Here is a 72,089-nt window from a genome sequence, read left to right as displayed (position 1 = left end):
GGACCTTTGCCTTTCGCGGGCAAGTGCTCTACCAACTGAGCTACCGAAGCACGACTCACGTCCGGTACTCACAGCTTTACTTCTGCCAGTATCCGTCTCCTACCTTCCAAACTTTACAGAAGCTCTTCTGCGAACCTTGCAGAACTAGCACTCCTGAAAGAAAGGAAACTGCGGAGACATGGCTTAGCCACAGCCTGGGGGATGTTTCCAGAATGAGATTTTCACTCCGCTGCAGAGTGCCCTTCTCAGTACTCTCTCAGAAATGCCTATGTGTCAGACCATCATCTCTCCAGCTGCAGAGTGAAAATCTCATTCTGGAAACATCCCCCAAGCTGTGGCTAAGCCATGTCTCCGCAGTTTCCTTTCTTTCAGGAGTGCTAGTTCTGCAAGGTTCGCAGAAGAGCTTCTGTAAAGTTTGGAAGGTAGGAGACGGATACTGGCAGAAGTAAAGCTGTGAGTACCAGACGGGAGTCGTGCTTCGGTAGCTCAGTTGTTAGAGCACTTGCCCGCGAAAGGCAAAGGTCCCGAGTTCGAGCCTTGGTCGGGCACACAGTTTTAATCTGCCAGGAAGTTTCATATCAGCGCGCACTCCGCTGCAGAGTGAAAATCTCATTCTGGATGTTCTATGTTACTTTCCACTACAGATTAATTTGCCCATGCTTTTGTTATTACTTCCTACGTGTGTCTTACAACATTATGCCAATCTCACAAAGTTTGGTTCACAGTATCCTTTGTCAGTCTTTTCACTTCTGCCATCATAGATCTTTTGTTGTTCCTTGCCACATAACCCTAACTTGAGCCCATTCGAGTTCAATGGACCTGAAATGTCAGTGGTATGATGGCAATCTGAAGACACTATGGCCATAGCTTTTAGCAAGTTCATCTGCAACAAAACAGATACAGGTGGTTTATTCTGAGCCACAAGATCCAGTAATTGACCCTTCCTACAGTTGTCCAGTTTGGGAAAGTGCTTTTGTTGGAGCCAGTTGATAATGTCTTGTTTTCTGAAAGTTATTGTAGGCACCTTACCAGTTATAGTCAAATGATATGCTGCTAAGTCCATAACTACTACAGAAGGTCTGCTCGAGTTTTTGATAGCTTTTTGGTATCAACAACAGCTACAGAACGATTTCCAGATTCCAATTCTGTACACAAATAGCCAAGATAAATCTCCACAGCATCTTAAAAGATTGATTAACAACTAAAACAAAGGAGTAATGGTTTACATAAATTCTCCACTTTACAGTTATGGATCTGGGAATAAAATAACTAATCAGTGTATTACACTGATGAAAGTATTATACTAATAAAAATGAGAGTTGCTAATGTCATGATCACATTACTACAAGAACATAATTTTCTTAGAAGAAAATGACAGTAAGCTTAAGCATAGGTTGAATAAGTGTTCAAATTCACATTTCCATTAACAGTCCAGTGCTTTGCTTTTCTGGTAATGTGCCAGACAGACACTTTTGCTTTGTTTAATCTTGTTACATTACACTGTAACTGTAATGCCAACTTAGATTGTGGAGATGATTGATGTGATATACTGCATAAGAAACAGAAACATAAAACACAAGTTTTTCATAGAGCACAGTGCATTTTGACTGTGGCGTACAGCGGCCTCCTGCGAGTATAAAAATTATATTTACTTCACATCACAGTGAGATACGGCTCTCCTTTCACCCTTAAAAACAATTTCAGTGTGATGGCTGCATTTTGTGTACAGTAACATATGAACTGAAGTCAACACAACAAAAAGCAGCCACATTTTTCACAAGCTCTCATAAGTGCTACAGGTTTCTTAATTTCAAATCGTCATAATAACAATGACCACTAAAGGCAAGCTATGATATGAGAAAGAATTGAAACTTTTATCCAAATACTTTATTTGTGAAAGACTGTGAATCTGACATTTTTATTCTCAATATTTCTGTGCAGAAACTAAAATGTTTACCAAAGACTAACTTCAGCAGCAGATATCCTACCTTATTCAAATAAGAACATTTTTGTAGTGATGCAACAGAAGATGCAGAAATCACTGCATATTTGGCAGTTCTAATCCTCTCCTCCCACCCTTGCCTTGTGTCCCACCTGGCTGTCCCCAAACCCCTGCAGCGAATCACCTGATGAGGCTTTGCTGCCTGTGCCTACAGAACAGTCAACATAACGAGCAAGTGCAGCCCAAGAAACATGTGATTGGCTGATGCCTGGCCTCTATTACTTGACTCACTGAAACATCAATCACACAGCGATTTTAATCGGTTTATAATTTTGGAGCACTCTATCGAGTAGGCACATAAAATTCCTTAAAAAAAAGAAGTTTTGTTTTTAATGGGAAACAAACTGGCATTTTCTGTCAACACAGGAAGTTGCGTGAATATGTTGCATGAGTAGTATTTCTTTGGTCTGACTCCAGCTGCACACTGTTAATGGCAGAAAGACCACTACAGTCAGAACATTCAAAGAATTTTACAGATGAATGTGAATAAACTGCCCTTCCATTATAGAGGATATTGTCCCATAATTTGCCTGTACCAAACTAATGCTATCACATGAAACACACACACACACACACACACACACACACACACACACACACACACACACACACACACACACGGTGTCTCATCTAACTCTGCCACCTCAATTATCTCTGGAACAACAATATATATTCAAAAATGGCTTCCACCAGCATGAAAGTACGGCACGGTCTTAGGAAACCAAGTACTATGCAAAATGTTAAAATGTAAACAAATACTATTTTCAACACAAACTTGTGTATTTTTAAATGGACACCCCCTATTATTTTGTATGCAACCAATAGCATGAAAAATCACAAAAATCGTGGCGTTGGTTGCATCGCAATATGTCAATTACATCCCGAAAAATTGCGGAGCAAAGTTGACACTTGAAAAAATGAAGTGCACAGCTAGTGCACATCCTGAAACTCAAGCATGCACATCACGCTGCCTGTGTCAGGGGCTCACACAATGGGAAGGTTTGCACAATCCACAAAAATAAACAAGTAACATGTCCAACGCAAAGTTACATTTTTCAAATTGTAAATGTATGTTTATTCTAAAGAAATGACAACTAGAGCTACAATTAGAGATAACACTCTTGAATTCACTTTGCTAAACACAAATGCTACTGTCCTGTCACCCACAGGAACTGTATTGTTGTGCATTACATCCAGCACAGAAAATACACCCACATCTTGGCCAATGAAACTGTGCCACATCAATCTATGTTCGAAGTGCCCTCTGGTTGTATCAATACATATTTGCAGACAGAAAACGAGAGAGCATTGCACAGAATGTAGAGTTTCTACATATACTGCCGCACACACCGTAGTAATACGATGTTGCATATCCTCTATTGTTGTTGGAGGTTCTTGATACTCTGTGTCTCACTGCGTCCTAGAGAAGGAAGTCTAATGGCGTCAAGTCGAGGGACCATGCTGGCCATCGCACAGTGCCTCCCTGCCCCACCCACCTATTTGGAAATGTCGCATGTAGAATGTCTCTTGCAACTTCTGCATTGTGTGTGGGACATCCATCATGTTGGAACCACACTGATAGACAAGTTTCCAATCCTAGTGCAAAATGACAGATTGCAAAGTCATTCTCGTACAGTTCTCAGCGCAGTGAGATATGGAATGGATGAAACCGATGCCGATGCAAGATTCTGCACACACTATTGTGGCTTATTCCTGCACCTTGTGCAATTTCTCATACACCCACCTGAGGAATGTGTGCCACAGCAGCCAGAACAGCAATTTCATTTCCATTGCTAGTCGCTGGCATCATATGTTGACATTCCTGTTTCCGTTAGTGTCTTGCACATGTTGCCAATGGTTCGACATGACACTACCAATCTGGGTAGCATTCGGCATACAGTGTCACAGCTGCAGTTGCATTTCTGTGACATAAATTAAAATAATACCTAGTTTTTCTTCATTACTGAAGGCCAGCATATCGACTAGATGACGGCAAATGTAACAAGCCACGAGAAAACAGATTTTAATGTGGCAAGCATGTGAATCACGTTACAGTACGAGAGCAGTTCAGCAGACCAGATTAGGAGACACTTGTACACAGATGGTAGAGTGTGCCGTGGTGATATTGGTATGTTTACGCCAAGATACAGGCACCAGTTCAGGCAACCGGTGCTCTGAGCACAGTACTATATGTGATGCATTGCATCAGAAACTGTGATGTCATTGCTATCCTTTACAAGCCCAATATTTCAGAACTTATGAGGTTTAGAAACGTGAAACCAAGTGTGTACCACTAATTGTACCTCTAGTTATTATTTCGCAACAATAAACATTATGTGCAGGATATCCATCATTCTTACACCACATTATTTGACACATTACAAGAGGTAGACCAGTTCAAGTAAGGTACAGCTCGAGAAGGGGCTAAACTATCCCCCATTGTCATACAATACATCATACATTAACACTCCACATTAACACTACATCCATCACATCACGATTACCGACAGCGGGAGGTGCACGCTTGAGTCTCAGGACGTACGCTAGCTATGCACTTCATTTATCTCAAGCATCAACTTCGCTTCCCAATTTCTCGGGAAGCAATTGATGTATTGCGATGCAACCAAGATCACTATTTTTGTGATTTTTCATGCTATTGACTGCGTATGAAATAACAGGGGGTGTCCATTTAAAAATACATAAGTCTGTGTTGAAAACAGTATTTGTTTACATTTTAAAATTTCACATAGTATTTGGTTTCCTAAGCCCTGTCTTATTTTCATGTCGGTGAAAACAATTTCTCTCTCTCTCTCTCTCTCTCTCTCTCTCTCTCTCTCTCTCTCTCTCTCTGGAGAGTGTGTGTGTTTTTTCAATTTACAGGAAGATCTGGCCGAAAGCTTAAATGTACAGCAGTCTTTATTGTACCTGTCTGTGACTCAGGTCTCCTCTATATGATGAGTAGCAATCTGTCCTTTTCTACTCACCAAGCGGCAGCGGGAGAGCACACATATAAAAAAGGTTTTACATATGCAAGCTTTCAGAGCCAGTGGCTCCTTCCAGCAGAACGGTTGAAGGGTAAAGAAGAGGGGTGAAGGAAAAGGACTGGAGAGGTGTAGGAAAAGAGGTAGTGTTTGGAAAAGGCTCCCAGAATCCCAGGTAATGAGAGACTTATCAGACAGGATGAGAAGGAAAGGCCGATTGCTGTGGACTGCACTGGAAGAGATAAGAATACTTGGGACTTAAAAATTGGAACACAGGGTAATATGCAAGCCAGAGATTACTGCTAAAACATCGTCCATGAGTTAATAGCTTTCCACTCCTAAGTGCATTGTGTATAACAGAGCTGGGAGAGGGATGGTGAAAAATAGACAAGTCAGAAAATAAAAGATGTAGAAAAGTAAAACAGAGTGTAGAAAGGAGCACTTAATGTGAAGAAAAGCGGAGACAGAAGAAATTAACATAAATTACAGCCATGTGGGTGGCAAGAACCAAGGACATATTGTAGCACTGTTCCTACCTGCAGAGTTCTGAGAAATTGGTGACTGGAAGAAGACTCCAGATGGTGTATGTGGTGAAACAGGCACCAAGGTCATGACTGTCATGTTGTGGAGCATGCTCTGCAACAGGATATTGTATTTTGCCCCTCTCCCTTCCCCTTCAACCAGGAGGAGAAGCCACTGTTTTCAAAAGTTTGGATATGTAAAACTGAGCCATGCTGCATCTATAGTTGGTGTTGTTTCTAGGTTTCCGTCCTCTGTTGGAGGTCACACCGCATCATTTAGTTGACATGGTTGTGATTGTTTCTCTTCTTCTAGTGTAAACTGGTGCCACTTGATTTTGCAAGCATTGCCTGTCTGCTAGTGGCAGCAGCAGCGGTTATTGATATGTAGCAACTGTGGGCCAAATCTCTGGGGCGACGACATGGCTCTTCCGGGCCGAGTCAGTGTGCAGTCGGTTGGGGACTCGGGAGGAGCCGGGACTGCTGGATCGAAGGCCTGTGGTCACGAGGGTGCACGACCTCATCGTAAACCGGATGCTGCAAGCTTTGAGTTAAGTGCATTTGGATTAAAGAATAGATCCTTCACCATTGTGGACTCTTGCTATTCTCCAGTGACTTGGGTTTGTGATGCTACTTGTAGTGTTGCCGAAGCGAAGAGCAGCGCGTGGACTGCTTTGGGAAGGCGGATCTGATTAGCTTTCCTGGACTTCTGTTTACTATTTATTTCATTCAGTTTGTTACTCTTTGTTAAGTTCAACCAGTGGTATTTTCCTGCCTCATGGCCACTAATGCCCCAGTTACCTGCCCTGTGGTTAGCGTATGTAATAGCAGTGTATGTTTCCTACCTTGCAGCTGCTGTCCGGCGAGGCGTGTAGTTTTGACAGCTTTCTTGATAGTGGGTTGGTTGGCGATTCTTCTACTCCTGTGGTAGCGATTCCTTTCTTGTTCTGGGTGCTCCAAGCACAGTATTCTGCAGATGGAGTCCAGACCACCGGTTCCAGCTTTGGCGTATTTTTACATCTTTGCATTTGGTTTGTTAGACATCAGGTAGCCTCAGCAAGATTATCATTAGTTATTCGTTAGACTGTCATTAGTGAGAGTTACTATCATGTGAAGTGAATGCAACACTTGGCTGCCTATCTCATCGCTCGCGAAAGTGTTTTTTTTGCCAGACCTACTAAGAGGCCGTTTCCTGGTGCAACGTCTGTGACTGGCCCTTGTGTTTTATTATTGTATATGCTGTTTTATTGTATGTTTCTAAAAAAATTTTATGTCATTGCCATTCTTGGCATTACAGCAGGTCTAAATGATTGTGCTACCCAGTCTAGCATCATTTTGTCTCACCCATTTAGTGATCAGTTGCCCATCTTTTAAATTAACCTTTGCTATTCCATTGCTGTTTTACAGTGTGTTTGTTAATTTTTTTTATAATTTCTGTTCTTGGTATTAAAGACCTTCAGCCATGGCTGTGGTTACTTGCCTTAAAATTCTAATTGGGATCACACTGGCATGTTCTTAAAACAATATTTACTGTGTCTGCATTTTGTGCTCCGAACGCACTGAAAGCACTATTAATTACACAGTTGTTTATTCTTTCATTAATAACGTGTGATATCTTCATTTATTGCAGAGTCTGGAATTACAGTTTTAAAATAAATGTGTGCAATTGCAAAAGTGAACCAATAGTAACTGATTATGGCCCCGTCCACAATCGTAACCAAATCCAGCCTTCCTTGACTACCAGGTCTCAGTTGGTAGCACAACGTGGTTACGATTGTAATATCTCCATTACAGTTGCTGTTGGTTGATTTGGTAAACTCTGTTACTGTTGTATGATTTCTGCCTTTGGATTTTGTTCTGTTTTAGGTGATCAACTTTGTAATGGCGGTCAGGCAGTGCTCTGGGATCGGCCTATTCAGGAAGGACAACCTCATTTATGAGGCGGCAATTAGGCACCAGACTATTGAGGGTAGTGTTCCTGAGTTAGCAGCCCGCTTGCATGCTAGTTGACATCATGTCGGATGTTGTGGGTGAGACAAAGGCAGCCATTGAGTTTTTGTTTAAAGCTGTGAGGAGTCTTGAGGAAAATATCGGCTTTTTAGAGGGCACTCAACCTAGTGGCAGTAAGTCAGACAGGGTGCGGGCACAGTTGATACATTTAGCCAACCAGATATCTGACTTAAGGGCATTAAAATTAGAGGATCGCAATAAGGAATCAACTGCTGAATTGGGGTTCTTGGTTAATAAATTGCAGTTTAAGGTCACATGCTTAGAGCTTGATGGAAAGAGGACCGGGGAGCAGAATTTGTTACCTTCCCAGTGGTGCACTAGCGAGGCCGGGAATAACGTCCTTAAGTCCTCTGAGGGGTTAGTCGGAGCGTTTGCTAAATTGCCTAATCCCCTGGTGCATCTGTTTTGAGACATCACAGAATTAGCTACAGACCGACTCGAGCAAATTGAAAGGTTGTTATGGTTGTTGGTTCGTCTTGAGCAAGCAACATGCTGATGCATTTGGTGTTTTGCATCAGGTAATTTTGTCTCTATTGTATCCTTTAACTAGAGGTGAATTGAGGACCTTTGTTTCCAGAGCTATGGCAGAAGAATCATTGCGGCAGTTGAGGGATCTTGTGATCAGCAAAAGATTGACTACAGGAGTTCATAAACAGCTCGAGTGTCGCTATATTTGGCAGATGCAGCAAGGTAGGGAGGAGTTGCACCAGTATGTGGAAAGGGTCAAGATGGCCTGTTTGGCCTTGTTAGTCAACAGGCCAGAACAAGAGTTAGTTTCAATTGTCCTGAGGGGAATGTGAGTGGCGAATAAGTCACATTTTGTTTTTCACAGTCGTTTCTCTACTTGGGAAGAACTTTGTGCCACTTTTGCAGCGATATCTGTTTTGCCGCTCTCGGACAACAGACACCATGAGGTTAAAGTTCAGCCCATGGGCACCACCAAGGGGAACTCCAGATTACCAATATCAGCTGAGTCTGCTAAAAGGGAATCGTGGCGTTGTTTCAGGTGTGGTTGAACAGGGTATTTAGTTCGTACTTGCACTCAGCCACAGACAACCAAAGTCAATAAATGACACCTGGATGGGTAGCGACCCTGGGGTCGAGGTTTTAAACCCTGGTGTGCCCATGTCACTGCTTGATCATCACCCCCATTGCCTTATATTTGTTCTCGAGTAGGTGGTGAACCTATTTGTTGCCTTTTGGATTTTGGCAGCTCCTTTTCGTTGTTGAGCTTGGAATGGTTTCTTGCATATGGTCATCTTGCGAGATTTAGGTCGGTCCCGTCTTCGGTACAGAGATGTCGGGTTGCCAAAAGGCAGGTGTTGCCTCTGCATGGTTGGGTCTGAGGGAGCATCTCAGTTGGGGATTTCTCATGGCCCTTCTCTTTGGCCTAAGTTAAGGAGCTGCCAGTCAATTTGATTTTGGGATGTGATTTTATCAGTAAAACTGGTCTTGTCTTGGATTATTCTGGGTACACCTTTTTCTGTAAGTTCGCTTCTGGTCAGAAATTTGGGTTCTGTGAGTGTACTAAATGTAAGGTGCATCGAGATGCAGGAATGCTGGCTGTTGATGTTAAGGTTACCGAGTTTGATCTCTCTCATCTTTCTGCCCAGTAGGCCTCTGTACAAAGGGGTTTGTTGGAGAGGTTTCCAGAGCTTCTCTGTGATATGCTTGGGGTTAATAATGTTCTTGACTAACATATTCTTTATCTGACCATATTCCTGTCACGCAGTCCCCATATCGCCTCTCACTGCGTAAGATAAGGGAAAAGATCTCCAAAATGCTTGAGCAGGGAGTTATTAGGCCTTCTACATCCACTTATGCCTCCCCTACATTCCTCATCCCTAAGGATCAGGGGTGGGACTTTCTGACTGTTCCTGACTACCACCACCTAAATAAAAAGGTTGTCCTTGAATTGGTTCCTTTACCTGATCTTTATAACTCTTACTTGGTTTGCTGGACCTAATAGGTTTACTGTGCTCAATCTGAATCAAGCTTATTATCAGATTCCCTTAACCGAAGAATGTAAACACATTACTGCGTTTTGTACTGATTGGAATTTGTTTCAATTTAATAGGGGTCCCCTTTCGTTTGGCTACTGGCACAGCCGTCCTTACTCATTTGCTGGATAATATTCTTGGAGACTTGAAATTAGTCTGTGTCAACAATTACCTGGACGATTTGGTAATTTATAGTCGTTCGTTTCAAGAGCATTTGGAACATATCCAGCAAGTTTTTGCTAGGTTGCAGGTGGCCAGTCTGACTGTTAAACCCAATAAGGTGACATTGGCCAGGCATCAGGTATCCTCCTTAGGTCACCTAGTATCAGTCGATATCATTCGCATTGATCAGGAGCGGACTAAAGCCTTGAGAGCCCTTCTGCCGCCCACTGATAAGTAAGGGATTGCCAAGATCATAGGGTTGGCGAATTATTTTAGGAGTTTTGTCCCTACTTTTGCTCAGTTGGCGGCTCCTCTAAATGAACTGCTCCGAAAAGGGATGCGTTTTAGGTGGGGAACTGTTCAAGAGGCCGCGTTTGAGCATATTAAGGCAGCTGTAGCCAATCCTCCCATTCTCGGAGTGCCTGACGCTAATATAGAAATTTATTTTCCAAACCGACGCATCTGATGTGGGAATTTTGGCAGCCCCCCTCCAGGAGCTCGAAGGTCAAAGGCAGCCATTAGCATACGTGTCTCGTCAGTTAACCAGCGCCGAGCTTAAATATTCTGTTTATGGATGTGAGGCAATGGCCGTCTTGTTCACACTGTACCGGTTTTATCTCGAACATAGAGTGTTTCAGCTAGAGACCAACACTCAAGCCTTAAGCTGGGTGCTAGCCGGGCTGCGTAAACTGGCAATATCGCGAGGTGGGCGGTACGCGTTTTGGAGTTTCAGTTCAGGGTTAAGCACATTAGAGGCACTGAGAATGCGCTTGCGGATGTCCTCAGCTGTATGTTTACTGCACAAGCATTCAGTGAAGGCACCCAAGAAGCTGAAGAAGGCAATTTTAGTTGTGTCGTGTTAGGCTATGTTCCTCATTTGTTTAGTGTCATTGCCGACCATCAGGATCAGGACCCCACTTGGGGACCAGTTAAGAAACTGATTTCGGCAGGCGAGCATCTGTATGAATACATTATCAGGAAAGGCATTTTATGCAAAAGGGTGGGACATACCAAGGAGATTAAAATCTGTCTACCAAGCACCCTAATACACCCGGTTTTCCATTATTTTCACAACTCGTTGATTGGTTGGCATTTGGGAGCCATTAAGATCTTGCAGAAAATTAAGGAGCATCTGACATGGCAGTCCATTGACCGAGACGTTAGAGAAATGGTTTCTTGGTGACAGTTGTATCGTTTGGCCAAAACGAATAACGGTCTACATCAGGGGTTCCTTAGTTCAGAGTGTGAATCTTGCTCCATGGACAAACTCTATATTGATTATGTGGGGCCCTTACCTCACACCAAAAGAGACCATTAGTAGTTATTTTTGGCGCGTTTTCGATGTTTACCTGGCTTCTTCCAAATCGTAATGTGACTGCTGCCACCACCATTGCGCATGTAACTAACATAATTAGTGTTTTTGAACCCCCTAAGCAAATCGTTAGTGGTAATGCCCGGGCCTTTCTTTCGGCTCCCTTCAAGGCCTTCTGTTTTCGAAGTGTTGTTAAGCACGTAACTACCAGTCCGTATAATCCGCAGGGTCCTTTGCAGACAGGGTCAATCATAACCTTAAATCCGCACTGATTACCTTTCATATGAAGTCTCCCAGTAAGTGGAAGTCTAGTCTCCCTTGGCTTAGCTTTGCCTTCAATACCACCAGCCATGAGGCGTTGAAGGCTACTCCGGTTTCCTTAATGTTTGCCTATCCTGTTAATTACCCCTTTTCGAACTTATGGGGGATTCAAGACCTAATTCCTGTGTAGATCACTCCTCAAGTTGTCAAGGAAAACTTAAATTGTGCAAGGTGCAATATTTTCAGGGCCTATAACAAACAAGCTGGTCATTATAACTGTAATTGGCGAGCCTTCAGGGGTAAGACGGGAGATCAGGTGCACGTCCGTAATTTTACTGGGAGGGAGGTGCGTGTTGTCAACCTCGGTAAGTTTCCTCCCCGTTGTCTGGGTCAGTGTATGATTATGCGGATTTTAGCCTCAGTTAATCTTCTGGTTAAGGACAACCGAACTGGTAAGCAATACCGGGCAACCTTAATCAAAATAAGTTTGGTTAACTTGCTAGATGGGTCTCCTATCACCCCCCCCCCCCCCCCCTTGGATTTCTCCTTGAGAGGAGGAGGTTGAGCCGTGCTGTGACTTGCGTTGGTGCCGTTTTATGTTTCCGTCCTCTGTTGGAGGCCAGACCATATCGTTTAGTTGACATGGTTGCGGTTGTTCCTCTTCTTCTCATGTTGACAAGCGCCTCTTGGTTTCACAAGTGTTACCTGTCCACTAGTGGCGGCAGTGGGCAGTTATCAACATGTAGTAACTGTGGCCCTATCTTTGGGGCGACGTCTTGTTTCTTCTGGGTCGAGTCAGTGTTCAGTCGGTTGGGGACTCAGGAGGAGCCTGGTCCACACAGTGCGAGAACATGCCGCGACTGCTGGTGGTGCGCATGGACTGCCGGATTGAAGGCCTGTGGTCACGAGGGTGCACGACCTCGTCTTAAACCGGATCCTGAAGCTTCGAGTCGAGTGCATTTGGATTCAAGTAGAGGAACCTCCACCATTGTGAGCTCTTGCGATTCTTCAGTGACATGAGTTCGTGTTGCTGAGGCGAAGAGCAGCAAGTGAAGTGCTTGGAAAAGGCGGATCTGATTAGCTTCCCTGGACTTCTAATTACTTATTACGTTCAGTTTGTTAAGTTCAACCAGTTGTATTTTCCTGCCTCATGGCTGCTAACACCCAAGTTACCTGCCCTGGGAGTTAGTATGTGAAATGGCAGTGTAGGTTCCCTCGCCTTGCTGCTGCTGTCTGGTGAGGAGTGTAGTTATGACAGCTTTCTTGATAGTAGGTTGGTTGGCGATTCTTCTACTCCAGTGGTAGTGATTCCTTTCTTGATCTGGGTGCTCTAAGCACAGTATTCTGCAGACGGATTCCAGACCACCGGTTCCGGTTTTGGCGTATTTTTACATCTTTGCATTTGGTTTATTAGACATCAGGTAGCCTCAGCAAGATTATCATTAGTTATTCGTTAGACTGTCATTAGTGAGAGTTACCATCTTGTGAAGTGAATGCAACTCTTGGCTGCCTATCTCATCGCTCGTGAAAGTGTTTTTTTGCCAGACCTACTAAGAGGCCGCTTCCTGGTGCGCCGTCCGTGACTGGCCCTTGTGTTTTATTATTGTATTTGCTGTTTTATTGTATGTTTCTAAATTTTTTTTTTATAACAGCCATTCTTGGTGTTAAAGGCATTCAGCAGTGACTGTCATTACATGCCTTAAAATTCTAATTGGGATCACATTGCCTTGTTTTTAAAACATTATTTGCTGTGTCCGTATTTTGTGCTAATTTGGTAAATTGTAACGGACTGAAAGCACTATTAATTACACAGTTATTCTTTCATTAATAATGTGTGATATCTTTATTTATTGCTGAGTCTGGAATTATCGTCTTAAAATAAATGTGTGCAAGTACAAAAGGGCCCCGTCCACAATCGTAACCTAATCCTGCCTTCCTTGACTACCAGGTCTCAAAAACCTTTTTTCTTTTCCTGCTGCCGTTTGATGAGCAGATGTTTTACCTATCCGATTACATTATGTTGTCAAAAATTTACTATTTTCATTGTTATAATCTATCCTTTTCGTAATATTATAAGTTCTGTTTGTAGAATGACCAAAAGTGCAGCTGCAACAGGTCACTGTTCTCAGAACATCATATCACAATCATTGGCCATAAATAAAATTGTTTACAAACCCTATAATGTATAAAACAAATAATTTCTTTATTGTATCAGTGAAAGTATCCACTCATTTTTTGTAATTTTCTAAAAACAGATGTAAAGTGAAAGTATGAGACTCCAGACAAGTTGGACTGTTTTATATTACTGAATTAGTTCAGTTTACTTTAATGGAAAAACACTGATCTAAGAATATTAATGACGATCGGAAATAATGAACAGGTTACCAAAATGGATAGTGTGTATCTTTTATTAACAATCATAGTGAGAACTCTGGACTCCACATATCAAATGATGTTCTTATTACAGGTATAAACCTTCAGGTGTACCTTCCTTCTTCCTATACAAAACATTTTCTTTCGATTTTCTGAAATCTTCATTTGTAACCTTCATTCTTCTTTCCCGTAATGCCATAAGACCTGCTTCAGTACAGATGGCCTGAAATTTGAAATTATGGTTATTTCCTTTGCTAGTAAACCAGACAACTGTAATGTCACATATGAAGTCTATTCAACAGAACCATTACAACATAAAGAATCACAAACTTGAGGCAGTAGTGATGCATGCTTTATTATAAATGTGAAATTGAATTCAAGCTACACAGTATCTATGGCAAATTTCGATTGTTCCCTCTTTCAAGTAACTTACTTCTCCAGTTTAGCCTCCCTTTTCTTAGATAATCATTCCTCCCCCGACAAATGCTTAGATTAAACTGTTAGTTGCATATTAAATTTTATTCCAAGTTTTAAAACAGATTTTGTCAAATGGTTATTTCACTGGTAGCTCAAACACACTCCCAAGAGGGGGGTGGGGGGAGGAGTCAGTTCAATAACTCAGTTATATTTAATATAAGCTAAACTAGTAATGGTCTTATCAAAATCTGTAGTACTTCTAATTATATTGTTCTTAATTTTGTTGTATGTTACACAAATTACTGGTCTCTATCAAAGCTTAACATTAATGATGATGTAATAAAATAGAAAGAAACTTCCACATGGGAAAAATATATTAAAAACAAAGATTCCAAGACTTACCAAGCGGGAAAGTGCCGGTAGATAGGCACAATAAATAAAACACACACACAGAATTTCGAGCTTTCACAACCGGCGGCTGCTTCGTCAGGAAAGAGGGAAGGAAAAGGAAAGATGAAAGGATGTGGGTTTTCAGGGAGAAGGTAAGGAGTCATTCCAATCCCGGGAGCGGAAAGTCTTACCTTGGGGGAAAAAAGGATAGGTATATACTCTCGCGCGCGCGCTTTCACAACCGGCGGCTGTTTCGTCAGGAAAGAGGGAAGGAAAAGGAAAGATGAAAGGATGAGAGAGACACACACACACACACACACACACACACACACACACACACACACACACACACACACACACACACACACATCCATACATGGATGGATGGATGGATGGATGGATGGATGTGTGTGTGTGTGTGTGTGTGTGTGTGTGTGTGTGTGTGTGTGTGTGTGTGTGTCATCCTTCCATCTTTCCTTTTCCTTCCCTCTTTCCTGACGAAACAGCCGCCGGTTGTGAAAGCTCGAAATTCTGTGTGTGTGTTTGTGTGTTTTATTTATTGTGCCTATCTACCGGTGCTTTCCCACTTGGTAAGTCTTGGAATCTTTGTTTTTAAAGCTTAACATTATTAACAGTTGAATGCTGAATCATAAGAACAGCAGTTGCATCTGATTTCAGGCACCTGAGTTCAAATTTCACAAGAGGTGCTAGAAAATTGTGTATATTTTGTGGAAAATGGTTACCTTAATATCAGCGCCAGAGAGGTCATCCTTAGCCATTATAAGTTCTGTGAGATTAACATCTTCAGCAAGAGTCATTCTTGATGTATGTATGTTAAATATCCTCCTCTTGGTTTTTTCATCTGGCAATGGAAATTCTATTTTTCTATCTATCCTTCCAGGCCGAATTAGAGCAGGGTCTAGTGTTTCTATGCGATTTGTTGCCATAACAACCTGCAAGTAAAATATTATGTAATAATAGCCTATCTTAAGGCCAGATATGAATCATATATTGATCAATATGTCAAAAATGTTAAATGTTTCAAAACTTATGGAAATTGTGCCTTATTAGTGTGCAGTAAAAGAATTTTGAGCTTAATAAATTTTCTTTTTGTATTTACTACCTTCACATCTCCCCTTGAATCAAAGCCATCCAATTGATTCAACAACTCTAACATTGTTCTCTGGATCTCTCTTTCACCACCAGAATTAGAATCATATCGTTTAGTCCCAACAGCATCAATTTCGTCAATGAAAACTATGGAGGGTGCATGTTCTTCTGCAACCCTGAATAATTCTCTAACCAGTTTTGGGCCATCACCCTAAAATTAAGAAATTAGCATAACTGCATTATTCTACATGTTAGTTTACATTACAACATAAACATGAAAGCTTCTTTAAATAAAACATGTGGCCATTGTATTTGTTAGTTACAACAAGGAATAAATAAATAATAGAAATCTTTTTTTAGGTCCGGTCAGCTCAATGCATCAAGTCCCTGTTCTCTACAATTAAGTTTAACTGTAGCAGAAAACTAAATTCATATGTTTTAAAAATGAGTTGTAAGTACTGAAAAACCTTAAGCATTTTAAATTAACACAGCAGATTAATGCTAATAATATATGCAACAGCTTCTCAAGTCTGTTGCAATGTCACTTTTGACTAGTGTGGCATATGTCCCCTTTGAGTACTTGCTGAATTTTCTGCTAATAAAAACTTAATTAGTACTGAAGCAGTATTTACTGACATTCATCACGTCTCATACCAGTTAAATTTTAATGATAAAAAATGTTTTATAAATGCAACAGCACTGATGCCTAGCAAACTTGCAGACATGGGCTGAAGAATTAACATCTGGAAACAAATCTATTGGTCTTTTTTTCCTTTTATTGACAAGGATTTATGATCTCCATGATCAATAAGAAGATGAAAACCCTTCTCTACCTTTAACTGTTTCAAAGTAAAACAAATTACTTAAATATGCATCAAAGATATCATTGAATAATGACCCCATATGAGTCATTAACATCTTTGCACATTAACTTCCCTGCAGAACAATGTGTTTTCATTTAAAAGAATTAGGGCTCAAAAACTACATCTCCACAATTTTTCATTATGCTGGTTCCATTTATAAAAATCCAACAATGCACAAGTAAATTGCTTATTAGTATTACAACAGTCAAAGCTTCAAAAATTTTGTTCAAAGATAAAATTAATATTTTGCAAAATATTTGTGCTAGAATACTTACCAAATATTTCTGAATTAGTTCAGAACCTACAACACGTAAGAAGGTAGCCGATGTCTGATTTGCCACAGCCTTTGCTAAGAGTGTCTTTCCTGTGCCAGGAGGACCATACAAAATGACACCTTTTGGTGGTTTTATGCCCATTTCTTCATAATACTCTGGATGAGTAAGTGGAAGTTCCACAGATTCCTTTATTTCCTGAATCTGAGTGTCCAGACCTGCAGAATTTAAAAACATAATGAATTGTCCACGTCAGAAAAGAAGTGCTGATCTTGTAGTTTACAGTAAGCCTATAAGACACGTAATTAATTCCCAATTTCAGTAATCAGTTGATCTTAACTGTTTTCCTTTCTTCAATACTCTCATACAAATGAAGCACATGAGTAGTCTTTACACCGTTTAACGACACTGCACTATTGAAAGCATCTGTGGGCTCTCCACATACGAGAAAATTATAAAATAACTGAACACACAGCATTATTATACAAGGCTGCTTATCATGTATACCCTTATTTTATACAGATGATATTGTAATGCCTGCCTTCTAAAATGCACCTACACAGACTGACCCAGGAGGAGTGGTCAATATTCAGGGATATGACTTTAACAAGCATTCAGAGCAAAAGAGCCTAGTAAACATGGGCTCTAAAATGCATATTTTAAGAGCTATTAGCATTTGTTCAATAGAAGAGATGTGTTTCACACTAGCAAAGATGAACAAGCACTCATGGTTCCTGTCATATCCCTTAATATTGACCAATTCTCATGGGACACCCTACATGACCTTGTCTTACTGGCACAAGGTCTGCTTTCCACAAAACTATCTTAATTCCTTCCACAAGGCAGCCACAAGTTTGTTATCTGGAAACATTCTTCCTCAATACCTACCACCAAGCCTGTGACTTTCTGCAATCAAAACCTGTTGCAACACCTGCTGCGTCCCTTATTACCTCACTATTGCCTTTATTTGCAATTAAAGCCCATCCCACTATTTGATCTACAATATCCTCCCTGCTGTGTCATTAAAACTGAAATGATCAGCTAAGCCATGTTTTCTGTACAAGAAAATATAGGACACCTGGAAACTGAAGGAAGCCACCTAAGGGGGGTGTTCTAGATGCACAGCTCAAATCCAACCAATTAGAAGCACTTATAATATTATGAGACAGAACTGCTGACCAATGTTTACCTTCAGAATGTGAAATAGATAAATGTAAAGTATGCACACTATCCTAGTTTTCTGAACTAAAAATTCCTTCCAGAGGGCAGAGAGGGGGATAGGTCAGATTACTCAGGACCCAGGATGAAAGGGATCCTCCTTAGAGAGGGCGAGGACAGTAATAGTAGTAGTAGTAGTAGTAGTAGTAGTAGTAGTAGTAGTAGTAGTCTTCAGTCCAGAGACTGGTTTGATGTCACTCTCCATGCTACTCTATCCTGTGCAAGCTTCTTCAATTCCAAGTATGTACTGCAACCTACACCCTTCTGAATCTGCTTAGTGTATACATCTCGTGGCCTCCCTCTACAATTTTTGATGCCTCAGGATATGTTTTGATGCCTCAGAACATGTCCTACCAACCAATCCCTTCTTCTAGTCAAGTTGTGCCACATATTCCTCTTCTCCCCAATTCTATTCAGCACCATTTCATTAGTTATGTGATCTACCCACCAAATCTTAAGTATTCTTCCGTAGCACCACGTTTCGAAAGCTTCTATTCTCTTCTTGTCTAAAGTACCACCACCAAGAAGGTCCATGGTTCACGGGAGGGGGGAGGGAATGTTCTCTGCCATGGTTTCACAATAATTTTCCTTTCGGAGCTTTACACTATAAGTAGTGGAGAAGACCCACTAAAACTGGGAGGGAGCAGTATCAGCTCCCACAACTGGTGGAAAAATGTTCTACTTCTGACCAGTAGCCCAGAACTGAAGATTGCTGATGACTCAGAAGGCACAGAGGAGCAGTGAACAGTTTAAAGAGGCTGCATATTTAAGAGAATTACAATATGATAATTCTGTTCTCTGTCATCACTGACTGTCAAGTCTTCTATTGCACAGTTCTCCAAGATGTGGACAAGTATGACACGGATATTCCGAGTGGCATGCTAACAATTGTGTGATACGTTTATGACTCTAGTGTCTTTCATTTCATTCCCAGAGATGTTCCAAGTGAGGAGGACAGGCAGGGGAGGGGAGGGGAAAGAACTACACTCCTCTTCAATGGGAGGCAGGGAGAGGGAGAGGGGGAGGAGGGGGGGGGCACACCTCACTCACACGATTGGCAAATATTTGCAAAGTACACACACATCTGCATTCAAGGACTCACATCGAATAACAATATACGATTAATTCTCCATTGACGCCAAGCCAACAGAGGTGGCAAAAAATTTTCTTTGTTTAGTTGAATTTACAAATTAATAATGCATTCATTTGTTTTAGCATGTGGTTCGTTATTAGCCAATTCTTATAAATAAGATGATCTTAATTTTATAAATTTGATCACTGTTGGTCTATCCTCGGCAATCTGGTACCCTGTAATCATTTAAAAGCCTGATAGGACAGGGAAGTCACTATATCTGGCATCCAACATGGGGCTAACTAAAGCAACCAATAAAATATACATCTGATACAAAACTTCCTGGCAGATTAATACTGGGAGCTGGACCTTAGTTTAACAAATAAGATAACAGTTACAACTCACCAACTGCCCACATAGATTTACATTTATTTAAGTAAGTGACTATTGTAAAGATGGGGTTTGATGCATTTCACAGAAGAGCTGCTATGAAGTTTGGGAGGTAGGGGAGCAAAGCCGCGAGGGAAGGATTTGAGTCATGACTCAATAGCTAAGTTGGTAAGAACATTGCCTACAAAAGGTTCTGGGTTTGAGTCTCAGTCCAGCACTGTTTTAAGCTGCCTGGAAATTTGACAACACAGCACATTCCACTGCAGAGTGGAAAATTCATTCTGGATACATCTGCTATGCTTACTACAGACCAATTTATGCTACACATTGTATCTGCTGTATAAGCAATGCTGAAGCCAAACAGCTTACTTTAGAAATGGAAACCATATGTAATTATAATTTTTACCCAGTATATGACAAATTTATCATTTAATCACAAACTGAGTTCATTACGTCATGTCAGTAACCTAACATTATCAATTTTTGCGGACTTTCAGAAAAGTGGGTGCTGGAGCTAATGTGGTAGACAAGTTATGCCTGCCTGCTTTATTTAATACTATGGCCCACTACTTGCCTAAGTTAATTCCATATATCTAAATACAGTAATGCACTCTGTAACAGAGGAACAGAATATAGCAGAAACTGATTGCAAGAATATTTTATGTCAGGGAGAAAAAAACCATTGATATTGGTTTAAATCACCTTATGCACATCTGGTTTGTTTGTGCACTGGCAAATATGCTCCTTCATTTAATACTGCGTAATTCCACCCTGGGCTTGATAACCACATGGATTCAGCTAGGAAGTGAATCCACATGGTTGTGCAAGTACATTGCATCCAGGTAAGCCACTCACAAATTTGATCAAGCAAATCCACCAAATTGTGGGGATGCTCGTGTCAGCATTTTACTCACTGTTTCCAACATGTCCCAGAGATTTTATATGGGGTTCAAGTCTGGTGATATTGCAGGCCTACAGAGATATAATAGGGAGGAGGGGGTGGTCAGTAAACCAGAAATATTATTCCAGTTTTTCCAGCCAGATGGTCTTTGCTGCAGCCGTCTTTATGTGCCTGTGTGACTCCAAAAATTCATTTCATGCAGTTCCCTTCACAATGTTCTCTCATTAACAGCTTGGGATTGACCTTTCTTTACTGCCTGCAACAATTCCTGTAGTATTCGGAAGCGATCTTGATTTGCACATCGTGAAAAGCATCTTCGGCCCCTGTCAGTCTGAATCTTTTCCCAACCACAATTCTGACATTGTGTTTCATGGCCACATGCACTACCCCACTGCTTGTAGACATGTGGAATAGTCCACCCAAAAACACAAACAAGTCCAGCGATCTTCATACACCATGTGGCCACAGATATGGCCAGACACAACTACCCCGTTTTGCCACTCTGTCGCATCTTTATATCTACCCATCTGAAAACTTAGTATGCAGAAGTACAATAGCAAAAAAACTGAAAATGACAAGAAAAACATCAAACTGAAGATTTACTTTAGGGCTAGACCTGCAAGTTTTGTAGAAAAATTGTTACCTCCAATGTCTGCATATGTTTCCTGTGGGGCCTTCTCTAATTTCATCACAGTAACCATAGGATCAGTGTCATCTGACAAAACTCCAACTACGGCATGAACCTATTATCAACAGGTCAAAAAATGTAATATAAAAACAGGCTTTCAAATACATTATAAAGTAAATGTAACTATACTTTCCGCAATTAACAAATTTTACCTTGTGATTCAATAGCACAGAGCATCCTGGTTCCAACTGGTCTTTGTCGACAAATGACAGAATACTAACGTAATGTTCACTGCCAACACTTGTAGAAACAATTGCATGATTGTCGTCAATTATTTCTTCTAGTGTTCCGACTGACATAGGAGTTCCTCGTAAATCATCAACTTTTGATCTTTCCTCCTAAAAAGCAATTATCAAAATAAGTTAATTAAAGGAACAAACAAGCAAAATTTGTCAGGGGGAGGCATATACAACAAATTATACATACCTCAATTTTTTCTTCTTGTGGTTTCAGTCTTTCTTGATTGCGAATGAATTCCTCCTCCATCAATAAGTAGTCTTTAATTCTTTCCAACTTCAAAAGTTTCAAGCGGCATCTTGTATGCGGCGTTACTGAAAAAAGAGGGAATAATGACAAACTTCTCCCTACTATTGTTACAGATTTCATCCCTACTGGAAAATCTCTACTCAACTTATAACAGTTAAGAATTGCACAGGGACTGTTCTAAAAACAGTTTGCAAATTCTTGCTTTATGGAACATTGCCTTAACATCATTCAGTTTATCATTTATAAACTCTTACTTGCACAACATGCCTCTCTTTCACTCCATTAGCTAACACAGCCATCTCCAAGGACCCCAAGAGGTTACATTCACTTAGAGTAGTGGTGAGAAATAACACAGGATCATACCTAAGGTCTAAAACAGACATGAAAGTAACTGGATCTTGGATACCTGAAAAACTGCATATGTTTACCACCTGAGAAGGTGTAGGTGTCATGGTGTAATAAGATATCAGTGCAGAACCACACTCAACTTCATAACCTGAATTACTTATAACAGTTAAGGCAGGCATACCTCAGCATATCAGTAAGTGATTATGTTTTGCAAACACATGAAATTTGTGGTTGAGGACCACTTAAGACTTGTATGACTGCTGCATTCTCTCTGAGTCAGAAAGCTGGTATAGTGATAGTTCACCAACACCTAACTTGCCAAATACCAATTTTGTTCTGTCATGGTTAAGCTCCCCCCCCCCCCCCCCTCCCCTCAATGAACCATGGACCTTGCCATTGATGGGGAGGCTTGCATGCCTCAGCGATACAGATAGGTACAACCACAACGGAGGGGTAAATGTTGAGAGGCCAGACAAACATGTGGTTCCTGAAGAGGAGCAGCAGCCTTTTCAGTAGTTGCAGGGGCAACAGTCTGGATGATTTACTGATCTGGCCTTGTAACAATAACCGAAACGGCCTTGCTGTGCTGGTACTGCGAACGGCTGAAAGCAAGGGGAAACTACGGCCGTAATTTTTCACAAGGGCTTCCAGCTTTACTGTATGATTAAATGATGATGGCGTCCTCTTGGGTAAAATATTCCGGAGGTCAAATAATCCCCCATTCGGATCTCTAGGCGGGGACTACTCAAGAGGATGTCGTTATCAGGAGAAAGAAAACTGGCGTTCTACGGATCGGAGCATGGAATGTCAGATCCCTTAATAAGGCAGGTAGGTTAGAAAATTTAAAAAGGGAAATGGATAGGTTAAAGTTAGATATAGTGGGAATTAGTGAGGTTCGGTGGCAGGAGGAACAAGACTTCTTGTCAGGTGACTACAGGGTTATAAATACAAAATCAAACAGGGGTAATGCAGGAGTAGGTTTAATAATGAATAGGAAAATAGGAAAGCGGGTAAGCTACTACAAACAACATAGTGAATGCATTATTGTGGCCAAGATAGATACGAAGCTCACACCTACTACCGTAGAACAAGTTTATATGCCAACTAGCTCTACAGATGACGAAGAGATTGAAGAAATGTATGATGAGATAAAAGAAATTATTCAGGTAGTGAAGGGAGACGAAAATTTAATAGTCATGGGTGACTGGAATTCGAGTGTGGGAAAAGAGAGAGAAGGAACCGTAGTAGGTGAATATGGATTGGGGATAAGAAACGAGAGAGGAAGCCACCTGGTAGAATTTTGCACAGAGCACAACGTAATCATAGCTAACACTTGGTTTAAGAATCATGAAAGAAGGTTGTATACATGGAAGAACCCTGGAGATACTGAAAGGTATCAGATAGATTGTATAATGGTAAGACAGAGATTTAGGAACCACATTTTAAATTGTAAGACATTTCCGGGGCAGATGTGGACTCTGACCACAATCTATTGGTTATGAACTGTAGATTAAAACTGAAGAAACTGCAAAAAGGTGGGAATTTAAGGAGATGGGACCTGGGTAACCTGAAAGAACCAGATGTTGTACAGAGTTTCAGGGAGAGCATAAGGGAACAATTGACAGGAATGGGGAAAAGACATACAGTAGAAGAAGAATGGGTAGCTTTGAGGGATGAAGTAGTGAAGGCAGCAGAGGATCAAGTAGGTAAAAAGACGAGGGCTAGTAGAAATCCTTGGGTAAGAGAAGAAATATTGAATTTACTTGATGAAAGGAGAAAATATAAAAATGCAGTAAATGAAGCAGGCAAAAACGAATACAAATGTCTCACAAATGAGATCGACAGGAAGGGCAAAATGGCTAAGCAGGGATGGTTAGAGGACAAATGTAAGGATGTAGAGGCTTATCTCACTAGGGGTAAGAGAGATAATGCCTACAGGAAAATTAAAGAGCCCTTTGGAGAAAAGAGAAGCACTTGCATGAACATCAAGAGCCCAGATGGAAATCCAGTTCTAAGCAAAGAAGGGAAAGCAGAAAGGTGGAAGGAGTATATAGAGGGTCTGTACAAGGGCGATGTACTTGAGGACAACATTATTGAAAGGGAAGAGGATGTAGATGAAGATGAAATGGGAGATACGACACTGCGTGAAGAGTTTGACAGAGCACTGAAAGACCTGAGTCGAAACAAGGCCCCCGGAGTAGACAACATTCCATTAGAACTACTGACGACCTTGGGAGAGCCAGTCATGACAAAACTCTACCATCTGGTGAGCAAGATGTATGAAACAGGCGAAATACCCTCGGACTTCAAGAAGAATATAATAATTCCAATCCCGAAGAAAGCAGGTGTTGACAGATGTGAAAATTACCAAACTATCAGTTTAATAAGCCACAGCTGCAAAATACTAACACGAATTCTTTACAGATAAATGGAAAAACTAGTAGAAGCCGAACTCGGGGAAGATCAGTTTAGATTCTGTAGAAATACTGGAACACATGAGGCAATACTGACCCTACGACTTATCTTAGAAGAAAGATTAAGGAAAGGTAAACCTATGTTTCTATCATTTGTAGACTTAGAGAAAGCATTTGACAATGTTGACTGGAATACTCTCTTTCAAATTCTAAAGCTGGCAGGGGTAAAATACAGGGAGCGAAAGGCTATTTACAATTTGTACAGAAAACAGATGGCAGTTATAAGAGTCGAGGGACATGAACGGGAAGCAGTGGCTGGGAAGGGAGTGAGACAGGGTTGTAGCTTCTCCCTGATGTTATTCAATCTGTATATTGAGCAAGCAGTAAAGGAAACAACAGAAAAATTTGGAGTAGGTATTAAAATCCACGGAGAAGAAATAAAAACTGAGGTTCGCTGATGACATTGTAATTATGTCAGAGACAGAAAAAGGGCTTAGAGGAGCAGTAGAATGGAATGGACAGTGTCTTGAAAGGAGGATATAAGATGAACATCAACAAGAGCAAAACGAGGATTATGGAATGTAGTCGAATTAAGTCGGGTGATGCTGAGGGAATTAGATTAGGAAATGAGACACTTAAAGTAGTGAAGGAGTTTTGCCATTTGGAGAGCAGAATAACTGATGATTGTCAAAGTAGAGAGGATATAAAATGTAGAACGGCAATGGCAAGGAAAGCGTTTCTGAAGAAGAGATATTTGTTAACGTCAAGTTTAGATTTAAGTGTCAGGAAGTCATTTCTGAAAGTATTTGTATGGAGTGTAGCCATGTATGGAAATGAAACATGGACGATAACAAGTTTGGACAAGAAGAGAATAGAAGCTTTCGAAATGTGGTGCTACAGAGGAATGCTGAAGATTAGATGGGTAGATCACATAACTAATGAAGTATTGAATAGGATTGGGGAGAAGAGAAGTTTGTGGCATAACTTGTCCAGAAGAAGAGATCGGTTGGTAGGACATGTTCTGAGGCATCAAGGGATCACCAATTTAGTATTGGAGGGCAGCGTCGAGGGTAAAAATCGCAGAGGGAGACCAAGAGATGAATACACTAAGCAGATTCAGAAGGATGTAGGTTGCAGTAGGTACTGGGAGATGAAGAAGCTTGCACAGGATAGAGTAGCATGGAGAGCTGCATCAAACCAGTCTCAAGACTGAAGACCACAACAACAACATAGTTAAGCTCATGAAGCATATGTTGAGTAAATTTGAAACAATAAGGCTGGCCTGGATTAGACTATAATGGTAACTCAAAACCACAAACAAGTGCAGCATAAGGTCTTAAGAGACTAACATTAGGAGCTAATTTGTTTGTAAGTGCTGCAATCAGACTTTTTCTTTGTTTGAACACAAAATTTACTTTATCTAGTAGCTGCTATTGATGTGTAACTGGACTGGGTACTCTAGAAAAGAATTCCTTTCTTATCTGAACATAATACCTCTAGGTTTGGTCTGGAATAGTAAGAAACTAAGAACAGTGGATGAACTATGTGGAAAAAACAATTAGAGGCCCTTAACTAGTTTTTAGTAGTTACGCATTATTAAAAATTGAACCAAAGTTCAGAATGGATGTTGCTGTTGCATTGCTACTGAATTGGGAGAACTTTCCACGAACAGTAATTTTGAAAACTTTCATACTGTTTCTCAGACAAAAATTGCTATATACACATTTATTATTTATGATACGGCTTTTTGGCACGTTATAAACAAACATCTAGAGCATTTATGTACTCTATTGACTTTGGAGTTGCCAGTAGGAAGTCTTCTCACCTACCATTGTTATGATCTTGTACAGCATTCTCCTATGATGACTCAGATGATCTATGGTCCTCCACAATCACAAAGTGCGGAAGACTGCTTACTTCATTTTGGGGGGGAAAATGTGCATATCTGCCATGTTGGGTCCTAATCCTGTTTAGCATTGACCATGTTTGATGTGAAAAGTCGAACCCCAGTGGCTTTTCAGTGATACCTGGCATACTATTATTTTGTTGTCTAATTCATTCTTGAGTCCACTAGTAGTGTTGAATTCAATTTTCACAGCACCTGTTGTTGTTGTTGTTGGTGGTGGTGGTGGTATAGAGTGGAATCTGTCTGTATCACCATCATGATGGATAGGTAAATTTTTATTTGTATCACCCTTCTTGATGGATAGGTAAATTTTTATTATCTATTATCTTTCTGTCTATGAGACCATTGATGTGTAGTAGTTGTGAGAATGGAATATGGCTTAGTACTGGGACCCATTCTGTAGGTGTTGATTTGATGACAGCACCAATCATTCTCATCACGTTATTTCATTGGATAGTTCCCTTTTGTACATATGGGTTGTCTAACCAGATTGGGCCAAAATATTCAGCAGCTGAGAAGACAAGACCAAGAGCAGAACAACATAGGGTTGACGCTGATGTTCCTCCAAGTATACCACATAGCTTCTGAATGATGTTTGCAATACATACAATTAATTTCTACAAATGAGGCCACATATTTTACAAAGTCAAGAAAAACAGTTGACAAAAGGTAAGGAGAGGAAGATGTAGCTCGTCACAGTTGTGCAAAGAACAAGAAGAAAAAGGTGTGAGGTAGTGGTGCCAAACAGCTTGACTACCTCGCTATTAAAGAGTAAAATCTGTCCAAAAAATCTGATGTTACATTACACAAGAGACTTCGTAACTGCAGAATGAAATATACCTTTTTACAACAGTAATACGAGTTACAAAACTTTCATTACTTTATATGCTATGTGTGTGTGATCAATAGATTAAAAATGATGCTGTCCTTCTGGAGTCTCAGCTCATCACCAGGATACACACTACTATATCAAGCTTAACCTAAATTTTATTACATTAGTAATGTGACATTCTGTAGTTTTGATTAAATTTTGCACTTGTGCTTGAAGAGCTTGTTGCCAGATGTATGAAATACTCATAATTACATTATATAACAAATATAAATTAGTAAAAGTGTACGTGGTAGCAATCCTTTCTCACTTGTCTCTCACACACTGTTACTGCTATATGCTGCTGCTTAAGTTCTCCGAGGTCAGATAAATTATAAACATTATGTAATGATGGAATTTGGTTACAACTTTTTGTAGATTATTTTCACATACAGTTTGTCACTACATTCAAGCCAAAACAACAACAAATAAGGAACACAAGGAGCTTGTGCTTTGGGGACATTTAACTTCCAAATTAATCTTTAAAAAATATTTTCAAACTGTTAATTTCACATATGAGAACAATGAAACAAAGTGATGTTACATTGCAAAGTCCAGGTTGGGATATCAAGTTACGGAAAGGATAGATAGCTACCCACCGTAAAGATGACAAGTTGAGTTGCACACAGGCACAACAAAAAGACTATCACACATTAAGCTTTTGCCCAAAGCCTTCTTCAGAAAAGTAAGGAAAATACACACACATTCACACAAGCATAGACTCATCACACACACATGACAACTGTCCCCAGCCGCAACTCTTGTGTTAATGAAAGCAGCAATTGGGAGTGGGGGCAAGAAAGTGGGAGGGATACCACAGTACACATGGGGGAGAGAAGAACACTGTCTGATGGAGCAAGAAGTGACTAGAAGGCAGCAGGAAAAGACTGCCACAGGCAGTGCCATGGGACCGTGTGGGTGGGGGTGGGGGTGGGAGTGGGAGTAGGAGTAGGAAGTGGAGATGGGGAAGAGCAGAGAGAGAAAAAGACTGGTAGGTGCATTGGCAGAAAGCAAGCACAATGAGGGTGAGGGGGTATGAACTGAAAGTAAGTTATAGGACAGAGGGAGCAGAAACAGTTGGCTATAGGGTGTGAAGACTGTAGGTTATCATAGTTCACGGCCGGGATAATTTTGGGAGCAGAGAAAGATTGTAAAAGTAAGTCCCATCTGCACATTTCGGAAAAGCTGGTGGTGCAGCGAAGGATCCAAATAGCCCAGATTGTAAAGCAGCCATAATCAAGCATGGTATGTTCAGCTGCATGTTGTGCCACAGGGTGGTCAAATTTGCTCTTGGCCACAGTTTGGCAGTAGCCATTCACATCCTGGCGGACAGCTGTTTGTTAATCATAACAATAGAAAAAGATGTGCAAAGGTTGCAGTAGAGTCGGTATATGACATGGCTGCTTTAAAAGGTGACCTAGCCTCTAAGAGCTTACAATAAGCTAGGTGGATGGATTGGTCAGGTCTTGCATGGGTCTGGGGTTGGGATTGGCATAGGGATGGTTTAGGATGTTGTGAAAGTTGTCTGGGTGACAATACCACATTAGGAGGACTGGGTAGAATCTTAGATAGGATACCTCTCATTTCAGGGCATGATGATAGATAATCAAATCCCTGATGAAGGATGTGGTTCAGTTGTTCCAGTCAAGGGTAGTACTGGGTGTTACTGGATGACAAAGGGGGCACTCCTTTGTAAAGGGTTCTTAGGGGAGGGGATGGGAAATCCTTCATCACGTCTGACTATCATCATATATCTGTAGCACTGCCTAATATACTACCTGTTAGCATAACATTCAACTACTTGCAAGTGTTCTCTCCTTCCCTCCTTCCTGAAATGGTCTTTTTGCTCATTTTGGAGGGACCCTGCCTTCCACCACACTTTTCCTCTGAAATGACCACTATTACGTAGTGACGGCACTGCTAGTTTCACAAACAGGGTTTATTATCCCTATTACAAATCAGTATAACTTTCCGATTGACAATAAGTTCATACCAGATAATGAAATAAACAGTCTCTCTATAGATTCCAAGAGAATTTTGGTTTTATGTTATACACAGATCTCCATAATTACTGAGTCCCACAATTACAGACCTACACTATGGAGGGAGCTCCATGGAATGCTGCACTGCTCTGCAGACAGCCCCAGCCTGCATACACAATTCAACAATCTCAATTCAGCAGTAAGGGGACATATCACCAACTCACATTTACCAGCACATGCACCTGCACCTTATATACTATACAAAGAGTGCCTTTCACTCTTCCCCTTCTTTACATCATCATCATCACGATCTTAACATCCAACATCCATATAGTTTGATTTGGGGGAAAAAAAGAATTAGGCCTAGTTAGGTAATGTAGCATTTCTCTGATTTAATGACAACATTGATCATCCATATCTTACAATCCCTCCATCCAAATACTAATCATAAATGTGAGCTAAGATTATGAGAATATCCATGAGAAAAGATCAGACTCTTAAGTTGTAATTTAAATTACAATCCTTATCTTATAACTGTTTAAGTATAATCAGATAAGTTAACAGGTGTTTCTGTCTCTTGGCACAGAAATGGAGCCGCATAATATTGCGCAAAAGTATGCCATTTCTTTTTGCATTAAATTGGATGAAAACGTGACGACAACTTATGGTAAGCTTCAGAAGGTTTTTGCAGACGAGATAAGTATTATGCGTAAGTATTAAGTTGTTAAGTTCATAGTACACGTTAAGATAGCACCCTGTATTTGCAGATATGAATTTCATACTGATCTAAATATATTTTGTATTACCTTAAGCTCCTATTCTGTTGGCTCTGCCAGTGTAATACAAGCACGCACGCGCAATACTTTAAACAATTAATGCATTATTTATAGCAAACACATTTTTATTAGTAGCCTGTGTAATGCTAATATACCAATCTGTTCTTAGCATTATCACCAAAATTACCAGATTTATGATTACTAGTCAAACGTAACAGAAGGCGAAAGTGGTTTGTATTATCAAAATATGCCTGAATCCTTAATATTTAAAACAATATATTTATATGCATAATTTGTTAATGATGATAACTGTGTGTGTGTGTGTGTGTGTGTGTGTGTGTGTGTGTGTGTGTGTGTGTGTGTGTGTGTGTGTGTGTGTAAGGGGGGGGGGGGGCTTAAATTTAAATAATATAGAAGAAGAGCCCATACAGAAATCAAAAAGGAAGTAATGTAACCATGGTTGCTGCAAGTTTCCCCAAGTGAAATTACCTGATATTTCCCCCATTTCCTGACAAGTTATAGCATTTTTCTCTCACAAATTTTGAGATCTCAAGGGTAAGTAAAGACACGAGTTGACAAAAAATGTAAGGAGTTCTGTATTTCTAAACATGTGAGCAAAAAAATCTAAGTACTAACATCAACATCTTTTGTAACAAGCTATTTTTGGATAAAGAAAGCAAACTCAAATTGTACACGAGGTGCAACAATAAAGTAATGAGACTGATTTTCTTTGCAAGATTTGGCAACCCTGCAGGCTTGCGTAAGCATAATATCTTTGATCTTCATCTAGTCAAAGCGGCACATCGATGCAACTGCTTAGTCGTGAGTTGTGCTTTAGTAAGTTAACAGGTGTTTCTGTCTCTTGCCACGGAAATGGAACCGCATAATATTGCGCAAAAGTATGCCATTTCTTTTTGCATTAAATTGGATGAAAATGCGACGACAACTTATGGTAAGCTTCAGAAGGTTTTTGCAGACAAGGTTATGTCAAGAGCTCAAGTTTTTCGTTGGCATAAAACGTTTAGTGAAGGCAGAACAAATGTTGAAGATGAAGACCGCAGTGGATGACCATCAACTTCATGGACGGATGTCAACTAGCCCAGGGTGGATGAACTCGTATGATCTGATCGAAGATTATATATGAAAATGATTGCAGAACTGAACATCAATCAAGAAACAGTTTGGCTAATAATAACTGAAGATCATGGTATGAGAAAGATTTGTGCAAAAATGGTCCCCAAAAATCTCACACCACAACAGCGAGAAACACGGAAAAATGCGGCAGCCGATCTGTTAGAACAAACAGAAGTGAATCCAGAATTTTTGAGCCATGTTATCACTGGTGATGATGGTTGGTTTTTTCAGTGCGATCCACAGATGAAACGCCAAAGTTCGCAATGGTGCTCAAAGGGATCACCCAGACCAAAACAAGGTCGCATGTCAAAGTCAAAAGTGAAATGCATGCTAGTGCACTGCTTTGATTCCAAGGGAATTGTTCATAGAGTGGGTGCCTCCTGGACAAACAGTTAACCAATATTACTACAAAGAAATTTTAGAAAGACTTTGTAAAAGTTCTTCATGTCTGTGCCAACATTGCTAATAATTGGATTCTGCATCATGATAATGTGCCATCCCATACTGTTCTGTCAGTACAGCAATTTTTAAACACAAAACAAATTTTAGTATTACCACAGCCACCATATTCACCAGATATCTCTTCGTGCGATTCAAGGGACAAAATTTTCAAACAACACAAGATCTCCCAAAAGCTGTGACGAGGGTCTTCGTGGTTATTACAGAACATGAGTTCCCGAAATGTTACCACCAGTGGCACAAGTGCTGGAAAAAGTGTGATCAATCAGAAGGGAACTACTTTGAAGGAGACAATACTAAACTTGACTAAAACGGTAAGCAGCATTTTCTTCACATCAGTCTCATTACTTTATTGTCGCACCTTGTATATGTTTTATTAAGACGATTGATTTTCTTTTATTTCAATAAAAAGAAACACATTTGGTGACAAAATACGCATTTTGTTGGACTCGCCAGACAGATCTTAAAACCTCAGAAAAAAGTAGTCCCCTTGAAAGAAGTGTATAAGGTGCGAAAGAGTTGTGTAAACCAACACTATAGGTGCCCGCCAATAAAGTGTTGGTTCTACTATGTTTGTTACTGTTGGTTATTATCCACTTTGTTATGTCTATTGTTTTACAGGTATTGTGTGATTTTTCTTTCAAGAAATACATGAGTAAATAGCGAAAAAACTGCCAGTGACTGCCACAGTTTTCTTCTTCTTATCATCGATACTTTCTAATACATAAACTACTTTCAGAGTACCAAAAATGTACTAGAATAAATAAAATATTTCCTGAAATACAACACCTGTGGCGAGGTGCACCATAGTCCTGGGTCCATGGGTAAACCACGAAAATCCACCACATTACACCACACACAAACAGACCCAGCCTGCGGGCAGATCGATGAGACTAGATCTGACAAGTAGGGCCCGCAGATTAGTGGAAAACTACGGACTTCAGATCAACAGGCTCGATCCATTAGACATAAACACAGAAATTGCGTGCGGTTTTGGCCCACCATGGAAGTCTCCTCATGTGGCCAACTATTCACGTGGTGACCAATCCATGCAAATACTCCGAACCAATACTAATGAGGATAGGTAGCAACTCACCATAAAGATAATCGCTGAGCCACAGACAGGCACTTAGAAAAGATAATCACTTTCTCACAACTAAATTTTTGGCCATAGCCTTTGTCAGAAAATGAGAGTGCAGATACACTCACACAATCGCTCAGACACAATTCATGCACACATGATTGCCATCTCCAGCTGCTGCGTCAACAGGCCATCTCCAGCTGCTGCATCAACAGTTTCTGAGAATCAGATCCAAACAAACCACTCCTCACATCTCCCTGCCTCTTGTTGGCAGCTGCAAGGCTAGCGGCAAGAAGTGGTGGCAGCACTGACTGCAAGCTGGGGGGGGGGGGGGGGGGGGGGGAAGTGGTAGAAAGGGGAGAAGCAGTAAGACTGAGGAAGTAGGGAAGCAGAACACGTGCTCAGCTGTGCACAGCCACTGATGACGTGTGACATCTCAGTAAATAAGCCATCTCATCTAATGAGCCAAAAACGATGTTTTTCTCCATTTAAAAAAAAAAAATTATTCCCTGATTTACAGAACTTGGGGCAACCGCAACCCTGATACCAGACCACTGAGGCCTTGTTGTCAGTCTACAATGTTTGCACAGGTTGTAAACTATCCTGATGTCTTGACTGTATGTTAGATATTCTTATTATGTCTACATTACACAATCCCTTTTCTTTACCATGTGATGGGTCTATTAGAAACAGCAGTTTACGGTGCAGAATACTCATTACCTCATATGGACTTTCCTGTTGAAGAATTTGCTCGTGTCTGTCTTTGTGTAAGAACTAGGATGGTAAAATATGACGAGATTGTCACTAGTATCACTCACCTCTAAGTTAGGTGTAGCAACATTAAAATTATGTTCCTCCATCCTAAAGTCAAGCTTGTTGCTTCAAGTCTTTCTCCACACAATCGTGTACATTGTCTTTATCTTGAATTCTACTGTGTGGCCAAGTAAATAATTTTAGTAAAATTTCCCAATACATTTCTTGTTCAAGACCTCAACTGGTGAAAGTTCCATAGATAAAGGAGACTATTAATTTAATATAACCTGAAATTCGGATATCTAAAACCAGGTAGTGAGCCTAGTAGAACAATATGTACAACAGTCTTCTAATTTCTTTCATCATTCTTTTGCAGGGATTAGATTGAGGATGATACTTAAAAACAATGACGTGTTACAGAAACTCCTTAAAATTATTACTTACAAATTGTGTTCTATTAAAAGTGAACAATATGTGGTATCAGTCCACATCCACAAAATACTCCCTTAAACAATTAATCAAAGTGGTCGTCTTTGCCGATTTTATAGGATATATTTTAAGATATTTTGACCGGCTGTAACGAATATGTATGATATTCTGCCTCTACCCTTAGGCAAAGGTCCGAAAAAATATGCTGTTAAAGCATGTAGAGCTTTTAGTATAAGGGGATACATTTGATAAATCACTTGACCTTTATTGCCCTTAACCTTCTGAAATAATTCACATATTCCTAAAACTTTCTTTACTTCTCTACTAAAATCCTTAAAGTATATGAAAATTTTATCATGTATTTAATACCTTTTTATATACGGAAATATCTTGTCACAGTTGTCACAATAGTGTTACACACACTAGTTTTGTAAAACTGCATGGGTTCAAATTGCGAGTACTGTTACTCTTCAATTCTGACCTGCTGCACTTGAAAGGATGTTCAGACAAACTGTGTAGTTTGCATTAATGTCATCTCCTTAACCATTGTAGTTATTTGTTGGAATCTGGAAGCTTTGATAAATTTCCAACTTTCAACTGAATAATAAAAAAACACTACTTCTAAAACACAGTTACTTTCGTCCTGTTGCTACTGATGTATATAAGTCAACACTTCATATACCATTAATATTCACACATTTACTATGGCATTCAATTCTGTCTGAAATTAATGAAAGACAGTTTTGTACGGACATGACAGCTAACTGTTGTCTGTCTTCTTTTACGTCAGCACAATTTTCACAAAATGCCCTTTTATTATTAGTAAAATGCTACCATTGTCTCACCTTGAAGACACGCGGTGCCCATCTTTACCAGTTTACATGCATAAACAATAATAAAACCTTCAGGCAATTACTTCACCAAAAAAAAAATACTTTTATCTGTCAATTGCCATATGTCGGTTGGGTAGATGCTGGGCAACATCACTTTACCAAAGTAATGTTACACCACAAGATCATCAAAAGGGCATCCGGCCAGCAATTAACCATGCTGAGCCTGTGTAAATATGGGACAAAGGATGTATTGTTTTTGGTTATAACTATTTGTTAAAATTGAAGAAAATGTAGGAAGGTATGACATTGTGGGGAAACTAGAAGAACCACTCATTGATTGAAACAGAGGAAAAGACAATAGAAGATGAGCGGGTTGATTCGAAAGTTTAAATAGTGACTGCAGCGGAGGATCAAGCATGCAAACAGACAAAAGTCCAGTTATTCTTGGACAACATACAATCTTGAATTTAAATGGCAAAATGAGAAAATAAAATAAAAAATGCAGCAAACGAAACCAGTAAAAAAAGATGGGTCAAAAAATAAGATCAACAGAAAGCGCAAAATGGCAAAAGAGGAATGGACTGAGGTGAAATGCAAAGCTGTGGAAGCATGCATGATTATGGGGAAAATACATGTTACCTATCGGAAAATTAGAGACTTGGAAAAAAGAAAGCTACTGTATGAATATTGTGAGCTCAGATACCAAGCCAATACTAAGTAAAGAAGGGAAATTTGAAAGGTGGAAAGGAAATATAAAAGGGCTACACAAAGGAAATAGACTGACAAAATAGGGTGGGTGGTTTGGTTGGTTGACTTACAGGGACCAAACTGCGAGGTCACCGACCCTTCGTACTATACATAGTGAACCAGGGACAATCTTCAGAAGAAGGATACATAAGGCAAATCCTGGGAAGCCCGATTGTAAGCAAGTTACACTAAGACAGAGGTAAAAATCAAGGAGAAGTAGGAGGGTAGTGAGAGGAGATAATGTGGATGAGCCGCTCTTCCCAGAATGCAGTTGGAAGTCCCCAGAGCATGATATGCAGTGAGAGACTCACCCCCTACATCCCACCAGCACCACCTCACCATCCGTTATCCCAAGAAAATGGGCAGCACAGACAAGATGATAAAATTTCAGGAAAGACAAAACTTTTGAAAACAGCAAACATAAAAGAATAAGGAGAATAGAAAGGTGGGAAGGTTGGGGCCAGGCCAGACTGCTGAGCAAGGGCTGGCATAGACCCCTGGATCAGAGTGGGCAAGAGGAAGTAGGTGGAGATGAAATGGAAAATACAACAGCATTATATCTTCTTTTGAGGCCATGAGGATAGGCTGTGAATCGTGAATGGATACCTCAGACTGTAGAATATTTGGCAGCAAAAAGCAAAGGTTCTGGGTTCAAGTCTGGCACACAGTCTTAATTTGCCAGTAAGTTCCAAATCTTTATAACATTGCTGCCACAACTATAAAATATGCATAGGTAGTGTCTTTGCAGAGAATTCCTACAAACACAACATGAACAATACTGGTACTCCAGTAGCCTGGAGCCTTCTAAGCAGTATGAATATTTTAGAAGTTACTCTCCTGCCCAAGATTTGTTTTCTTCTTCCTCAAACTCAAAATGTTTTGTTGCTGTCAATTTCCCTCTCTTTATATCTCTGTTTGTTTCTATGTAATGTCTTCTAGTTTCTATGCAATCATCTTCCTTTACATCTTGGCCCTTCACTGCTTCTTACTTCTCTGTTTACCTCTAAGCCACCTTTTCAAGTCTATTCCCATGTAAAATTTAACAATTCCCAAATTATATACCACAAATGTAAAACTGTGTTTTCTTCTCCACTATTTTGTCCTCATTTTTTGTTCCATTACTTACATGACCTCTTTTCCCATTTATATACCTGCACTGTCGCTACTGGCAGTTTTGATCTCACTTCTGTAGTTCCAATTCTCACTTAATATACCATAATTATTCTATTTTAATTTTCAAACCTATGTAACTTCCATGTCTTTTAGACATCAGAGTGAAATTGTTCACCTTTCATGTTCGTAAATTATAATTTTTACGTACATTTAGCTGAAACACGAAATTTTATAGCAGAAACACATCACAGCAAAAATACAATATGAAGAAAAATCAATCAATACATTGTGATTAAAATTACTTTGTGACTGACATATTAAAGGGGTGATGGTGTGTGTGTGTGTGTGTGTGTGTGTGGAGGGGGGGCATTGTTTCCGGTGTGCAGTTCGCCAAACTAGAGAATGTACTGCATGAACATACAAAACAGGCAACACAACGAGCACATGGCACTCCATAAAGAATCTTGATTGGATGGAAGTTGTCCCCTCGCTGAAATGTCGATCACAAAGTAATTTTAGTCAGAGTATAAACACATACTCAAGTACCTTGGGGAAGTTTCATAGCTGCATCTGGACCTTTCGTCCTTCTCTTCTTTTTCCCTACCCTGGTTGGTATGGGAGGTTCATATTTCTTCTTCTTATCTTTGTCATCTTTCTTGTCTCCACCTGAACCACCACCACTCGACTGGTTTTGCCCCTAAAACAAATTATTCAATGGTAAGTGATTTGTGTTCTAATAAACTATTGTGTAACATAATGTTTGTTACTTTAATAGGCTGCTAAAACCACTAAAAATATAAAGAACAATATTCTCACTAAAAACTGTGATAGGAGTGTTACATCACAATTGCAGCAGTTTAACCCCTGAACTATTTTTGCCTATATGCACATTCTTAAAACCAGTTTTTATTTACTTCACCAGAAACATAAGCCGAAGCACTGAAAATAATTCCATATCACAAATAGTATGGACACTGCACTAATATATTTCACCTGTACATTAAACTGGTTATTTTATCTCAACCTGGCAAAGTGGTACTGAACAAAGAATTTGCTATACATGAAAATACATTAACTGCATCCTAATCTAACTAAAATGTTACTGGCACAGAAAAGAGTGAATACACCAGATGCCTATTTAGCACATTATATGACGAAAACTAATTACCGTATGAGTACCGAACATCGTACCATTAATGTCAAAAACATGGGGAAGAGTAGTAGTTTAGCATCAATTCAATTTAAACACGTTTAATGTGCTGCTACAGTACATCATACCATTACATACTAATCTCATTACTGGTACAAAAGGGGCTCAATATGGCACCCATCAGTGTCCAGAAGAGTCTGGAAGCGCATGATTGCATTCTGCACAGCAGAACAAAGCATGTCCATAGGTATGTTGGCTACCTCTCTTAATGTGCCATGCTTCAGATCAGCACTTGTGTGAATGTTTCCTTGGCAAACTCTGTCCAGGTAGCCTCCTAACCAGACATCACAAGGAGTGAGATCAGGTGATCGTGCCGACCATGAATTTGGAAATGATCGGCTGATAATTCAATCATTTCAAAGTGTGTTTTGGAGAAGATGGTGAACCTCATGAGCGATGTGAGGTGGGGTCCCATCTTACATGAACACTGTTGAGTTCAATGCGCCTCTCTCATGTAGGGCGGGAATGACATGCTGGCAAATCATATCGCAGTAATGCTGTCCAGTCAAATTGCACGTCTTTGGTTCTTCAGCACCAACCTGTTCAAAAAAGAATGGGCCATTAAGCCACAACATATGGTGACGCATTCACCATACAGAGGAACTTCATGCACATTGATTGGAGTTGAAGATCCCCATGCTCAGCAATTCTGCATGTTCGCCTCACTCGTCAGAGAAAAATGAGCTTCGTCTGTCCATAGGATGCTGCAGGGCCAGTGCTCATCAACTCGAATTCTTGCAACAAAGTGTAGAGTGAAGTCAACACGTCATTGATCAGGAAATGTGAGCAGCGCTGTCTGCCATAGCAACAGCGATTTCATCAACCACGTATGGTGCAACTGGTTGTTGGCCTCTTCCTGCAGCAAAGCCCCGTTCTCCAACGGATTCAAACTTCATCATCATTCTCTGCGCAGCAAGTGGAGAGAGAGGACCCTTTCATAATGCTTTCAGCTGGTGGTATTCTCGAAGTGCAGCTGCAGCGTTACTATTGTTTTGAGAACAGAGCTTCACCAATAATGCCCTGCTCCTTTTGTCAAAGCTCAGGTTGACATGTAAAAAAGTGCACAGTGACTAGTCAGGTGTGAGAGACTATGAATCAAGATGACTGATCACAGCATTTGGTGGCCATGGTTGGAACTGGACGGTGGTGCTGTGACGCATGGAACCAAACACCTCATAATCTAGATATTAATGCTACAAAGTTTAGTATTTGTAGAGTAATTAGTTTCCATGTTATAATGTGTTAAGTATGTAAAGCTTAATTACAACCACCCGGTATTTGTGGGTTAGAGTGCATAAACAAATATGTAATACTTATTTAACTTTCTCATTATAGTTCCAAAACAAATGTCATGAATAAAAAATTCAGAATACTGGTTTATTTATGCAATTTTTTTTACACATTCGGTGCATAATGCAATTCATTAATTATACTGAGGAATGCAACAAATTTAATAGCACTAATGTCATATCAATTAGAACACCAAGTTGAAGTGCCACATAATGTGTAACATTAACTAAGGAGACCTATTTATGTTCAACTATCACTTTTGCTACACCTTCTTAATATGTTAAGAATACTTTTCAAGTTAATTTAATGTCACTGCAACTGACACATCGATCTCACCACAGTAAGAGATTCAGTACACCAGTACCGCTGTAATGGTAAAAGTAAATGCCATTAGTTATTTAATATGCTGAATACAACTGACTTCATTCCCTAGCTTTGTTTATGGTAAGCAAGTTTTTCCTACATTTACTTTCTCTTTTTCTTTCCTTTCACTTGACTTTGGGGTTTGTTAACAATATTTAATGTTCTGTGCTTTTCTACTAGATCAGTGTTGTTTCATTTTTGTGATATTGCTTTATTTTCTTCCTCAGAGATTTGGATCAATAGTTTGGTTTTCATTTTGACCTGTATTACCTCTTTCTTGTCTTTTGTTATTATTATTGCTATTATTACATTATCATCATTATTTGCAGTTTCATCTACGAGTTTATTTTCTGTGACTTTCAGTTCTCTTACGTCCTCCTCCGTTTTCTTAAACCAATCTGGCTGTTATTTTTGGTTGTGGAAGTAGTCAAAAAATTTTTTGTTAATCATTTTTTGTTGTTGATCTATTTGGGTTCATTCTAAGAATGCTTCAATAACAAATTCTTATTTTCCTCATTGTGTCAGTTTTTTGGTGGTTTGGTAAAGGAAGAGCAATGATATGTGAACAGAAGCTAAAGAATGGCGTGCCTCAGGGATTTGTGATTCTCTTGTTCCTAATATTTGTAAATGATGGTCTGAAGAGGTGAAACCTTACTGTTCACAGCTAAACATACTTATTTAGTGGAAAAGACCCCTGCAGCAATGTCAATACACTCCACACTACATTTCAGGTGTTTATATTCATAGAAGCCATCACTGGATGGAATGTCACACTCAAGGTATATTGAGCAGAAAGTTGCCACTGATGTTGGTTGGTGGAGATAGGGACAGGGGAGGTGGATGCTTTGTTTTTGCAACATACTGCAAAGGCTCCACTAGGACTTTGATACTTTTTGTGTGTTTCCTCCCTCCCTTTGCTTTGAAATTTCTGGGTGACATTTTTCCTTTTGTTTTATTTCTGAGGAGTTTAACATGCAAACTCTGTCAAAAACATCCATCATGAATTTTACACTAGACACTAATAAACTTTATCATTCTAGTTCCTTCCTTAATTCTGATGCTACATTCTGAATTTTTGGATTATGGAGGGATCATATAACGTCACTTTCATCATTTCAGTGAAATCTTCATTTAATGGCACCATTACATTCCAGTCTGTTGAAATCCAGTGTGAATCAGCCCTTATTATACCACATGGTAATATAGTGGTCTACTGTGGTAAACAAGATGAAAATAAATAACATACCACAAAAAATAGCATATATTATGTACAGTAGTCACTGTGGCATGTAGTTCCAATATTATGTAAATGATGTGGAATTTCTTGATTTCATGATTAACAACAAGCACACCCAACAAGGACATTACTTGTGTGTGTGAAACAAATGTGTCATATACGGCTTCAGAAAATCACAATATAAAAATAGCATGTCTTTGACAGGGTCACACACTCCGTTTCACAATCACATCAAATTAAAGTAAGTTGTGGAGCCACAAAGTTAACTGCAAGTGTCTTAATTCTCCAGAAGATAGATAAAAAATCGTGCACTAAAATATTTACTGTGTTTTGAAGCACAATACGTACCACCGAAAAAGTTTACAACAAAAATTTAGAATACTATATGACTGCAGCCACCATATTCAGCCATCAAACTTTTTGACACTGTTGGAGCTGGGAAATGTGGGACGTCTTAAAAACACACCTGTCTGCAGTTGTATCACGGTATCATTGGCGACCTACCCCTACACAAATTTGATCTCTATTTTTACATGGAGGCCTATGTACTGCCATTTGTCATTTTTCCCTGTAGTCATCCGTGCACATTCTTTCTGAAGTAATGGGTTACTATCCATATATCTGATAAAACAATAAAAACGCAGTTGCTTCTTTTCTGTCCACTGTGTGAATATTAACTTTTTCATCACTCACGCGATATCGTCATTTCTTATCCTACTGATTGTGGTTTTGCAATACCTCCAATATATTTTCAATATAGAGTGGAGGCGTGCTTTCCTTTCTCTTGTCCACATCCAACTTCTGCCCCATATGAGGCTGCTGCTCACAAAAATTTTGAATAATCGTTTCATTGCAAATCTATGTCTTCTTTAGCTTCAGCTACAATCACTGGGAAAAACAAATTTTTGTTTATGAATCGATCACATAACGAAAGCAAAAGTATTTTTCTCTCTTACTCAAAAAGAGTCTTTTATTTTACAGTAGCTTCTATATGTCAGCTTCCTCTCTCATTACAACATTAATCAATCATATCGATTGTGTTTGCACGCCCTATGCATTCCTGAAAGCTTCAGAAAATGTTTCAAATGATCAGTCTGGCCAAGTCACTGCACACACTTAAACCAAATAAAGAAGAATATAAGAACGCTATTTCCTCCCATGCCATTCTAGTGCGATCTCACTTTTCTTTCAAAAAGAACTAAAACAGCATATGAAGAGAGCATTACTTACCATCCCAAAATATTCACAACTTCACACAAACCCGACACACAAATTCGCGATGTCACTTCATGTACAAAATCTTATAGTCAAAGATACCACATTATAAACATTAAACAAGATGTAGCTCAAAGATATACCCATTTTAAAAGCCTACTGATCAAAGTTGAGGCCGATTTAAACTTGACGGGAAAGTAGGCTATACACGCGGTATACACAATGAATATCGCATGGCAGCATTTATTCAAACCGTCAACGGAACAGAACGGGACGGGACCCAACGGAACGTCAAAGTCAAGGTTTCCTGGATGAAAATTTAACGTTGGCGTTGGTGTGGCCGAAGGTATCATCGTTGCTAACATCCGAAAGTATCAAATTTCATATTTTAACAGTTCCTCCCGATACAGCTGTGGATTTTGTGCTCATTCTCCTCCTCAATTTTATTTTATTATTTGGCTTTGTTTTCGTTGACGACTTGAATAAAAGGGGAAAATGATGAAGTTGCACAATAACTGAACAGAACTGACACCTACATTGCACATTCCAACCTGCAAACAAACAAAAAAACTGATGGAGAAAAATTCGTTAAATAATCTTTTTTTACGTGAAAACGTCTTCGCTACTGAGTGAGAAAAAAACAATTCAGTCTGGCGTTAATCGGTATGTAGAGGGAAAAACAACATGGCTAGGGTAAACAGGGTCTATGTACTCCCTTTTAAATATTGGTTACTGTGTTTCTACATATATTTTTACAATACCAAATAAATGTCGATTGTTTTTAAAATGTGTTTTAACTTCTCAGCAGTTTGTCATACAATAAGTAGCAAGAAGATTGTTCCTTAATATTGATAGTCTTTTGGTATGTCGGATGGTATCTTATAACCTCACTTTCACGGCTCTGTGCTTTCGCTAAGTGAATTTACATAATGTTGTCATTCCGTACAGTGTAAAACGTCTTCCAATGTTCCTGTCTATTTCGTTGACATCTAGTCTGAATCGGTCTGTATTTAGGTATATTTAATAATAAGTGACCTAGGAGGTAGCGAGTGTCTAGCGTCATGAGGCATCTGGCTGTGCTGACGATTAGTAAAGAGAAATTGACTTTGTAGCGGCCGTACCGTAAAAACGCGAACGGTGGGACTGCAGTAGCAGCCGACACAAGCAAACAGTGACCGGCCTTCGCATGCCCACACGTAGATTTACCGTTACGCAAAATTTTGGCAACAGTGCGATGAAAATCGGCCTACACGAGACAAAACAGGCAGTCAATAGAAGCTAAGAACCGCGACGCGACACTTGTCTCCGACCTTTCTCTCCGTGGACCACGTGGGTCGCGTTAACGCGACTCCCCACAAAGGCAGACGTGAGGTTTTGCTCATTCGTTAGTTTCGCGGTGTCTTTCATATGTCCGCGAAAGACACCACGCTCCTTGGACCGCCCTGGAAACGTTTATTTCGTGTAGTTCACACGGTTGCGCAATGTGCTAATCACCATAGTGTGTACCCTCCATGGTCAGTGACAGAGCGGTACCATGAGTGCAATGCGCTCGTATGGACATTAAAAATAAGAGTTGTTTGTAACATCTATCGAGGTATGGCAAAATAAATGTATATAACTGACAAAACAACTCTTATCAATTCCTCCTCCTTAGACATAATGCGTGAGTGCGACAATAAAGCTGGTTCACTGCATGAATAGGACTGTAAGCGACGATATCACACGTCCACGCTTCAGCACCTCCGACGATCCTTTTAGTTTACACCTTGCTACATGACAGTTTACTGTAATACAGCCCCTAGCAATAGCTTTAGGGATCACTAAAGAATTTGGTCCATTGTGGCACCTAGCATGACTGAAGAATGAAGGTACACACACAGATGTATAAAGCATACAATTTTTCTTATGTATAGCCTCATCAATATTTTAGTCTGTCATGCACAGCAACCAAATTAGTCTATGTTCAGGAAAGATTAATATGCAAAAAATTAATATGCTTTGCATATTGTCTGTTGCTCTTAGTGTCTCCATGTAATACAACTCATTGTTATTACTAGTTTTCTAAAACATATGCGGTGTATGACCTGTAATGTCAGTATCACATTTTACCATATAAATAACAAGATGTCGTGTATTGTTATACACAACATGAAGTAACACCATGTTCTGTCTCTAGAAAAGCGTTTAGTCAAAGCAGAATTTATCGCATACAATTGAAATGTATCTCAAAAGATTTTACTCAGTGTTTGACCTCATATTGTAGCAAGACACAAAATCCATGAATTCACAATGCTAATAATAACTAATTCCGTCTTTATGATCAGCAGTAAGTCTGAACCCATACTGTGGTGTGACAGAAAATCCAAAATCTTACAATAATCGAAATCATTTCACAACTACTTACTTTCCTGTCCTATGAAAATTATACACAAAAAGTTTATCTAACCACGATGTCAAAAATGTTATAGACCATTCATAATTTATTTAGGTGGGTCATGCAGTTTCGTACCGAAATATTTACTGAATATCATTTGGTTTTAGATAAGTAAAGGACAGTTCAAACTGGATGTCACATGACATCAATGTGCCTTTATTTATATATACATTACAAGAGGTGCTGTGGCAGTGTTCCTTTCAAAGACATACGTTGGGTGAAGAACATAGGTAAGGCCATATTGGGTTTAGTCAACCTCTTATTTGATGTATTTTATATTATAACTACATTATCACTTACGTCCTATAAATAAATGTGCTTTTCCAAACACTAGTACACTGAGGATCTCTCAGACAGGTACATTTTACTGATATCAAAGGTCCGATACTGAGTTATTGGTACGTAATAGTTTCAAAAGGCGTGTGAGAGGGGACAAAATCGTCAGTCAAAGACAATAACTATGGTGTAGTTGGTAATGTCCCTGGCAGTTGATAAGGAGTTGAAACTGCAACTGCATAGATTTGATTTGCTTCCCCCAGCCTACAAAAATTTTATTACTCCACTTCACATTTCTGTGCGCATAAAAGAGACTGACTTTGTGAGAAAGAATTAAAATGTGACTTAATCTCACTGTCAGCCACTTATGAAGTACAAAAAAATTACAAGCCCATTATGGTAGGAGTTCTTTTACAAATAAGAATGTATTGAAATTAAGCATATATGCAGACAAAATATACTCTGGTACTGGTGGAGGCATATTTCTTCTGGTGTTCTTTTAGTTTTTTCGGTTATTTTCGAGAGCAAAGGAAAAAAATTAGCTTTCTGGCAGTGAATTGTAAATTTTTGCCAAAATTAGAACATACTTCACACAATCACCACATTTATTTAGTGGTGGGAGAATTTCTTCTTAACTACTTTTTCTAATACGTACCACTACATAAATAATCAGTATGTAATTGACAGGTTCGCACTTTCAAAGTAAGATTATATGACAATAATAATTTTTCGCGCAAATTAGAACGCCTCACACAACTAGCATACGTTTTTAGCGTTGGGGAGCTTCTCAACTACTTTTTGTACTACATACCGCTGTATAAATAACAAGTATGCAATAGGCAGCTTGTCACTTACAAAGAAAGAAAAGACTACTGTTTTCTAAATTTGCAATGAATGGACCAGCTGAACATATAAAGCGCTTCTGCTTCAGTTCGTCTGCTCGAATGGGTGCCCCAGTCACGAGGATATCTTGGTAACAGACACCTATTGATGCCTTTGGGAAAGCCAAAGTATCGTATGTCTTTGAAAGGAGCACAGTCACGGTACCTCTAATGCCATATATACAAATGAAGACACATGTGATATCACTTCGTGGCACTGTCCCATCAGGGCGTATTCAAGCTGTCCATCACATTATGTCGCTTCATGTAATTTTACTAAGTCCATTACCAAACGGTGAAAGTGAGGTTATGAGTTACCATCCATATTTCAAAAAGTCAGAGTACAGTATCGGAAATAAATATTTATTGAAGATAAAGTTTATTAATGGCCAATTCAAACTTCGTGAGGTATATTCTTGACCAATTTTGTTGTTACAGTTCTGAGAAGTGAAATAACATTTCAGAATATCGATATTTATTATTATATAGACAATGAAACAATATTTGTCAGAGAATAAATAGAGCCTGTTAACCTTATCCATTATGTTTCTTCCTATATAACTAATAACACCTTTAAAGCTGTATTTTTCTCTCTTGTAGAGCTGGCTTCTTCACTTAAAATGTTATTTACTGAAAACTGCTTCATCAAAATAAAAAATATCCAATTTGTCATAAAACATATGCAGTTTTCCATGAAAACAAAGCACGATAGTAAAATAAAGATTAAGAACATACAAAAGCATAAAATCCACTGCCATAATTTTAGTAACTGCACCGAAAATGGGTTGACATCCGGTGCTGGTGGACCTAGAGAACCACAACAACGTCAAAAGATTCTTGCCAAGAAACCTTGACATGACATGATGTGATGTGACGATCAGTTAATGAAATATGGAAATTACACCATTTGAAACGCATCGCTGAATGTTTTGATGTACTGTGACAGAATGTGAATTGGTTTTGGAATGTAAACTCGCTGTTATCTAGCTGGACTGAGCCTAGAAGATGTGTTATCTCCCAAACTATCTGTCACCCTGACGCTATCTATATACTTTTCCCTTAATTATGTCCTTGTACTGTTTCTTGATGTAGTAGACCTGCAATTCAGAGACAAAAATTCCTACCACATGTCTTCTTCACCTTCTGCAGAGGATCAGATGCTGGTGGTGATCTTCCAACTATTTAAGCAACTAAATGATATAAACATATTTCGATAATTACTCTGTATTTCACCTCCAGAATATATTAACATTTACCACAGTGGGTGTATAGATCTTTTACTCTTTTTATGTTATACTTTCTGACTTGTTCCCCACCCACAAGAACGACCTCATTTTTGATTGTATGGAAAGAAAACTGATTCTAATCTAATCGAAACAACATGTCCAAACAGAGTCTTAGAACATAACATAACAGATAGGAATGGCATTTCTCTTAAGCTTCCTTCAACTGTTTTCAGGTTTTGTCATTGCCGACAGCGCCTCTTCTTCTGTGTCTTCTAAAACGCTGCCAAGCTGCGAAGCCAAAGTATAGGCGACACCGTATAATTCCTCTTTTGCTTCAGTTACAAGATTAAAGGTTTATTATTTGATTACTAGTAAGAAGAAAAAGCCGAATTATCTTAAGGTTGCAAACTGAGGCCGAAATCGGCATAATCAGTTATCACAATTTGTAGTCAACAGGATGATGCATGGCAGTGAATTAGTATTTTATTGCCTATATTGACTATCCAATAGAATGATTCTTTATAAGGTATCAGACTTCATGTGAAAAATTTTGAATAAATACAAGTTTGGTTACTGACCATCCGATAAACATTTAAGACTACTGTTATGGTGGCCAGTCAATGGCATCACTGTATTAGCATCATTCAGCTTAACTTCTTGCCCTCTGTCATAAAAACTGCATATATATTTTAAAATCAATGTTAAGACAAGGAATCATGATAACACTAAGTAGAATACACCATCTCTCTCTCTATCTCTCCCTCTCAAAATTATGTTTCTCATCTAAGGAGTACAAAAACTAGAATGTAACCACCTTACGCTAGCCACTGACAGGATGCACATGAAAAAGAGAGTGATACATGAAACTTAGTTTAATATATCACTTGTCTTTAAACAAATTCCCAACAGTATATTAGCAAAGGCTTATATACTGGGTGTTTATGATTCAAATTTCCCGATTTAACACATTATAACATGAAAACTAATTACTATACAAGTATCAAACTTGGTAGCATTAATGTCAAGAACATGGGGAAGAGAAATAATGCAGAATCAATTTAATTGAAACGCTTTTAATGTGATGCTACGGTACATCATACCATTACATACTGATACCCTTACTACTACAAAAGGGCCTCAGTATGGCGTCCATCAGCGTCAAGAACAGCCTGAAAGAACATGATTGTATTCTGCACAGCAGAAAGAAACATCGACATAGGTATGCTGGCTACCTCTCTCGAAAACCTGCACTTCATATCAGCACATGTATGAACGTTCCCCTGGTAAACCCTATCCATCAGGTAGCTCCCTAACCAGAAATCACAGGGAGTGAGATCACGTGATAGTGCCAGCCAAGCATTTGGAAAAAATCTACCGATAATTTGATGGTTTCAAAATGTGATTCAGAGAAGCAGAGAGCTTCACGAATGATGTGTGGCTGATCACCATCTTGCATGTATACTGTTGAGTTCAATGCGGGTGTAACGTGCTGGCAAAGCATATCACTGTAACACTGGCCAGCCACACTGCATGTCTTTTTTCCTTGAGCACCAACCTGTTCAAAAAAGAATGGCTAATGATGAACGTAGCCATGAAGCTACACTATAGGCTGACACGTTCACCATACAGAGCAATTTCATATGCGGTGACTGGAGTTGAAGATCCGCACGATTGACAATTCTGCATGTTCATGTCATGCATCAGAGAAAAATGAGCTTCATCTGTCCATAGCATTATTCACAGCCAGCCCTCGTCAACTTCAGTCCTTGCAAGAAACTGGGGAACGAAGTCAACACGTCGTCGATCGAGAAATATGCGCAGCGGTGTCTGCCATAGCAACAGCTATTTCATCAACCACCTGTGGTTCATATGGTCGTCGGCCTCTTCCCGGAGTAACGCCTAGTTCTCCAGCTGATTCGAACTTCTTCATCATGCTCTGCATAGCAAGTGGAGAAAGAGGCTCCTTCCGTAATCCTTCCAGTTGGTGATATTCTCGAAGTGCAACTGCAGCATTAGTGTTGTTTTGATAACCAACAATGCCCTACTCCTTTTGTTCAAGCTCATTTTGACATATTAACAAGTGCACTTTGACTGGTCAGGCGTTTGAGACTTGAATCATGTACCTGATGGCCTTAGTTGGAATTGCATGGTGACGCTGTGATGCATGGAAATCATGCACCCCATGACCTGGACATTAATGCAACAAAGTTTAGTATTTGTATGCTAATTAGTTTCTGTTTAATAACATTTTAATTAAGAAACGTTAAATTATAACCACCTGGTGTATATATATATATATATATATATATATATATATATATATATATATATATATATGGTTATGATTAACCAAAAACTAGAACCTAACCACCTTATGATAGCCATTGACAGGAGGCACATGAAAAAGAGAGTAATACATGAATATATATACAGTGGAAAATACAGGATGGAATGTAACAATATTATGAAAAGGAAAGTTCTATTCGCCATATAGCGGAGATTCTGAGTAGCAAATAGGACAAAAGAAAGTCACAAATAAGCTTTCGGCAAGTATTGCCTTCATCAAAAATAGATTAAAGGCACACAACATCACTCATCCCAACTCAACTCACAGGCCACACCCATAGGTGTGTGCGTTAATTGCTTTTGTGTGAGAGTTTGTATATATATATATATATATATATATATATATATATATGTGTGTGTGTGTGTGTGTGTGTGTGTGTGTGTGTGTGTGTGTGTGTGTGTGTGTGTGTGTGTGTGTGTGTGAGAGAGAGAGAGAGAGAGAGAGAGAGAGTCCAGAGACTGGTTTGATGTAGCTCTCCATGCTACTCTATCCTGTGCTAGCTTCTTCATCTCCCAGTACCTACTGCAACCTACATCCTTCTGAATCTGCATAGTGTATTCATCTCTTGTTCTCCTTCTACAATTTTTACCCACCACACTGCCCTCCAATACTAAATTGGTGATCCCTTGATGCCTCAGATCATGTCCTACCAACCGATCCCTTCTTTTAGTCATGTTGTGCCACAAATTTCTCTTCTCCCCAATTCTATTCAATACCTCCACATTATTTATGTGATCTACCCATCTAATCTTCAATATTCTTCTGTAGCACTACATTTCAAATGCTTCTATTCTCTTCTTGTCCAAACTATTTATCGTCCATGTTTCACTTCCATACATGGCTACACTCCATATAAATACTTTCAGAAATGACTTCTATACTCGACATTAACAAATTTCTCTTCTTCAGAAATGCTTTCCTTGCCATTGCCAGTCTGCATTTCATATCCTCTCTACTTCGACCATCAGTAGTTTTTTGCTTCCCAAATAGCAAAACCCATTTACTACTTTAAGTGTCTCATTTCCTAATCCAATTCCCTCAGTATCACCTGAGTTTACTCGACTACATTCCGTTGTCCTCGTTTTGCTTTTGTTAATGTTCATCTTATATCCTCCTTTCAAGAGAATGTCCATTCCATTCAATTGCTCTTCCAGGTCCTTTGCTGTCTCTGACAGCATTACAATGTCATCGGCGAATCTCAAAGTTTTTATTACTTCTCCATGGATTTTAATTTCTACTCCAAATGTTTCTTTTGCTTCCTTTACGCTTGCTCAGTATACAGATTGCATAACATTGGAGATAGGCTGTCTCACTCCCCTCCCTACCACTGGTTCCCTTTCATGACCCTCGACTCTTATACCTGCCATCTGGAGATTAGATTAGAAATTAGATTAGTACTTGTTCCATAGATGATGAATACAACATTTCATAATGATGTGGAACGTGTCAGGTTAATAAATGATGTATGTACAAGATATTACATTATACAAAATATTGCATGACATTAATGTTTAAGTTGTTGTTGTTGGTTTCCCTTTATTTATATCTAAAAATTCATCCAATGAGTAGAAGGAGTTGTCATCTAGAAATTCTTTTAATTTATTTTTAAATGTTAGTTGGCTATCTGTCAGGCTTTTGATACTGTTTGGTAGGTGACCAAAGACTTTTGTGGCAGCATCAATTTTCCCCCTTTCTGTGCCAAAGTCAGATTTAACCCTGCATAGTGAAGATCATCCTTTCTCCTGGTGTTATAGCTATGTACTCTGCTATTACTTTTAAACTGGGTTGGATTATTAACAACAAATTTCATAAGTGAATATATATACTGTGAGGTTACTGTGAGGATTCCTAGATAGATATCATCAGGATGACCATGGGTGGGCTCCAGCAATTATTCTGAGTACACGTTTTTGAGCAATGCATACTTTTCTACTCAACGATGAATTACCCCAGAATATGATGCCATACAAAAGCAGTGAATGAAAGTAAGCATAGTAAGCTAATTTACTGAGATTCTTATCACCAAAATTTGCAATAACCCTAATAGCATACATAGCTGAATGCAGATGTTTCAGCATACCATTAATGTGTTGCTTCCAGTTTAACCTCTCATCAATGGACATACCTAAAAATTTTGATAATTCTACCTTAGCTACACACTTCTGTTCAAAGTCTGTATTTATTACTGGGGTTGTGCCATTTACTGTATCTAACTGTATATACTGTGTTTTATCAAAATTTAAAGAGAGTCTCTTTGCTGAGAACCACTTAATAATTTTGTGAAAAACATCATTTACAATTATATCACTTAGTTCTTGGTTTTTGGATGTTATTACTATACTTGTATCATCAGCAAAAAGAACTAACTTTTCATCTTTATCAACGTGGAATGGGAAGTCATTAATGTATATCAAGAACAGTAAAGGACCTAAGACTGAACCCTGTGGGACCCCATACTTGATAGCCCCTGTGATATACCTTTTGCATTTCTTACTTTTATGTTTTCATCCTCTTTAAAAGCAAAGAGAAAAGATGAGGTGGTAGTAGCCCAGCGTAGAGCCTGTGCCTACCGTCAGGTATTTTTTGACTTTCCGATGTTAAAAGACAGAGCAGTTTTTTGTTCTTCTACGAGTTGTTGGAAGGAAGGTTCCGCTCAGTGAGTGAAAGAGTGAGAACCGCCATTTTTAGCGAGTAATTGCAGACCGCCATTGTGTGTATTTTCTATGTGCATCGAACAGAAATATAGTAGTGTTTTATTAACAGAATATTTGTGAGAGTTATTATTATTTCAAGTAGTAATGCAATAAGAAGAACGGAAGCCCACCTGTGTACTTCAGAAAATTTACGAAGATCCGAATATAACAACACGGCCACAGTCAAGGAGACGGCGATCGGACATTATATTATCATTCATTCCCTATCCTATTATACACTCCTGGAAATGGAAAAAAGAACACATTGACACCGGTGTGTCAGACCCACCATACTTGCTCCGGACACTGCGAGAGGGCTGTACAAGCAATGATCACACGCACGGCACAGCGGACACACCAGGAACCGCGGTGTTGGCCGTCGAATGGCGCTAGCTGCGCAGCATTTGTGCACCGCCGCCGTCAGTGTCAGCCAGTTTGCCGTGGCATACGGAGCTCCATCGTAGTTTTTAACACAAGTAGCATGCCGCGACAGCGTGGACGTGAACCGTATGTGCAGTTGACGGACTTTGAGCGAGGGCGTATAGTGGGCATGCGGGAGGCCGGGTGGACGTACCGCCGAATTGCTCAACACGTGGGGCGTGAGGTCTCCACAGTACATCGATGTTGTCGCCAGTGGTCGGCGGAAGGTGCACGTGCCCGTCGACCTGGGACCGGACCGCAGCGACGCACGGATGCACGCCAAGTCCGTAGGATCCTACGCAGTGCCGTAGGGGACCGCACCGCCACTTCCCAGCAAATTAGGGACACTGTTGCTCCTGGGGTATCGGCGAGGACCATTCGCAACCGTCTCCATGAAGCTGGGCTACAGTCCCGCACACCGTTAGGACGTCTTCCGCTCACGCCCCAACATCGTGCAGCCCGCCTCCAGTGGGGTCGCGACAGGCGTGAATGGAGGGACGAATGGAGACGTGTCGTCTTCAGCGATGAGAGTCGCTTCTGCCTTGGTGCCAATGATGGTCGTATGCGTGTTTGGCGCCGTGCAGGTGAGCGCCACAATCAGGAATGCATACGACCGAGGCACACAGGGCCAACACCCGGCATCATGGTGTGGGGAGCGATCTCCTACACTGGCCATACACCTCTGGTGATCGTCGAGGGGACACTGAATAGTGCACGGTACATCCAAACCGCCATCGAACCCATCGTTCTACCATTCATAGACCGGCAAGGGAACTTGCTGTTCCAACAGGACAATGCACTTCCGCATGCATCCCGTGCCACCCAACGTGCTCTAGAAGGTGTAAGTCAACTACCCTGGCCAGCAAGATCTCCGGATCTGTCCCCCATTGAGCATGTTTGGGACTGGATGAAGCGTCGTCTCACGCGGTCTGCACGTCCAGCACTAACGCTGGTCCAACTGAGGCGCCAGGTGGAAATGGCATGGCAAGCCGTTCCACACGACTACATCCAGCATCTCTACGATCGTCTCCATGGGAGAATAGCAGCCTGCATTGCTGCGAAAGGTGGATATACACTGTACTAGTGCCGACATTGTGCATGCTCTGTTGCCTGTGTCTATGTGCCTGTGGTTCTGTCAGTGTGATCATGTGATGTATCTGACCCCAGGAATGTGTCAATAAAGTTTCCCCTTCCTGGGACAATGAATTCACGGTGTTCTTATTTCAATTTCCAGGAGTGTACTTCCTCCTTTCCGTCCCTGTTCGTGTTAGTGTTTATGTCGCTCATATTAGTACTGTGGCACATTGACAGTTCATTACCTTCTTTCTCTAGTCACGCTCGATTACTATTGCTTGGGGGTGGTAAAGGTATGGATTCATTCTCTGCCGTCATTTCTACTATGTTCACTGTATGTTCGCGTGCTCGCCAGTTCGTGTCCCGGTTATTTCGATTTGATTGTACTGGCTGCCTGTTCTCTCTCGGATCCCTGTGTTGCATATTCCGATCCTGGTAATTTGCATTTCCTTGTCGCCTGTTGTCAAAGTTTTCCCTCGGATTCCTAATGTCTCGGCCATTGCCGTACCTATGGGGCTGATATTTATTTTCGTACCCTCGGTCACCCTGTGGCTGGTGGGTAGGCCGATTGTACAGATTGCCGTTGTGACGCGGCGGTGCATACGGATGCCATTCATTCATACGCACACGACCACTATAGTTGTTCTTTATGTTTGGGTAGTGTTCATTACCGTTACGATAACTAGGCATGGCTTGCCCATCCTCATGAATCAGATCTATTGAGTCGAGCACTGAAAGAAAATACTCAAGGTCATATTCGGGAACAGTTACTAATTTTTCCCTAACATTTGCAGCTAACTTGTTCTTTAAGATTTTCAATACATCTACATGAGAGATCAGATTATTCCAGTAACGGGTCTTGTTTAGATATGTTTCAAAATAGTTTCTTAGCCTCCCGAATTTTGAATGATATGGTACTGGGTTAAATACCTCTCGTCTTAACCTCTCCTGGATAGCTGTAGACCAGTATTTATCTAAAAATGCATTCACAAACTGATCATATGTCTCGCAAAGTTCTGACATCTCCGTAGCCCACAAAAGGGCATCACCTTCGGTATGTCCTACTACATATTTGATCTTTTGAGCTTCTGTCCAAGTCCTCGGCAGTACATTTCTGAAGGCTCGGACAAACACTACCGGGTGCGTTCGCTTTTTCTCATTTGAGAATACGGGAAACTGTCGATGTCTTATTAAGCTCTCATCCATTAACAACGCTGTCCAGGAGGGCGGAACAGCATTTCCCTGCAGTGACGGTATATTTGTTTCACAAAAATTTTGCCCGTTGCTCGCGTCGTGCGTCGACATGCGGGTCGCGCGGCGTGGGTTGGGCATTGTTGTCCGCGCCACTGATTCCTCCCACTGGCGGATGGCTGTTTAGCGCTCCGCTTACCGCCCCCGGCGATGATATTACCGTACTTTGTTTGCTAACTATTTCGTCCCTTAACCTTTGTTCTACCTGTCTGATATCCTGTTCTTTGCGTTTTAAGATTTCTTCTCCCTTTTTCCCCATTACTTCCTTTACTGCTTCCACATAAGTGCGCTGTTCACGTACGCATTTTTCTGCGAACGTTGTGTTTTCGTCCTTTGTATTACTCTTTACCGTTTCGTAAAGCTGCACAATGTCTGAGTTGATTGTCTTGTGTTCTAACTTGAGTAACCCTATCTCCACTGTGATTTTCTCTACATTTTCTGGCAAGTCGTCACAGAAAGAATGTAGTTTCGCTACTTCTGATTGTACATTGTCTAAGTTAACCTGCGTATTCTTTTGCATTGCCTGTAAATTCTCTTGGGTTTCTCTAATACCGGATAGCTCCTGTCGATATGTGTGTGTTAGTGTCTCAAAATTTTCTCTCATTATGCCTTTTAATTTCTCACCCATATCATGAACTGTAATTTGCACTTGTTCATTAATTTTCCTATCCACCTCCGTGGAGATTTGCGAAATCTGCTGTGTGAACTTCGTATCCATGTTATTGAGTTCTGTGCGCAAACTTTGTACCTCGGCTGAAATGTGCATCATGTTTGTATTTACCTTCGCGATCTCGGACTTTACTGTGGTCATATCTGCTTTCATGTTAGTCATGTCTGCTTGTATTATGTCTAAACTCGACGTCTTTGAATTAATTGTGTTCATGTTAGTTTGTATAGTTTCTGTCAAAGCTCGAAATAATGCTTGCATATCTTCTCTATTCATTTCCGGCCTACGCCTGTCAGCATCTGCGTCTGTACTACGCGTACTACGTTCAGTTAAAATATTCTCCTGCCTTGAGTTGTCATTAATTTCGTCTATTGTAATCAAAGTATTGCTGGTAATGAAATGTTCTGTATTCACGGGCGTCGAATGCAACAATGGCATGTTGCGCCCAGCATCCAAATAATCACCACTTAACGGTTCTAAACCACTCATTGTTGCGTTTTGTAAATGCACATCCACTACATTGGCATTTTGATTTTCGAATGACATTTCCTTATTGTTTTGACTCTCCATTATAGAAACTCTTAAGGAACTACAGTTATCAAAATCAGTACTTTCTCTCTTTAGATTTCACTTTCCTGGTACTTCTCACGCTAAAAATGCATATACAGCTGTATGTAATTGTAATCTCAGTTGTTGTTCGGTCAATATATTTTCAGTACTAATAAAGAAATGTCATTGTCTCTACTCGAATACAATAGCGTTAATCTCTGAAGCTTTAGGTTCTGGACTTTAGGAAATAGGTGATTGGGTTTTCTAATATGCTTACTGGGAACGCATTTTCTATATGCATTGCGCGGTCCTACCTGATTGTTGTCTTGTAACTGTTACGTCCTCTATTGTGCTTTGTTGTACGTTCTTGGTATTGTCGTCCTCTTCCTTCTAATTTATTTATTATTTCCTTTCAGTATCACATCACCATCTCCGTCACATCATAAGCGTACATTGAACACAAAGAAATTCTTAACATACATGTATATTCATTTTCCTAACAATACTAGTACTCACAGTTTTGCCCACTACGTATTGTGCCTGTCACTTGTCGCCACTTTATAATGTAATAAAATGATAATACACTCCTGGAAATTGAAATAAGAACACCGCTCAATATTTGGTTGTCAGTCAGGTCACAAGACGTTGCTTACTCATTGTGTGGTGCAATCTTTGTCTTTTATCACCGAATGTGAAAGAGATTATTCCAGTCAACATTGTCAAAAGCTTTCTCCAAGTCTACAAATGCTAAAAACGTAGGTTTGCCCTTCCTTCATTAAGCTTCTAAGATAAGTCATAGGGTCAGTGTTGCCTCACGTGTTCCAACATTTCTACGGAATCCAACTGATCTTCCTCGAGGTCGACTTCTACTAGTTTTTCCATTCATCTGTAAAGAATTCGCGTTTGTATTTTGCAGCTGTGACTTATAAAACTAGTAGTTCGGTAATTTTCACATCTGTCAACACCTGCTTTCTTTGGGATTGGAATTATTATATTCTTCTTTAAGTCTGAGGGTGTTTCACCTGTTTCGTACATTTTGTTCACGAGATCAATTATGTCTCATAAATGTTCGATGGGATTCATGTCGGACAATTGGAGTGCCCAAACCATTCACTCAAACTGTCCACAATGTTCTTCAAACAAATTGCGAACAGTTGTGGCTCAGTGGCATGACATGTTGTCATCCATAAAATTTCATATTTGTTTTGAACATGAAGTTCACGAATATCTGCTAACCATCTTCAAATAGCCAAACTCCACTGTTTCCAGTCAGAGATCGATTCAGTTGGACTAGAGAACCCAGTCCATTCCACGTAAACACAGCCTACACCATTATGGAGCCACCATTAGCTTGCACAGTGCCTTGGTGACAACCTAGGTCTATGGTTTTGTGGAGTTTGCGCCACACTCAAACACTATCATCAGCTCTTACCAACTGGAACTGGGATTCATCTGAACAGGCCACAGATTTCCGGTCGTCTAGGGTGCAACTGACATTGTCAGAAGCACAGGAGAGGCGTTGCAGGCATTTTCATGCTGTTACCAAAGGCACTCGTATTGGTCATTTGCTGCCGTCGGCCATTAATGCCAAATTTCCACACTCTGTCCTAGCAAACATCCCACATTGATTTATGGGGCTGTTTCAGGCAGTGCTGCTTGTCTGTTAGCACTGATAACTCTGTGCAAGTGCCGCTTCTATCAGCTGTTAAGTGAAGGCCATCGGCCAATACATTTTCTGTGGTGAGAGCTAATACTTGAAAGATGGTATTCTCAGAACACTCTTGACACTGATAACTTGGAATATTGGAGTTCCTAACGATTTCCGAAATGGAATGTCCCATGCATCTAGCTCCAACTACCATTCCGCATTCAAAGTCTGTGTTTCCTGTTGTGCTGCCATAATTATATAGGAAACATTTCCACATCAATCACCTGAGTACAAATGACAGCTCCACCAATGCTCCACCATTTTATGCCTAGTGTAAATGATATTAACACCACCTGTATACATGTACAGGGTGATCAAAAAGTCAGTATAAATTTGAAAACTTAATAAACCACAGAATAATGTAGACAGCGAGGTAAAAGTGACACACATGCTTGGAATGACATGGGGTTTTATTAGAACCACAAAAAATAAAGTTCACAAACTCTCCAACAGATGGCGCTGGACAGCAAAACGTCAGTGACTGCACATGACAATCATGTATAAAAGGAGCTGTAATGAGAGAGAGAATCTCAAATCCCATCTTGACCGGTTCACTGCTTGGTGCAACCAGTGGTTGCTCAAGGTCAATCCCTCCAAAACCCAGGCGATCATTGTAGGCAAAACCACCCCTTCCTTCCGCCTCCTTGATTTCTATCTCATCGTCTATGGCCGTCCTATTGCCCTCACCCCTACCCTCAAGTACCTTGGCGTCACCCTCGACCGTCGACTCTCCTGGACCCCACATCTCTGGACAATCCAAGCCAAGGCACGCTCCCGTCTCCATCTCCTCAAGCTCCTTTCCGTTCGTACGTGGGGTCTGGACCCCTCCACCATACTCCACACCTATAAATCCCTCATCCGCCCTACCCTTTGTTACACCCATCCGGCCTGGATTTCCGCTCCCACTACATTTACAAATCCCTCCAAATCCTTGAACGCCATGCTCTCCGCCTCGCCTATCGCATCCATCTCCCCTCCCCCACACGGATCCTGTACGATCTCATTCCATTCCCCCACCTCCTCCTTTTCCTTGAGAGGCTACGGATCCTGTACACCTCCCGCAAACTCGATCCTCCTCACCCGCTTGTCACGCCCATCCTCTCCTGCCCCCGACCGCTGCCGCGCCTGTATTACCACGTCCCACCCGGTCTCCATCTCTCTACCCTCCTTACCCTCTCCCAAGGTGGCTTCCTCCAGCCCCCCCTCTCCCTGATGATGTCCTCCTTCCCTCCATATACCCCTCCTACCAACTTTGATCCTCCTTCCCTCTTCCTGTCTCTGTTCCTTTGGGCACCCTCCCTCCCTCATCCCTTTCTCCCCACTCCTCACCTGGGCTTCCCTCCCCTGTCCCTCTACTCCTCCCCCCATCTCCTCAGCCGTTGGCGTCTTTGTTCTCCCCTCTCCACCCCATCCCCCCGCCCTTCTTCCCCTCTTGGCAGGTCCCCAGACTCGCACACACTACGTGGACTCTCGCGCGCCGGAGATCATTGCCATCAGTGTCTCGTGTGTGCCGTCGTGTTTAGTGTTCAGCGTTCACCGTCGCACTCCATCGTTCACCTGTGCCATCGCCGTCTTCCGTGTTTGTGCGTCGTGTCAACAGTTTCAAGTGTGGACTATCGTCGAGTGTGAATGGCTCCGTGTTTGGCTTTCTGTGTCAACTGTTTTCTTGCCCACCGTTCTGTAACCTACGTGTAATCTTTCTGTTTTTTTCTCATTTTGTATCCTATGGCTGAAGAGCAGCATAGAACGCTGCTGACAGCCTGCCTGTTGCACAGGTTTCAAAATTACAATAAAGAAAAAAAAAGAGAGAGAGAATCAGATGCAACAGCAGTCGCAGCATGTTCACGTTACCTGAAAAGGCGCTCTAGGTGAAGCTGTATTATCAGAATGGGGAATCTGCTAGTTCAGCCTTACGATCCTATTGCCATAGGAAGGAGATTCGAACGGGTAGAGGTCCGTTGACAAACCAGCTGTAGCGAGAATGATTTCGAAGTTCGAAGCCAAGGGTTGTTTAGACGACAGACCCCGTAGTGGCTGCCCGAGGACAAGGCATAATACTGCTGAGACAGTTCAGGATGAAATGGAGACTGTAGCGGGTTCGCCTATGCACGGGAAAGTCAGTGTTCGTGCAGTCGCACTGTTTGGTTGGCACTTAGGCATACCCGCCGATGCTATCCGTACAAAATCCATCGGCATCATTGACTGTTACCTGGCGATTTAGTAAAGCGTAGGGCATTTGTGGTATGAGTGTTTCGAAAAATGGCGGAAGATGTCGATTGGTTGAGTAACGTGTTGTGGACTGATGAAGCTCATTTCACGCTCCGAGGGTCTGTCAAAGCCCACAACTGCAGAATTTGGGCTACCGAAAATCCTAGAACTGTCGTGGAAACTACATTGCACTACGGTATGGGTTGGATTTACCACATCTACTGTTATTGGGCCTTTTTTCTTCGAGGAAATGCATGATTCTGGTTTTGTAAGTGCTACTGTGATGAGTGAGAGGTACGCCGTTATGTTACAGAATCGCATCATCCCCAGCCTGGCTGATAAACACCTGCTGGAACGTATGATGTTTATGCAGCATGGCGCTCCACCCCATATTGCTAGACGTGTGAAAGATCTCTTACGCGCGTCGTTTGGTGATGATCCTGTGCTAAGCCGCCACTTTCGTCACGGTTGGCCTCCCATGTCCCCAGACCTCAGTCCTTGCGATTATTGGCTTTGGGGTTACCTGAAGTCGCAAGTGTATCGTGATCGACCGACATCTCTAGCGACGCAGAAACACAACATCCGACGTCAATGCTTCACCATAACTCTGGACATGCTTTACAGTGCTGTTCACAACATTATTCCTCGACTACAGCTACTGTTGAGGAATGATGGTGGACATATTGAGCATTTCCTGTAAAGAACATCATCTTTGCTTTGTCTTTCTTTGTTATGCTAATTATTGACTTCTGATCAGATGCCTGTCGGACATTTTTTGAACTTTTGTATTTTTTTGTTCTAATAAAAATCCATGTCATTCCAAGCATATGTGTCAATTTGTACCTCTCTATCTACATTTTCAAATTTATACTGACTTTATATAGTTATCCCATGACTATTGTCACTTCAGTGTAAAGTGATCATTTAAATATTGAAGCCATTTATTGTTGAAATTTCTCGTTACAGACACTCTGCCTGATTGTATTGGTAAGGTAAATCATGACTGAAATATAATTATATTCCCTATAATGCAGAATTGTCAAACAAAACTGATAGTGTGTAGAATGACCTAGTCATTATTAGGAGGTGAAAAAGTGAGAGGGAGAATGATAGGCTTTACTTGAAATTAACTGTAAACTTCTGCTTGCAGTCATAATGCTTAACTGCACCTAAATTCATTCGATAATTATTACTGAATAATAGATGACAACCTAGACACTGTCCAGGTATACATTTTGCCAATTTTCTGTTAGAAACTGGAACTAGAAATGAAACTGTGTTTTTAGTGTAATATCGGCAAAAGTTCATGTCCATGTATTCTTGAAAATGTGTTTGAAATTATGAAACAGTCATACAAAGAAATATGCACAATTTACAAATGTATGTGTATTTGGCCATAATGCTGAGTCTGGGCAGTCCAACTGGTTAGCTTGCACAAACGATATATTCTTTGCTATTATGACATGACTTCATCCATTTGCAGGTCCAAAAATCTTGTAGTTGCAGTGTACGAAGAAACAAACTCGAGAGAGAACGAATAAGCCTCTTGTTGATCCATTACTAAATGCTATGTGCTGCCATAGATCTGAACATAGAATAAACATGAACATATAAATTACATACAAAGAACAAATGGCATAAGATTTCTAAACAAAACACAGTGCTCTTGGTGGCCAGGGTGGCACTAATTTGACAGGGCAAAATCGAACATTTGCGGCGCAACACAAGCGCCAAACACTCACACACTACACTGTACAGAAGTGATGGCTACAGTCACTACAAGAGCCCCCTGGGTGTAATGGGAGCGTCGTCCTTGAAGTGCATCGTGGTGTCTGGACCCCTGGCACTAACGTGGTAGCAGTAGAATCTCTGTGGGTTTGACCCTGCCTGTTGTAACAGTAGTGTGTTTGCTATTGATCAAAATATCCAGAGTGCGATCTCCCCTTTTGATGACAGTTGCAGCCCAGTGTGTGGTGGTTGAAGGGCACGTTTGATGCCATCAGTAAGCAACATTTCGTGTTTTTTGTGAACATTCTTGGCAACAGTTCAGTGTCTGGACGGCTGTGGAGGTCGGACCTTCTTGACATTGTCTGTAAGGCGGCCGACGAAAGTAGGTATGTAAGACCACAAATACAAATTCGCCTGGCAGTCAGAGTGAATCTCCGTGCACCAGTTCAGCAGAGGGACCATCCATATCGCATTTCTTTGCCAAGTAGAACCACTGGCAACACTTCTGTCACAAAGGAGTGTGGCAGATTGGAGTTGCTTTTAGTGCTCGGTGCTGATACTCTATCAGTCCGTTGCTAGCTGGGTGGTAGCTGGTTGTTTTGTGATGATTCATTCCACAAAAGGCTGCCAGCTCTTTTTTCCTGTTATTCTTTCTCCAGTTGTAACTTTCTTGTTGTATTTTTAACCAATTTTTAATTAATTTCTTTTATCACCCTGTTTTCTCATTTATATTCATTATATTTTTTTTCTTATTTTGCTTGAATTTCGTTTTACTTATAAACTCGTCTTCATTTAGATTTTCATATGTGTTATTTCATCAATGGTGCAATAGGTATGTTTGTATGACAATAATTGTGGAAAAAATTTCACATCCCGTAATAAAAATACATTTTTCACGTCATTACACATATACATAGATTATTTTGTCTTTTGTTTTTTAATTGATGGAGCGGAATTTCCAAATAATTGAATATTATAATAGATAAATATAATTAATTCATACTGACAACATTTCCATTTGGAAAAACAATTATACAAAAATGAAATGAAACAAACAAGAAAGTTCATATAGTGATTCAAATAATATAACAAAGGAACAAAAATAAAAAAATATGTTTAAACCAATGAACCAAATATAACAGTGGAATAATTCTGATAAAGATTTTAAAAAAATTTGCGCACCTGACGAGACTGGAACACACAATGTTCTGCATGTGGTGCTGTCATACTATCCATTATACCACACAACCAGACTACACTGTTGAGCGCCACACAGAATTCCGAAACCTTTTTTTATCAGTTACTCGCAAATGAGGTTGCATGAGGGTGAATGGTTGCAATGTGTGATACCTGTAATATTAATGTACATCACTGTACATATACTTTCAAGAAGTCGATTGCACTGCTGGGACCTCTCCTTGTCAGCTCAGAGTATGCCTCACTTCGAAAAAAGGTAGAATGTTCTCCACTTGTGAGAATCTCCTAAATGGGAGAATTTTCTTTGTTTTGAGCAACTTCCCCCCATTGTACTCACTCAATTCAGAAGTCGCAGTTTTCACAAAAAGTAACAACTTCACAGTATCTGGCTATGATTTCAGCCACAACAACAAAGCCCAGGTCACACTCATAACTAATGTGGCACCACATCTTAAGAATTTATAGTGGTGTCTTGTGTTTCGTTCACAGACGACGCCACAAATTCTGCGTAGCTGCACAGCTTGCAATGTGGCTGCAATTGGAATTATATGTACGAGTATGAATTTTCCAGTGGAGGTTATGGCATTACATCTTTGCCAAGAGTTAAACACAAGGAAGACGAAAGCTATATGTTGGATACGAAAATAGATTTTGCACAGGGATAAATCAGAGAACATAAACACATTTATGAAAGAAAACAACCTTCGGAGTCGAAAATGGTGTCTGCTGTTGTAAACTAGCCTCAGCTACCATATAAGTATCATCTGCAGATACTCCGTTCTTCCAAGATTTTAGAGTCTTATTGTATTCGTTAATACAGGCATTTTCAATAACTAATTTTTAGTTTAACAGCTGCCACATCACACTTGGGAGCTATTTCCTGCATTTCATACAATGCTTACACTCACAAATCATGAAGTCTTGTAAGATTCTCTCATACATCATTGGTTGGCAAATATTGCACACACACACACACACACACACACACACACACACACACACACACACACTCACTCACACACACACACACACACACACACACAGGCTGCTCCAGAAAAACAAACCAAGTTGATGTTCTTGTAATTCCAGAAGCTGCAAAAGTGTATCTACCTACCACTGTTTTCACTTTTTTTAGTAATAAAAGGAAAATACACCAAAATCGAATGGAGCACAGCAGAAATTACTCCGGGATAACTGCAACAGAATACATATTTTCCAAATACTGTCACCAGGATCAGTGGTGGAGGAAAAGAGGCGCAACAAACTATAATCGAGCTGAACTTTTTGTGGCGTGACAAAAGTAGCATCTCTTAGCTTGTGCCACTAAGAACTGGGAGTTCACATGCAAAAGCATTGTAACTGCTGTATACCACTGGCTTAGGTGACACTTTTGTTGTGTATGTGAATGTGAACCTGCCTTAAGTCGCAAGTAGCAACTAAAAGTAGCATTTAGCATTCATTGCCATGTGTCATCTGTTGACTGAAGTTTGTACTTTCGTCTAAGAACATTGTGTCACAGTGTTGCATCTGGCTGCGATTTCATTAATAAGTCGCAAATAGAATCGCTAGTAGCAACTAAAAATGGTAGTAGTAGTAGTGGTACTTCTATTTATCCATAGATCTCTTTCAAAAGGGTAATGGACATAGTATGGTATTGTAATGTAAGAACTACAAAAATAAAGTAATTCGCATTTACATTTACCGATTTTCATATATAGTGAGATAAGGATAGTACAGGTAGTCAGTTGTGGTGTTGTAGCAGGAACCATCTTAGCATTTGCCTGAAGCAATTTAGGGAAACCACAGGAAACTGAAATCAGGATTCCTGGATGAAGACTGGAGCCCCCACCCTCTGAAATACAAGGTTAGTCTCTTTAGACCAGGGCTACCACATTCTGTTTGTCCCTAGTTTACCATACTGTCTTAGAAGTACTTTATTTAATAATGAAGAGTTTGATGTTACATCATTCTTTATTTCTCACTTCCAGTCACAGCATATTCTACTCACATTATACACACCTTGTTTCATAACACTACTCACAGTATCAGCTGATGTCAGGAGCAATTTGTGCACTGCAACTTCCCATTTTCTAGCGTGAAACAATGAGTCAGCATCCCTGTATGATGAGTGAGAGGTTGAGATAGAAAGACGATAAGGGGTTAGTATTACACATTGGATAGATCTGGGGTAAGTTTGCCCAAAAAAGGCAAAAAGAAGGAAAAAATATAGTGTGAAATTGAACTCTTATGTGTTCTATTATTGTTATTATTATTTATTTGTGTTACATTTCTTAGCAAGCACCTGTTGTGTGTTATCAAAGTGACCTTTCAATGAATAGATTCCAGTTCTTTACAGGTACATTTTAACTCTCTTTTCAAACAAGTTTATTTTATTAACATCTTTTATCTCCTTTGGTGATTACTGTACAGTTTAATTATTTGGTAGCAAATCCTACTTTGAGTTCCCATGTTTACTCTTTCTTGATAAATGTAAGATCAGTCTAGACCTAGTTCCATGGCCATGGATAGAGCTGTGTGTGCAGGAAATATCAGTGTTATTTTGACCTGTATTCTGATTGCTAAATGTACACACATGGTGCAGCTAAAATTCTCATTGACTTGAACAGATTTTTCACAATGAGTTTTCATTTTATTCTTATCGCCTATTACTGCAGGTTGAAAATGTTCATACTTTGTGCATCTGTTTCCTAGAAAAGGCTTTCGTATCTTCAAATTTAGTGTACATATGAACAGTATTTTACCAGAAACTAAAGGACACTGGCTGTTACACATTGATGAGATGTCTCTAATGCCATAACATGATGATGGCATTCTGTTTGAAAGTACCTTTGTGTGTTCTTACCACTGCAACTGATAATCAATATTCCTTCCCTAAAACCTTACATTTGCTAAACAATCTATAAAAGTGACAACTAAATTTAATTTAATAGTGTCATTTTTCCCTCCTTAAACTGAAATTCATGGCATTAGTATTGTTTATGTCCAGCATTACTTTACTACGTATTGACCAACTGTAAACTTCCTTGAGGTTTCCATTTGATTTCTTAGTAAAGAGTTCTCTTGTTTTCTCTGTGGCTGTAATACAGCTGTCATCAGCACACAGAAATTTTTACCGATTATCAGCACTACTGGGAAAGTCATTGATGTATATCAGGAGCAGTATTGGTCCTCAAATGCGAACCTAAGGAACTCCAGGATTCATGTATTTTGATTTTGATAAGTATATTGCTGAAACTTGAGACTCATTCGGAGTATGTGGTATCTCTTCTCTTTATACACGTCTGCTAGGTATGTTCAGAACTAGCCATTCATTACCCATTTTATTCCTAGTACCTCTAGCTTATTGAGTAGAATTTTCAACATTTTTTAAAGCCTTGGATAAGTCTAAAAATATACCTGCAATACTCTCATCTTTTTTGAAGGCATCAAGTACCACTTTTGTTAATTCCGCCATGGGTGACTGCATACTCCTACTGCTTTGCAAACCAAACTGTCATTCACTTAACAGTTTATATTTATTCAAGTAATTCACTAATATGTCTTTCATAACTGATTCTATTAATTCTGAGAGTGGTAACAGATGGGCAATGAGCCAGAACTATTGCATGTTTTAAATACTCTAGAAATTTCCCAGACGAAAAATTCTCTGCATTATGTTTGTCAAAGAATCTTGTATATTCTCTGCACATTGTTTCAGTACACACATTAGTACTTCATCTAAACCTATGCATTTGCTTTATTTTAGTTTCTGTATAGTTTTACTGCCTTAAAACTCCATGATTGATATGAACATCATTTAGTGCAAAATTATTTACAGGCGGTTTACTTGTTTTTGCAAAGTTTTGCTGTAAATTCTCCTCAACCATCAAATATGCTAATTCATACAGTTTTATAGGTGGTGTGACCATTTATTATTTAACTTCTTCCTTTATCAATATGTTATCATGTCTGTGTTTGTCTGTCCCTGTTTCCCTTTTTATGAGACACCAAAGTGATTTGCTACCATCCTCTGCATTGTATATTATTTTGTCATTAAATGGTTTTTTAAAGCAATCAGCTCTTCCCTATAAATCTTTTTACAGCCATGATAGAAATTTAAGTAATCTGTCTCATTAGGGCACTTTTTCGTGGAAATGAGCTGTTAAGGATTTGGGAGGACTTTGTAATTCCTCCTCTTATCCATTTGTTTTGTAACATATTGATACTGATGTAGATATTTTTGGAAATGTCTTTTCAAAGCTCAGTGTAAATAATACGGAGAATCTATAGAATCTCACATTTATATTTGTTTCTCTATACACTTAATATCAGCTTTGGTTTGCTAGATCTTTTAAAAAATCTTTTATATCGATTTCTGATAAATGTCTTTTGTAGGCTTGCAGTTTAGGGAATTTTTCCTTGCATAATTTTACTATTATTATTTGACAGAAATGGGGTGATAGTCCAAGATACTTTACAGCTATATCATAGTTTTGCCTATCCATATTTGTGGCCACACGCAGTCCTTGTAGTAACCCTTGTTGCACTGTAGACCAACACAGACATGTGACAACACTGAAGAATATTAATGAGGGCGCTGTTAGTTTCATTTACAATACTTGTATTTATGTTTATATCTCCATAGAAAATTATGTTGACTTTTTTACTTGCGATTTTATTTAGAACTTTTGTTAATTTATTGAAAAAAGTGTCCAAACTATAGCTAGGAGATCGATACACACACAAAATGATTGATTTCTTGGTGTCAAGTCCTGTTAATTCAATAGCTGATATTTAATTGTGTTTCTTCACTTAGTGTACTAGGGTCATGTATTGCATTAAACTGTGTTCCTCTTCTGATATAAATACATGATCCTCCACTCTTTGGAGTAGTCCTGCAATAAGCGTCTGTCTTTTCATATAGCAGTAACACTACTAATACTGTTTAGGTGGAATCCCATTAATTGAGAGTACTGACAAGAAACAGAGAAACATGCACAAAATCGGTCTCTTACTAAAATGTATCTGCCTCATGGCTCCATTAAGATGTGGTTGATAATGATGCTGGAGCAGCTCAACATACTGTACATTAATGCCACTAGACAGGAAAGCTATCTTGTCATATGCTTCATTCCTGTCCAAAGTATTTCCTGCCCCATCCACTATCACTACATGATTGTCTTTCGAAAAATTCTTACTAATGTCCCATGAGTGCTCTACCACATTGATTACCCCTGACTATTCACTGTCAGTTTTGAAAGAAGAATAAAATTTAACTTTAAAGCATGTATCACGTTTGTCAAGGGCATGAGATTGGCTGTATGTAAACAAAAATTACAATAACAGTGCTTTATACTGTTGCTGCTGTTTTTGATATTGAGTTATAGATATGATGGAAGAAGTAATTAGTAGTTACTCCTTTTTAACAGAATTCGTGCTATCACGATTGTTTGGTTTTTAAACTTCTAGAATAAGGAAAATGTATGCCTAGATAATGTTTATCTAATTACTAAACAATACGAAATGTGTTGAGAAATACAATTTAGAAACGTTTAATTACGCTTTTATGGCAAGAATAGACATTAGTGAAACATGTAGCTGCCTATTTTTATGAAATTTATAATATCAGGAAGACCTGTTTTTAAGAAAAAAAGTATTAGGAACGCTAAATATTCATTCTTGTAAAAATAAGAGCCACTACTTAAACTTAAATGTAACACTATTTACTCTGAAACAACTCCTTTTCATGGAGGAACTATAACTGTGCATCTCACTTTGGGGTCATCTTGTATTTAACATGCATCCTGAGTGCCATCTGTTGCCCAAAGTCTGTATGTCCTTCTAAGAATCTCGAGTCTCATACAATGAATGATGGATGTATAAACAGTGGTCAAAGAAATGAACCCGGAAGCTAATTTGCTCACAGAAAAATTTTATATTTGGTGTTTTACTAGCAACAGCATTGATATATTTAGTTGTTGTGTGGTATTAGAAATCTCCCTCCACCTACACCCCCTCGAAATCTTGGTTTCGTAGCATAGCCTCAGGTCTATGTTAGGTTGAAAGATGATAAACTGACTGAGAATTAGTGAAACCAAGGAATCTGCATGAAAGAAGGGATTGTGGCAAAGATTAATCTATAGCATAGACTACATTCACATTATATTTAAACGATCTTAACACACATTTCTTCATAATAACTAAAACTGTACGATAAATTAGGAATTGCTGAAATTTGGAGGAAGGATGTCATACAATCTACTTAAAAATCACTGTAAAGTATGATTGAGTTCTTTGACAGCGCACCAACAAATTGAACTGTCTAAACAGTGCACTTCTATATGAAATTGAGTGAAGATATATTCTAGGTGCTACAGTCTGGAACCGCGCGACTGCTACGGTCGCAGGTTCGAGTCCTGCCTCGGGCATGGACGTGTGTGATGTCCTTAGGCTAGTTAGGTTTAAGTAGTTCTAAGTTGTAGGGGACTTATGACCTCAGATGTTAAGTCCCATAGTTCTCAGAACCTTTTGAACCATTTTTTGAAGATATACTTTTTTAAAAATTCTCACTCAGTATGTCGCTGTTATGCCATGCGCATTCTAATTTGTTCTTTTATTATAATGGTTCTGTAATCTTAACCTCATAGCACTGGCCCAGTCTATTCAGTAACTACTGGTTAGCTATGTAGCTTTGGCAATACTAATGTTATAGCTGTTTATTGAGTTTTTGACATTGACGTTGGTGGATGCGGGGTGGGGGGGGGGGTGGGGGGAGGAACTGTAGAGTCTTCTCCTAATAGAAGAAGTTAATATATTTTCACAGCGCTCTCTTAGTGTTTTAGAAGTGAATTTTGTGTCTTCTTAATCTTTATTTTATTATCTTTGCTTTGTTTAATGAAAAACTGCAAATGTTCCATAGCGACTTGGATATTTTTTCCATTGATGGTTCTTCTGAAAGCATTGTCAGATATATGAAGGTGATAAATAATTTAGGTTTTAAAATTACAGGACATAAATAACAGCTACACCATGTATAAATAAGAGCAGAAATAATGAATCAATTTTCATTAGAACAGTCCCTTGAAAGTCTCAGGAGCACTAAATCATTTCCAAAATGAAGAAAGATGAATCAAAAATAACTGAACTTGAGCATATTACTGATGAGAACTAATCTGAGTAGCTCTGATCAAAGCAGCTTAGAAGATTCAAATCCATCAGGCACAAAGAAAAGTTCTGCATCCCCCCAGCAAAGTCAAATACCAAAAATTCGAAAATCAATATGGATGAATGATTATGTGATTTATTACTGTAGTGACACATAGAATTCAGATCCATCATCGTTAGAAGAAGCTTTACAAAGTAAAAAATCAAACAATCACTTTCAGACAATTAAGAAGAGGTGCAGTCACACTGAAATTCAGACATAGAAAAAAATTAACTTAATACCCTCAGATATAAAACCACCAGTCACTACATGGATTTTCAGAATAAAAATAAGGACAGATTTTTAGATATAAAGACAGGCAGTGGTTAAAGGAAGCACATGCACAAATGGTCTGAACTATGAAGAGATATATGCAGCAGTGACACTATAATTCATTAGGGTATATATTTGGTTTAGCTACTACACATAACCTAAACATTTATCACTTAAATGTTGTTATGACATTCACACAATGCACTTTGGAAGAGGAATTTGCTATCATAATCCAATAGACTGATTTTTACATTCGATCTGTTAAGGCCAAATGACTATCATGGCTTAAGAAAGCAGTTATTGGCTTAAAACAAGATAATTGCAACTGGAAAATTAAGCTAAATAAATTAAACTTGAACTCTATAATAGATACAGAAAATCCATGTCTTTACAAGGATAATAAATGAATTACAATAATTACTGATGCAATTTATGTTGACAACATAATAATCTTCAGGAATAACCGACAAGAGAAGGAAAACTTTAAAAAGAAGCTCAAAGACCAATTTAAATTGAAGAGTTAGGAGACGTATCAGATTGCTTGGGCATCAGACTCACAAGATATCGCAAAAAGAGTCTACTATGGGTGGGTCAAACTCACTATAGAGAGCAAATAATAAATAAATATAACATGAAGGATTACAATCCAGTGCAGTCACCTTTGGATAACAGTCAAGTACTTACATATGAGATAAGTCCGAACACAGAAAAATAGAGAACAGGCATGGGAAACATTTCATGTGCATTTGGCAACCAGTTCTCTCCTAAAATATGCACTCACATTTGTAAGTCACTCAAACAACAATACAGGAATTGTAAGTTAATGAACATTTCACTCTCATTTAAATATATGGCCAAAAGAGTCAGCTTACAGGAATTGTGACACAAACCCTGTCGTCCAGGACCACATGCCACAAGGAGCGAAACTCACAGGCATCTGTTGTCTATTGAGGCCTAAGCATTGTAGTGTGTGAGTGAGACAGATGAGAACCTACATAATAGGGAAACCCAGTAGAAGCCTTTTGTGGCCAAGGAGATGTAGTAATGTTAAACATGGCGGACCTAAGATCGGCCATAAAGGGAAACATTTATGAAAACTTAGCGATCGACATTTCATACAGAAGCGCATCATCAAAATGACATATGTTGTAAATATCAACTCTGCAGCTTTCTTTGTCTAAAAGACACAGTAAATTTAAATTATCAGTAGTTTCAGTTAAGCATCAGATCATCATTTCCTCCACTCAAAACACATCGGACGATGACAGCACTACACCTTATTTAATCATTAGGTAATAGAATATTTGTGGTAAAGTTTAGTGCACAATAGTTGCTTTTGTTCTTTACTTATTTATCAGAAAGAACACTGGTGGAAAGCTACTGGCCATAGCATTCAAAGCTAAGAAGGAAATTGTATTGGTTTTATATAAAAGACATTAACATTTATTATGTAATGGATATTATTGTTAGTTTATTCAGAATGTGAAAGTTGTCAGGCTTTGATTATTTAAATATGTTAAAATGTAAAATAATGTAGAATAAGCAGCAGCCAATCAGATGGACAGCTTCAGGAAAGGGAACTGCTTTAGTCAGTTGAACGACGATGCTCGGTGCCCGAGAAACGCGGTAGGGAGACGAGCAGAGGATAGTTCTGGTCGAGACACCAAAAGGGGGCAGTTCGGTTGGAAACGCGAAAACGGACAGTTCTGTGGGAGACACCAAAGCGGACAGTTCGGCTTGAGATGCAAAAGCGAACAGTCGGTCTTCAGGCAGCTAGTAAGTGAAACGACTTAGAAAATTTCTCATAGTGTGTTATCGCGGGACTTAGTCTCTGAGCAGTGAGCAGTTGCGCACCTGGTGTGAACTCTAACTTCTCGTGACGATAACGAGGTTGAATATTAGACTTGTATGTCACGAGGGGATTGTGAATGATCGATCTGTGGCAAATGGATGTGCGCTCGAGTGTAATTGTAACTCTAAGTACGATCACTTTCGCTATGAGTTTGTTTTCGGAATAAACATTATTCTAACCAAATCGCAACTGTGTGGCCTACATCATTTATTGGTCGTTAATTTAGTTCCCTATACTATTATTTCTACTATTATATGCTGTGTTAACTTTGTATTTCGCAAACTTGCCATCAGCCAGACAATTTAAACTATGGGTCACAAGTGTCTAATTTAGAGCATGTAGTGCCACGCGTGCAATTCAATCCATAGACGACTTCGAGCCAAGACATTTGACGAAGAGGAACTGCATGTGTGCCCAAACATCTATGGGATATTAACTCACAGCATACCTCACTGCCTGGCACTCAAAACGACTGTACTTGAAAGTGAGTAAGGACATGAAGCTACAATTTTCTAAA

The 72,089-nt window shown here is 39.7% G+C and overlaps 1 protein-coding gene across 1 annotated transcript; it reads right to left on the bottom strand.

The window, feature by feature from the left end:
- Positions 1-13,425: 13,425 nt before the first annotated feature.
- LOC126266912 (26S proteasome regulatory subunit 4) lies at positions 13,426-42,155 on the bottom strand. The gene is made up of 9 exons (XM_049971592.1): positions 41,600-42,155; positions 36,816-36,966; positions 21,367-21,491; positions 21,093-21,278; positions 20,896-20,995; positions 16,675-16,889; positions 15,550-15,747; positions 15,170-15,379; positions 13,426-13,842 (listed from the first exon to the last, which is right to left on the bottom strand). The coding sequence occupies exons 1-9, from the start codon at positions 41,600-41,602 to the stop codon at positions 13,708-13,710; spliced, it is 1,323 nt and encodes a 440-aa protein (XP_049827549.1). The 5' UTR covers positions 41,603-42,155; the 3' UTR covers positions 13,426-13,707.
- Positions 42,156-72,089: the final 29,934 nt, after the last annotated feature.

Source organism: Schistocerca gregaria, chromosome 4 (genome assembly GCF_023897955.1).
Source record: "Schistocerca gregaria isolate iqSchGreg1 chromosome 4, iqSchGreg1.2, whole genome shotgun sequence".
Classification (NCBI taxonomy): domain Eukaryota; kingdom Metazoa; phylum Arthropoda; class Insecta; order Orthoptera; family Acrididae; genus Schistocerca; species Schistocerca gregaria.
Note: the sequence above shows the minus strand (reverse complement) of the source record. Positions and strands in the feature narration are given on the sequence as shown.

Bases quoted from the DNA above. Each gene is read 5' to 3' on its own strand.
- LOC126266912 (XM_049971592.1), bottom strand. The intron at 20,996-21,092 runs GTAAAATTTGTT...TGTTGATAATAG, and splicing joins CTGTGCTATTGAATCACAAG to GTTCATGCCGTAGTTGGAGT. The intron at 15,380-15,549 runs GTAGTAAATACA...TTTTACTTGCAG, and splicing joins ATTCAAGGGGAGATGTGAAG to GTTGTTATGGCAACAAATCG.